Below are 72,089 nucleotides of genomic sequence, written 5' to 3' on the forward strand. Positions count from 1 at the left end.
TACATTGTATAATATAATAGAATAATGTCTCTATCACTATTCGAATGATGGTATTTCAAAATGAAAGATGACGTTGCAGGAATGCGACGTGCCCTTTGCCATTTGTTAAAACGGAAGAGACTGTTTTTACCGAAGATCGGATAAATTCTAATATACGACTAATGTAAAATTACGTGCCGATCACGTCCGAGCTTTTTAAAGCATCCTGTACTGGACGACGACTCGTTGGAAAAAGGGTGTTAACTAAACACGTGTTAGGACGGGATTGTGTACATGTATCATCGTATTGTGTTATATGCATGTCATTATGAATTTTATGTCGTGTATATTTAATTTTTCAAATTCCCATGAATTGCTAAATATAAAACACATTTACGTAAAGTACTCATCGATTACATTAATCGATTCATCCTAGTGATTTTCACATCGTGATTTATATTTTTATTTTATTTGAGTCAGCTATTTATAATTGAAAATTAAACATTGTACTAGCAATCTGGTGATTTTTATAGATTTGTTCATCGTACTTTTAATTATGATCTTCATTAAACAAAGCCAAAGGTTGATTTTTCAATTGTTTATAGAACATCTGGATGGTGATTGAAAATAGCTTCAAATCTCGCTTGGATATATGCCTTTACTCTGCTGATTTCTTCGATATATCTTTTAAGAAAATAATTATTTCTTTTTTATTTAATGATGAGGCAATGAAGTTCTAATTATTCCTTAATTTTTTTAACAAGCCATATAATTCTTATATGCCGTATTTTGTTGGATTTTGATTAGAGAGAAGAATATAATTTCGTATTTACTGCAACTGTACAAATATGTACTCATACTCACAAAACATTCGAACGACTTTTGAAACTTAGTAACTTCTTTCTAATCTTGCCAAATTTTTTTGAGATGTTGGAGGGATCAGTTTACCAGACAATAGCCGAAAAATTGTTTTCAAAGATTGCACCTGATTGGGATGGTAAAGAATTGAAAAACATGTTTTTCTCAGCTTCAAAATCTCGAAGTTTCTTGCAGTTATCGATCGAAAATTGTAAAAAGTTGCGATTATCGATATCTTTATTTGTTTGTAGCTTGTAACGACGATTTTGGTGAAATTTTTGACATGCGTACAAAATACTAAGATCTACGAAAAGCAGTTTTTAAATTCTTGTTATAAGCTCAGATAAAAAATTTAAAAACGAGAGTTCTTTCCTTTTTGTGTCATAAAAAAAAAGTTATACCATGTTTAAAGGCGTTTGAATACTTTTGTGTTCCCGTGTATGTCCGATTATTATCGCTGCCGATCAGGGACGAAGCAGAACAGTATACATAACAAAGCGTTCTTATACACACACTTACATTAATTTTTGGATACATTTCGGTACCTTGACGCGAATAGTTTTAATATACAGTACATATATTCCATCATATTCTCTTAAAATCAAAGAGATTGGTTTTTTCTCGATTTCTTGCACTGTAACGCGTGAATTTAATATTTCATAATTTAATTATTAAATATTTTAATAATTTTTTAATTTAATTAATTTTAATTTAATTATTATAATTTAATTATTTAATATTTAATATTTAACGCTATTTTCGTGATTTTCTCGCGATTTCACGCTAAGAAATGTATTTTTCCGAATTTTCAAAAGATTTTTAGACGAGTGGCTGATGTAATGACGAGGCTAGCCATGTTTATTATTATTGCCTTCTTCAAACTGTAGAACTTAGTATCTAGTACCTAGAATCCTACAAACACACGCCATAATTGCAGTCTTCTATCGTCCGGCAAGTAGTACGCAGTAACAGGCAAGTGAAAACTTAAATAAATAATAATAGTTGAAGTGATCATTGAAGCATTGTTTTTCGATGTTTATTAATCATGGCGCGAACTAGATTTTATTTTTTGAGGTATTTCAATTTTTAAAAGTCATCGCGATGGTGATTGCAAATTCCAACGAACCCGGTCTCTTTTCTCGTGTGATCCAATAAATTCTTCAGTCTTCTTTTAAGAAAATAAAATTATTGCTTCATTACTAAACGATAGGGCAACAATCTTTTAATTTTATTTTAATTTTTTGAATAAATTATATTTTCTTTGTTCTTTTCATGCTTTCTCGCGATGTTTCTAATCATTTTCGTAAATATTTTGCGTTTTCATACTTAAAAATATATTTTTGCTACTGTTTTCAATGTTTCCTAATTTTTTTATATTTTCAGATAATGCTAGAACGATTGGCTGACGTCACAGAGGCTGGCGATTTTAGTGCCATCTGGTCTACTTCAAACAAAAGAAGCTTCGACTATACGGCATGGTGTCGTGCTGTGGTATCCGCCGTGAACTTGTCAGCATCAACAAGTGAGTGTTGTCTTGAATTTAAAAATTTTTATAGTCATTTTCATATCATCTCGCAAATGCTGCAGAAATCAACGATCGAAACATTGTCTTCCATATTTTAATATTTGCGATGCGGTATATATTATATTTTATTATTTTATTTCTCTTCAATATAATATTCGGTCGATAGTCTTTAAAATTAGTTACAACAATTATATAACTTTTCAGCAACGGTTTTCGTAAATTCAGTATTTCGTAAATTTCAGTTTTTGCTTTCATTCACTGTGTTTCGTTGGACTTTATTGGCATATGGGTTTTCTTTTTCGGAATTATATTTTCTTAACTTTTTTTGCCAGCTTGAGCCATCTTGCCTTCGTGTAGTATAGCGAATTACCGTTTGGAAAGCTCCTAGTTTAGATCTTATTGAAACTTCTTGCACGGGTCAATTATGGAGCACTGCTGTAGTTTCTTGAATTCTTTAAACGATTAGATTCATTGTTCAAACACGGGTGATCCAAGGAATGGTATGCGGAACATCATTTTTTATTTTGTATTATTTTCGATACGGATTCCATCGCAATTTAAAATTTTTTAAATGTTTATAACAATTCTGACATACTTTCAAAGTACATGTTTTACAATATCTTCAATTTTATAGGAACCTAAATTTATAACATTTCTTCCATAATATTTTTCAATTAAATTAATTTTAATAACTTAACCGTTTTCGTTTTTATTTATGAATTAAATAAATGATAAATATTAAAACTAAAATAAATTTTGTGGACGTCTCAGTAACGTACCAACGGAAGAAGTCACCTTTCAAGCTGTTAATCTTCTCGAGAGCAAACTTCACTGGTACCATAAAACGGCCATTTTGCAACGCCCAACGAATCCTGTTAACATATGAATATTATACAATTCACAACTAATTTATTTAAGTTTCAGATATTCTAGTCGTCTGTATCGTCATGTTTTAATTTATGTTTATTGAATTTACTAATTTTTCCTTTCTTTTGTTTCTTATTTGTAATGATTTATTATATTTTTTGGCTGTAAACTGTATTTTGTTATATTTTTGTTGTTATTTCCTGTTAATTATGTTGTTCGCAATTTTGGTAGGGTCCTAGAAGATAATTTGACATAAATTCGCAGAAAAATTAAAGCCATCCGTATTAAACAATCATAATGCTTTAGAGGTAATTTAGTTTCATTTTGACAATTTTTTGTATGCAGTTGTAAAATTAATTTTTGTAAAACATTCATTCTTTTAATTTATTTTAGATATTGGACGGAATTTCATAAATCACAGGCTTATACTTATCATATTTATCTCTTCGACGGAAAAAGGTAATTTTTCCATTTATATTATTTTATAATTATTTTAATTATTACATAATTTCCTGTCGATAAAATATTCTCATGTGATTTCAGGAATATTGGACTTGATGAAGGAAAATTGCATGAATTGTAAAGAATTAACATCATTACGACTGCAAGGATTCAAAGAGGTTAATTATTTCGTTAATTATTTTTCCAGTACTTGTTATATCTTAATCTAAATAACCATTCATTATTTCCAGTACAGTTGTTATTTAATTGTATGTAGATTTTCAAAATATAATGTTCAGACTGCATAAATATTTGCAGACAAGAAAGGATTCTACAATTTTGGTCAGGATAATATAAATCATAGTTTTTTAATAACTTAAAACTATTTCCAAATCATATATAATGTATATTTTGTAAGTTTAATAAGATTCAATACTAGTTATTACATTTTATATCCAAATCCAATACGTAAACTTACTACAGTGCACTTTAACCTATTCTTTTGCTCTGAATCTTTTGATCGTTTTATACAAATTTTGTACTAATTTCTATTACGATTCGTAGATTGTGATGTGATTGACAATGGACAATTGACAAATGCACTTGCGACGTCAGGTTGCTGAATAGCTGAGTTTCTGAATTGCTGAGTTGCTGGTAGCTGGTGATAGGTGGCTGATATTTCAGTTAGTTCATCACGGGTGAGTTCGTTCCATTATTATAAATATTATATTTATTTATTTATTTATTAATATTAAAGTGAGATAACAAGATACTAACTTTGTACATGTAATTTTGCTTTTCAAGTATGCCTCTGGTCATACGTGCATAACGGCACAAACAGTCTATGATATCAGATTATATGTTCAGGCACCAGGTGTCGCAATCGCTGTTTGGTTACTTTATCGATCAGGATTTACAGTTACCTCTGTTCGATCGATAATTCTAACTACTCCCCTTAAATGTAAATCTACTTTTTAATGTTTAGCTTGTGTTACATGTACTCGAAGCATCTCGTTTCCTTAAATTTTGTTGACAATGAGTTTAATAACATAGTTAAAATGACTGCGATTTGACAGCTTGCAGAACAGTAATCAATATGTGTTCATTTTACACGATATTTTTTGCTAATGAAATGGAACCAACAAATATGTTTACTTTTACTGTTAAATGTTCCGTTTTTGATTAAGCTAATTCCAATTTAACTTTTATCTCATTATCTAGCAAGGTCTCCAGTACACCTTTTAAATATATAATATCAACTCTTCATAGCATTTCGCAGCTGCTACAAATTCTGCTTCGGTGGTTGAAAGCGTGACAATTGCTTTTTGCTGGAGCACCAGATTACTGGGGCTGTTATAACACAGGCTGAGTCTCATAACATGATGACCGAAAATAGCACATAAAATATTTGTTGTATGAAAAAATGATTCAAATAGAAGTTGCATGGTTTCCAGGGCGGCATATAGCATTCTAATCAGTTTTATGTTATTTTGCTTTTTTATTAAGCCATGAAGGCTATTTTCAATTTTTTTTAAATGGAGTAGTTGATATTTTTTCCAGAATTGGGATAAAGCATTCTACATAAAAAAATATTATATCAAATGAGATCTAAAGTACATTGTTACTGAGATATTAGCAAAATAAGTTTTATTTTAAACGTTGTTCGAACTTTTGCCCGTTACAATCAATATAATTACGTAATCTTATTGTTAGAAAGCGAGAAACATTTTCAAGAGTTTCTGTTGTTAACGCAGAACATACACGACTAATACGTTGTTGCATACATTGTTACCCATGTAACATGTAGCATTGTGCTTTCCAGTACTGATTGGTCGGTCGTAAACAAAATCGTCTGACTTCGTTATGTTAACTAATAAACGTACTTTGCTTTCGCTAATATCTCAGTAACCATATATCTTAGACCTAGTTTGGTGTAATACTTTTTTTACGTAGAATTCAACGCTTTATACGAATATTCGCGGGAAGAAATATTAAATATTCCATTTTTAAAAATTGAGGATAACGTTCATATGTTGATAAAAAATCAAAATAGCATAAAATTGATTAGAATGCGATATTTCTCCCAGGAAGCCATGCAACTTCGATCTGAAACTAATTTTCGTACAACAAATATTTTATGACTTATTTTCAATCGTCATGTTACGAGAATCACCTTGTGTAGAGTAGTGAAACCGGTTACTGTGGGCGACCAATTGCTGTGCCTTTGGTTTGTTTTCGAGCGTAGCTAACTTTATATTTATCTAACGAGATATATTCAATTCTTTTTATAAAAAAATGAAAAAAATGAAGAAATATGAAAATACTGTCTTATTCTTTATATATAATGTTAATTATGCCCGAAAACAAACCAAACATACAGCAATTGGATATCTCACAGTAACCGATTCTATTGCCCTATCCTGCAATAAACATTCCCCGAGGTGCACCTTTTTTAGGCCTCGCGTCTTCCGCAAAATCAGAGCCAGAGTATTCTATCAGTCCATGATTACACGAACCTAGATTTTTGGAGTATTTAAGTCTTGATACCCTTTAACTATCTAAAAATTTTCTTTACATTTAATATATCTTGCGAATGCAATGTCGGGGCTTTTAGTTGCTAACAATAAGTAGTGTAAGCTACCCATTAGTTCTTTGTAAGGAATTTTATCCATAGAATTAGTATAACTATCTTTTCGAATTGATTGGTTGGTGCAATATTTGCATTTTCCACACATTTCAAATTTCTTTAATACTCGGTTCTATTAATTTGATTGAAGTACCTCAGTTTTATTATATTCCTTCATAGTTAAGTATATTATGTACCGTAAATTGGTGACCAAAGGGCATACCAATCAGCGATTAGTATTTTTTCATAAAGAAGTAAAAATGTACTGCGATTTCTCTGAGACCTGATGGTCACTTCGGCTACATGTTTTCCTAAGGCAGGGCTGAGCGAGTCGCGGCTCGTGAGCCAAATGTGGCTCTTCAGATATCCTTTACACACTCACGCGACGTGAGGTGCGATATGACATTGTTTTTTTCTGTGCTCCATATGGGGCTATCCATTTCATGTGTAGCAATGTGCGTAGAGTAGTAGTAGTGAAGGAGCTATTCTACGTGTTGAAGCTATTCTGTTGAAGTTATTGAAGTAAATTACGTTCTTCTTCTTTGGTCGGTTCGCTATGTTTATGAATTTTTCTGTTGGTACGCCGAAATATACCGCTCGATTTGAACGATTCGCGTTCAAAATGATACATGTGTTGTTGCTCGCGGTCGATTTTTGAGAATCGGTCGAGCTTTGTGGAATTTACACGCGTTGTGTCGACTAATAAAGGGTTCGAAGAACCACCTCCCCTAGCAGGAGGAACAACCTTTGCACCGTGAGTGAAATAGACAAGTTATTTACGCTCTCCGGTGGAGATACAAGAATGTTATAAGTTGCGAGGGTGACACGAGTTTCGAAATGTATCTGAGCTGTGGACCGAAGTTCGCTGATAACGACACCTCGGTCCTCCCTACTCTTGCAAATTAGGGGTGGGTGCTGAGGAAAGCCGCCCAATCGCGACGAGCCCGAAAGACAACGCCTGGGACCTAAGAAGGGGCAGTACCGCAACGTTTGGAGGGGAGTTCGAGGCCGCGCATGGGCCTGGGAAATTCCCGACATCTGCATCCCACTCCCTTGATTGCCCGTTGTCCCAAAACGTACCGTCTTCAGCGACCCGCGGCGCGCTATGGGCCTAGGATCCAGCGTTTATGGCGGGCAATACTGCCGATGACCAAGAGTGTCGACCATGTGCCTTGGGGCGATCCGAAAGCTTTCTTCAACACGGAGCGGGTGACAGGCCCATACCCAAGCCGATTTCAAGGATCCCAAGCACATGGCCCCCCGCCATAAACCCTCGCTCAGTAATCCTCAACAACATGACTTGCTTTTTCTTGTGTGTACAAGTTTTTTCATACTTACATTGATTAGTGATGGACAAAAGTATACATACACTTAGTCCATTGAAATAAAAACAGTATATTTTTACTAACATTACATGAATTCATGTATATGTATGGCATTGTATGTTTTACATAAACATAAATAATAATGTATACGCTTGACTCTTTGCGATGTGGATCTGAGGACGAATCGCGATTAAGTGACTGACCGTCAAGTTTTCATCTCCGCGTTTGCACTGGCAAAATTCCTAAACAAACCTGATTCGCTAACCCTCGCTATGGGTCTTCCCAATCAGAGCTGTTCGTCTTTCCGTATCACTGTCTTATTCCTTACGCACTTAGCGTACTTGTTTTCGAGCGAAAAAATAAAGAAGGAAGAAGACCAAAAGTAGTCAGCATGCAACCTCGAAATATTATGTACATCGAACTTCGCACTAGGATATATTTCTGTTGCGCACGACACAAAAATAACCGCCGGAAGTCGTGAGGAGACGACACGATTTATTGATTTGGACTCCACAGTCCTCGGTTTACAATTCTTGGAGCACGGCTCCGTTCGACGTTTAGTTATGAGTTGTGTTCTTGTAAATAACTGGTGCGTGCGGTGTAATTACTAACTTTATTTGATAAGTTGCGTAGAATCACTTTCGGGTAGCGTGACGTCGTAGCAAGAGAGGTATGAGGAGTATCAGAGGTATGAGAGGTATGAGAGGTATGAGAGATATGAGAGCGATCGTCTCACTGCTGCTCTTTTTATATTATCTTGTTTGCCCCCGGCAAGGGCTCTGGACACCCCCTGATTGGTTGACCCGCGAATGGGTTTTCCCAATCAGCGTTGTCCATCTCCTTCTCACCGCGTTGTCCATTACGCCCTGAGCGCGTCCTGTTTTGGGACCGCGTGGTGATCGGAATGGGTGCGTTTTTTTATGATGTAACGGCCTGGGTTTTCCTCAGGGCTGTTGCGCTCGGACTTCCGGCGTTCGGGTCCGTTTTGCGTGCCCTTCGGAATTCCCGCTTATTTATGACGGTCTCGTTGACTATCGAGAATCAGGTAAAAAAGAAACTCTACTGGCTTATTGCCATCCGGACAGGAAACAGCTTACTCAAAGATAGCCTTTTCGAAGGAGAGTCATAAATATGCTAGTCGTTTGCACGAGAAACAAATCTTTTCTTATGCGCGCCGACTGGCCGCTACATCACCCCCTTACCAGTGCAAACGTTACTATCTCTAATACATTTGCTTATGTCTACCTTAAGGTTACTGTCGCTGGCTGTTCGCTACTTAACGCCTACCTGGAACCTTTCCGGGAGTCGTACTCTTCTACCGGAACGAGTACGGGGCTCAGGCGCGTTGCTGTGACGTATTGTCTGACGTATTGCTGTGTTTTTCGAGGTCGTTACCGACGTACTTGTCGTCGATGATATAGGCGGGTTTGAGCCTATCGACTGAGACGGTGGTCTCTTTGTCTCTAACCCGCACCACAAAGTTCTTGTTGTCGTTGCTCCTGGATACGACAGGGAACGGTCCGTCGTACGGATTTTGGAGGGGTCCTCGTACCGCGTCTGTCCGTATGAAGACGTGCGATGTTGTCGCGAGGTCCTTGAAGATGAACATCCTTCTTTGTCCGTGGCGGGAACCCTGTGTCGGTCGTATCTTACGGAAATGGTCGCGCAGCTGATCTATCACCTGGGCCTGGTCGGTCGCGTTGGTATCGTTGTCGCGGAACATCTCTGCGGGGAGCTTGATGTTCTCGCCGTACACCAACTCCGCGGCTGATGACTTTAGGTCATCTCGGTACGCCGCTCGTATGCCCAGCAGAACGGCAGGTAACGCGTCGGTCCACCGGTCGTCGGCACGACATTTTATCGCCGCTTTCAGCTGCCGGTGAAAACGCTTGACCATGCCGTTTGCTGCGGGGTGGTACGCCGTAGTTCTTAAATGCTTACATCCGAGTAAGTGATTCAATTGTCTGAACAGATGGGACTCGAACTGCCGGCCCTGATCCGCCGTTATTCTGGCCGGTGTCCCAAAACGTGCAATCCACCTCGAAACAAAGGCACGCGTGACTGTTTCGGTTTCGATGTTCTCGAGCGGTAAAGCTTCTGGCCAACGCGTATACCTATCGATGCAGGTGAGGCAGTATCTATTGCCCCTCGACGTAGGTAGTGGTCCTACTAAGTCGTGGTGCACGTGCTCAAACCTGCTCGACGGCGGCGCGAAGGTGCCTACCGGACTCGAGACATGTCTGGTGATTTTTGCTTTCTGGCACGCGAGGCAGCTCCGACTCCACTCTCGGCAATCCTTTTCCATCGACGGCCAAACGAAGCGCTGTTTTACCAGACGGATTGTCGCCTTTACACCGGGATGCGACAACCCGTGTACGGCGTCGAAAATTTGGCGTCGGAATGGAGCCGTTATGAATGGACGCACGTTACCGGTTGAAATGTCGCAATAGACAGGCGCGTCGCTGTCTATCGTGCGTATCCGTTTCAGGTCCAACGAGGTATCAGACGCATTTATGTACTTCTCGACTTCGTTGTCGTGCTCTTGCGAGCGTGCTAATTGCGCGTAATCAATGGACGTAACCGTCTCAACTCGCGAGAGTGCGTCTGCGACCTCGTTGTCCTTGCCGCTAACGTGTTGTATGTTCGTGGTGAACTGTCCGATAAGGTCGAGATATCGGAACTGTCTCGGCGTGCACTTGTCCGATCTTTGTTTGAACGCGAACACTATCGGTTTGTGGTCCGTGTAAATTGTAAATTCGCGTCCCTCAATCGCATGGCGGAAATGCTTTACTGCTGTGTAAATCGCCAGCAGCTCGCGGTCATATGCGCTATATTTTTTCTGTGCAGGTGACAAGGCTTTCGTGCAAAAAGCTAATGGTTGCCACGAACCACCTTGCCACTGCTGCAGTGTCGCTCCTAGCGCAAAATCTGATGCATCGACCATGATTGAGAGGCGCGAATCGTTCGACGGATGCGCCAATAGTGTCGCGTTCGCTAACGCGGTCTTTAGGTTCTCTAGTGCAGATTCCGCCTCACTCGTCCACTGCACGGGCGTGTTGCCTTTCAGCTTGCGCCCCCGCAACAGCAGATTGAGCGGAGCCTGCAATGTGGCCGCACCGGGTATGAACCTACGATAAAAATTGACCATACCTAGGAAACCGCGCAGTTGTTTGACTGTTGCGGGTTTCGTGTATTCGCGTATGGCCTTAACTTTCTCGGCTAGTGGCCTGGTACCCTCGGCGCTGACCTCGTAACCTAAAAACCTCACTACCGATTCCGCGAATACGCATTTGCTCGGGTTCACGACGATGCCGTACTCCTGCAGACGTGAAAAAAGTGTGCGCAGGTGATCTCTATGCTCCGTCTCATTACCTGACGCCACTAGGATGTCGTCGAGGTATGCGTAGCAGAAATCAAGTCCCCTTATCACGGTGTCCATGAACCGCTGGAACGTCTGCGCTGCATTTTTCAGTCCGAAGGGCATAACCACATATTCGTACAAACCGAACGGCGTCGTTATCGCGGTTTTCGGAATGTCCTCCGGATGGACGGGGATTTGGTGGTACGCGCGCACCAAATCAATCGTGATAAAAATCGTTTTTCCGGACAACATTCTCGAAAAATCCTCGATGTGCGGAATCGGATAGCGGTTTGGGATCGTACGGGCATTGAGTAACCTGTAGTCTCCACAGGGTCTCCATCCGTTATCCTTCTTCGCAACCATGTGAAGGGCTGAGGCCCACTGGCTCTTAGAAGGACGGATGTGACCAAGACTTAACAGGTCCTCAAATTCCGTTCTAGCGTTTCTGAAAAGTTCGGGCGATAAACGTCACGGCTTACTATACACCGGTGGACCTGCGGTAGTTGTAATGTGGTGTGTTACCTCGTGAGCGATCGGTCTGTTCGGCCGCGCTGCTGGACGCACGAGAGACGGGAACTCCGCTAGAAGTTGCTGGTACGGCGAGTCCCCGACGATCGCCTTGATGGTCGGTGTTGTTGAGGCGGCGATCCTCCCGCTGGATGTCAACGTGGTCGTCCGGTCGAGGAGTCGTCATCCCGCGAGGTCCACTAGTAACCCATAGTGCGCCAGGAAGTCGGCTCTGATGATAGGTTTGGAGACGTCCGCTATCACGAATCTCCACGTGAACGACCGTCGTAATCCCAGGTCCAGGTCTGCTGGTTTCAGCCCGTACGTGCCGATAATGGACCCGTTTGCCGCGAACAGTTCGTGTTTCGCTTTCTTCAACGGGCCTTTAATGTACGCACGCGGGTACACGCACAGGTCTGAACCGGTGTCTACAAGGTACTCTTCGTTCTTGCTGCGTTCAAGAATGAAGAGGCGGCGGGTCCGCGGTCCATCACAATTTGCCGCATTTACCGTGATGCCCGATCGTTTCCCGCGTCGAATGTGCACGGCTGTTGGCACTTCGTGGATCTCGCTCCGAAAGTCTGGTGGTACCAGCAATGGTCCACGTTTCGCGGGGATGCGCTCCGGCGTCGGCCTCTGGATCCTGAACGGCCGCGGTGTCTCCTCGAACGGTGCCTCGATATTGAACGGTTATCTCAGGTCCGCGGACGTGTGAGCTCGTTGACGACGAGCTTGAACTCCTCCAGCAGGCCTCTCATTGTTTCTGTCGTCTCGGTCTGCGGGGCGGCTATGCTGGCCACGTGGGCTTGGTTTGTGCCCTCGTGTATTTGATCCGCGATTTGCGCTAGCTTGTTTAGCGGGATGTCTGGCTGCGCGCTTACGATCGCCCGGATCATGCTGGGTAGCCTGCCAGTCCATAACGTACCCAGGAATTTGTCCGGTACTGCCTGACCCGCCAAGTTCTGCATGTGCCGCAGAAATTGAGATGGCGTTCTGTCTCCCATCTCTTCTTTCTCCAGCAGCTGCTGGATTCGCCTCCCTTCGGACGCGGACAGGCGCCGGATTAATTCGCCTTTCAGTGTTTCGTACTTCTCGGGCATATTTCAGTTCCAGTTGCGACATCACGTAGTTGTACTTCGTCGTGTCCGCGGTGACGCCATTCAAAGCGAACTGGCCTTCTATCTGGTGGAACCAGATCGCCGGTTGTTCGGGCCAGAACGGTGGCACTCGTATGCCGACCCGGCACACCTCAGGTAACGCGGCGTTTCCCTGGCTCATACCTGCGTCCATTTCTGCCCTTATTTTACCGCGTGTCACTTGTGATTAACTTACCCGTCGTTTTTTAGTCGCGCACTGCACAATTATCGCACGTCGAGTCACCAATTTAGTTATGAGTTGTGTTCTTGTGAATAACTGGTGCGTGCGGTGTAATTACTAACTTTATTTGATAAGTTGCGTAGAATCATTTTCGGGTAGTGTGACGTCGTAGCAAGAGAGGTATGAGGAGTATCAGAGGTATGAGAGGTACGAGAGGTACGAGAGGTATGAGAGGTATGAGAGATATGAGAGGTATGAGAGCGAGCGTCTCACTGCTGCTCTTTTTATATTATCCTGTTTGCCCCCGGCAAGGGCTCTGGACACCCCCTGATTGGTTGACCCGCGAATGGGTTTTCCCAATCAGCGTTGTCCATCTCCTTCTCACCGCGTTGTCCCTTACGCCCTGAGCGCGTCCTGTTTTGGGACCGCGTGGTGATCGGAATGGGTGCGTTTTTTTATGATGTAACGGCCTGGGTTTTCCTCAGGGCTGTTGCGCTCGGACTTCCGGCGTTCGGGTCCGTTTTGCGTGCCCTTCGAAATTCCCGCTTATTTATGACGGTCTCGTTGACTATCGAGAATCAGGTAAAAAAGAAACTCTACTGGCTTATTGCCATCCGGACAGGAAACAGCTTACTCAAAGATAGCCTTTTCGAAGGAGAGTCATAAATATGCTAGTCGTTTGCACGAGAAACAAATCTTTTCTTATGCGCGCCGACTGGCCGCTACAGACGTATCAAGTGTAGCACGGCTACGAATTTGTTACAAAGTGAAGCACGGCTTCGAACTTAGTATGAGATGAAGCACGACTTCGCACAGACTATAAAATGAAGCACGGCTTCGTATGGGCGCAAGGGCGCAGAATAATACTGGTCTATATGCAATAACGTTGTCTACCAAAATCCCCCGTTATCAAATTTGCGGCAGTATATATAGACACCTGGCCGATGTTCAAGGAGAAGCATCGTCAGGTGTCGAAGGCCGGATAATTGCCTCCTAAGGCAATAACACCGCGTATACATTTCGGCCGAGGCGAGCGTTTGACGGTCGGGCCAACGCACGTCGATCGTGTTATTGTCTTGCCGCCTCGCCGTATATTCGACAAAAACGGCAAGACGGCGTACATCGAAAGTCGAACGTGCGTTGACCCGCGGTCCGCGATTCGGCCGGAACAATTTCTTTTTTAAAGATATTAAATTAAATGATTCTTTAATCGCGCGCGCGCGCGAGGTATCTGTTCGGAAGACTCGCGATAGGGAATTCCACATTTGGGGGCACGTCTGAAATAATTATAAGAGAAAATAGAGTCTAGCCAGTGCAATATAAAGTTGATTAAGAGTGTTGCGTGAGAAAAGACGACCACGCGTGAATACTAAGTCGGTGTGCAGTAAAAGTCAGTAAAGCAGTGAAAGTGGCTGAAGAGCTGAGACGATGGTTCAAACCAAGGCAGTGGATAAGGGAAGTCAAAGAAGTGAACGCGAAGATTTAGACAAAACGATCGTCGAGAACGAGGCGCTAAGAAAACGATGTTCGGAGGAGAAGCAGGAAAGAAAAAGTGAAACTATCGAAGCTGTAAGATACACGCATAAACAGATCGATACAATGAAGCTCGCGGAATTAAGAGCAGCAGCAAAGAAACTAGGATTACAGTAATGTCTCTCTTCTCGGCGTAACTTCAGTATGCCAATTCTGACGCCGAGATTTTGCTACGGCCCTGTAATTTATTGATTTTCTTGCGGTCCTTTAATTTATCGATTTTCTCGCTATGCTAAGGTTCGATGGTGTCGGTGAACACGCATGCTACGGCACGTGCCGCGGCTTCTTTGACTCGAATTCTCGGAAGACAACTCATAATGCAATGACATAACTTTTTTAATTTTAACATTTTAACACTGATTTTTTTAAGCATATTACTGATAGTTTTCTGATTAAAATGAGACCAAACACGATATAGTTTGGACAGATATTTCTGTTGATAAAATCAAAGACGATAGATGTTGCACGTAATTTACTGCCAAGATGCACGTGGTGTGCGGTGGAAAAGAATTTAGGCAAAGTTGTTGCCCTTACTGATGTTTATTTCACGTTCCCAAAAAATGTTATTTTCGCGTTAAATGCTGTAACAAATAATGTAAAAAAAATTAATTTGTAAATAATTCATATTGAAATTGGCTGCAAATTTTGATCATTGTATGAGTACAACGTATGTACTCACTTATTTAATTTTTCTTGCTCAAATAATATGATTTTAGTGTCTCCGTTATGTGTTGTACGAAAGCTGGCTCTCTTTCACCGTATGATGTCAACAATTCAAGGGCCGCATATAGTTTATTGTGGTTGTCTGGTTCATTTTCCAGTTCTTCTGCTTTTTCGTTCCCATTCCTTCTCTCTTCTTCTTCACAGTTTATTAAAAATTGAGTGATGTGAGCCATGGTGCTATTGTCCTCCTGTGATTGTGCTCATCATATCTGACCAATCAGTTTCAAGCCCTCCCATATTTGGTTCAATTGGAGGCTCAACAGGATTATTACTGTACAGTAATTTATTCCAAACATTTTTTATGTTTTCTATTGCAACTCCAAACCACGAATCAGAAAAAATGTCTATACAAGTTTTTAAAGTTTTTTTAATCACCATAAAATTCACATTTACTCCTTCATCATATGTTAAAATATGCCATCAAATTCATGTTGTGTTCTTTTTCGATGTTCGACCTCTTAACATTCCAGAGTTGATGGAAAATGTACAGAAAACAGTTCCTTTACTCCCTCCACGCGTAGGCTCGTCCTCAAAATGATGTCGCTTCTCCCGAGCCGACAAATTTTAAACTAGGAACTCTTCATTCTGGGCCCTCTTCGTTCTCTTCATTCTCTCATGCTTGTAAAGCCTTCTTATTCCCGGCGTCGAACGTAGATTCGAATAGCGTAACTTCGGTGATATTTTCTTTCGAAACACATATGTACATACCTTCTTTGACCTTGCCTTTAATATTTCATATGTTAAAAATCGGTGATTGTAATGCTTTTTTCGCAAATAAAATAAGTTACTTATTACGTGTAATAAATAATAATGGTATAAAGCATGTCGTGTTTGGTATCATTTTAATTGGAAGAATATGACTAATATATTAAAAACATTTTCATGTATAAAAAATTAGAAATAAAAAAGTTAAGTCATCGTTTCTATTCTATCATTACAATGTTGTACACCGGCTGTCTCCGATGCTGACCGCTGCCTATCTAAGTAGTTTCGCTCGACCCTAGTTTCGTTCTATCTCTCTCACGAGGTGTTGGCAATAATAAAGACGAGCCGCGAGGCTCGAAGAAATCAATTCTTGCGTACTACTCTTGACACCTCGGAGTTCGGTCCCGGCGATAAATAGAGAGATTTTACTGTACCTAGCGCAGGCAATAAGCAAAAATTAAGAAATTGCTTAAAGCATGCAATGGAAGGTAAAGAGGACGAGGATGGCGAGAAAGAAGACGAAAACAGCGAAGGAGAGTCCGAGCAGGAGACAAATGATGAACTACGAAACGACAGGCTGAGAAGCAACAAAAGAGGAGCGATCGATGCCATCACGAGGAGGACAGTCTATCTCATTTTAACGGAGATGGCAAATTACCGATTGATAGTTGGATTAGCGACTTCGTAGATACGAGTGCATTGTTGGACTGGAACGAGTTGCCGAAATTTATCTACGGGAAATGTATGCTGAGAGAATCGGCAAAACAGTGTTCATCACCTTCGAAAAAAAAGTTAAATCGTGGAACAGTTTAAAGTATAGTTTAATTAAAGAATTTAAAACCGAGATAAATCCAGCAACGATTCGTTCGCAGTTATTCAAGCGCAGACAACAACCGATCGAAAGTAACACATTTATAGTATGCAAGAAATTGCGACTCAGGGCAATATCGAGGAAATAGCACTCGTTCAATACATATGTACATCGCGGATGGACTTCAAGGCGAGGAACGCGATAAGGCCATATTGTATGGTTCACGAACGCTTCAGAATTAAAATAGGATATCGAAACATTTAATAAAATGAAAGAAGGTACCGGACAAAGTATGCGTAGTAGGAGAAATGAACAAAGAAGGGTAACGTCATCGCGAATGTTTGAGCATGTAGCGGTAAAAAAAAACCATTGTTACGGGTGTGGCTCAGTTGAGCACGACTGTCTCGATAAAGACTGTCCAGATAAAGACAAAGGTTTAAAATGTTTTAGATGGAGCAGTGGTTTAAGGAAGAAATAATTAGACGGAGCATAAGCGAATATACAGTTAGTAACGACAATGTTCGGACACTAGAGTATTCATAGATTTATTGCTTTATATCTCATTTGTTTATGCATAAATCAACAAATTTTTTTATGTGATAAGTCATTTATTAATGTTATAAAATATATACACTTTATTAACGAATTTTATAAACATTATATTCTAATTAACAATAGCTAAAAACATCCGTCATTATCGCGTTACAAAAATATTTGGACACATTTGAAAAACCAGTGATTTTGAACGTGCTAGGTAATAATATAAATTGCTTTAATATTTTGTGACAAATCCTTTCGCTTTTAAGACGTGTCGGCATACTAGAAACAATTTTTTTCAAAAAATTTTAGTTATGGGGTGTGTTCTGGTAAATAATTGTGTTGCGTGCGGTGTAACTACTAACTTTATTGGACAAATCGTGTAGAGTCACTTCGGGCAGCGTACCGTCGTAGTAAGGGTAACGGCGTTGCGTGTACCACAAGCTTACAAGTCTTTTTTTCGTCCGAGATATGAGAGCGAGCGTCTAACTACTGCTCTTTTTATACTAGCCTATTTGTCCCCGGCAAGGGCGCTGGACACCTCCTGATTGGTTGACCCGCGAATGGGTTTTCCCAATCAGCGTAGTCCATTTCCTTCTCACCGCCTTGTCCCTTACGCCCTGAGCGCGTCCTGTTTTGGGACCGCGTGGTGATCGGAGTGGGTGCGTTTTTTATGATGTAACGGCCGGGATTTTCCTCAGGGCTGTTGCGCTCGGACGTCCGGCGTTCGGGTCCGTTTTGCGTGCCCTTCGGAATTTCCGGTTATTTATGACGGTCTCGTTGACTATCGAGAATCAGGTAAAAAACTCTACTGGCTTATTGCCATCTGGACAGAAAACAGCTCACTCAAAAATAGCCTTTTCGAAGGAGAGTCATAAATACGCTAGTCGTTTGCACGAGAAATAAATCTTTTTTATGTGCGCCGACTGGTCGCTACAAAATCATTTGTGGAATTTATGGGTGTTCTTCTTATTCTGCGATCTATTTCATTTCACAAATTCTCTATCGGATTAAGATCCGGGGACTGTGGAGGTGGGTGCATCACTTTTTGACAATTATACAACAAAAATTGTTGCACTACTTGGGCCATGTGGTTCGGATCATTATCCTGATAAAATTTCAAACTGTTTTTAGTACCATTTTGGTAGCACTTGATTTGAAATTATCCTTTAATACATTTAAATATTTGTTTTTGTCCATGATGCAGTCAATAAAAATTAATTTGCCCACGCCAACTACTTGAAAAAACAACTCCAAACGAAAACACTACTTTCACCATGTTTAAAAGTCGCTCGCTAATTTTTCACTTTTAGCTCACTATTCGCTTTTCTCCAGACCGTTACTCGTCTATCTGATTGAGATACATTAAATTTACTTTCGTCTGCAGACAAATCCTTTAGCAAATCGGACTCGTTTCTTCCTATTCATTTCATTGATGAAATGCCCACTACCTGCGGGCAACACACTCATTATAACATTTCTTTTAACAGACTCGGATAGCTTTGGGATGCACATCTTTTTGCATTTCCTGAGACATCTCGGCAGCCAATTTTGGAGCACTCGCGGAAGGATCTGCTTTAACTTTTCGTAGAATTCGTATTGTCTCTCTATTGTTGAGAATCCTTGGCGGTCCGGGTTGTGGAATTGACTCAATACGATCTTCATTATTGAATCTTGGTATGATATCAGCGACTGTGCTTTTACTTACATTCATTATCTTTCCGATCTCACGATACGACTTGCCTTTCTCGCGGTGAAAAATTAAAAGCTGCCCAATATTTAAAGGAGGTATTGGCTTGGCGATTCATTTTCGCTAGAGTACTAGTTCAAACTGAGAAATGATGTACAACTTTGCCTTCTAATACTAATATATATTGTTACGGGCCGAGGGCCAGGCAGGTAAGGTGGCCGGAGGTTGCATGAAATTGGGATTTTTTTATAGGGGTGCGTAGATCAGCCGATGCTTATTTCGGCACGGGTGGCTACCTTTAAGGTAAGGATAGAGTGCGTAGACCAGACGATGCTTATTTCGGCACGGGTGGCTAACTTTAAGGTTAGGATAAGGTGCGTAGACGAGACGATGCTTATTTCGGCACGGGTGGCTACCTTCAAGGAGGTAAGGATGAGGTGCGTAGATCAGCCGATGCTTATTTCGGCACGGGTGGCTACCTTTAAGGTAAGGATAGTATTTGGGGAAATTGGTATTAGGCTGCCTCGTAACTTTGTAAGGAAGAGAAATAAAGATATACTTCGAGCGATAAAGATATATCTTTGTGGGTTATACCAACTACTGCTTCGAAATAGGAAATGGAAATAATTGAACTTGTAACCAAAGAAAACTGGTAAAAGCTAATTTATTACGCGTTTTAGGTTTTTACAAATGTATGTAGGTGTTCGCAGATTCTATCGCGCTCTCAGCTTCTAAGGAGAATTAAGACTCAATCTCACTAGAGTTTCCACGTCGACGAATGCCTCGAAACTAGCCTGATTCCAGGTCGCGTTTAGGCCTTTATATAGCCAGATTTTCTCTGGAAATATGGTAGTGGGGTGTTCCTATGTGAACCGATTCCAGAAACGTTCGTCGTCGTACCCCCTTGGAGGTACTTGACTCGCGATATACAAATGAACCCCCGGCTGGCTAGCGCCAGCCTGGCGTATGCCTTCAGGAAGGAATATAAAAAATTCGTGTGAAGATTCTCCGTACGTTACACCTCCCCCCTTAGATGAAACATCGTGTAAATGATGCTTTCACTCCTTCCTGAAGGCGTACGCCTTACATAGATTTCTGGAAACGGACTGAGTGTGTTGTGTGCGTGTGTAATGTATGTACTTATTCTATACTTATCTAAAACTTATTATACTTAAAATAGTGTTTCCAGCTTCTTTCGGATCCGCCTGTATTTCTTTTCTAGCCGGTCTTCTGGTATCCAGTTTGGGATGTCGTTGCCTATTATTTTTTCCAGTTCGTAGTTCCAGAGATTCACGGATGATTCAAGCCTTTTCCTCGACTGCATCTTCTTTGGTGAAATTTGGGTTCCCCGGTGTTTTGTGTTTTTCTGCCTGGTTTAGGTAGCTTTCCCGCTGCGGAATCCTCCTTCTCCGGCCTCGAAGCGGTTTGAAGGATAAATTCTTCTTTCAGCTTCCCGCTCCCAGATCCAATTCCCATATTCTTCGGTCTGGATAGATATCGTCCGGGAACCTTCGTGGGTTTCCGTTTGCGTTGATGCTTCAGCGAACATTTTTGTTACAGAAATTCAGAAGGATCGCGGAAGCGCCGGTCTTTTATTTGGGGACAAATCTACTCCATTAGGGCTATTTTGCATTAGTTTTTAGACGATTCCCAGAGCATGTTTAGCGGAGATGCTTTCCTCTGGCGACGGAGTAAGTGATGGTCTAACTTCGAGGGCCTCGTTGAGATTTTCCGTAGGATTCGGGGTTGTATCTTCTTTAATTTGGCCGTTAAAAAGGGAGGATGGCCTCATCTTGTAAATTCCAAGCACTGTTCCACCGATTAAGAGAAGTGTGTCCGACATGGACATGATGTACGAATTGTTCTTCCTTTTGGATTTTTTGAGCTTCCTTCTCCAGGTGTGTTAAGGAGACAGCGCGGTTGGATTGTAGCCACGTATCCTTACTCTGTGCTACCTTGGTTGGGCGTGCCATTTCTTGAAGAATATTTATGTGAGGTGTGCCAAAATCCGGTGATCGTTGGGTTAGGTTAAGGGCTATTTCACGCGCGTATAGTTGTTTCTGTCTTGAGGTTACAGTGTCGATTGAATCAGAATCCTTCACATGAATCAGTCCTGCATTGTGGATGTAATCTGTACCCACAGAATGCCCATTGCAGAAGAACTGGATCCTCCTCTCAGTCTTCCTGTAATACAACCAGGACTGCTTCGATTCCAGTGGTTCCCATACTTCGTCAGGGAGTAATGAGACTTGGACGTCGCAGGTCTTCCAAATTTTTGGGCTGGGGTTTTTAAGCAAATTCAGTTCACAAATTGGTTTTGCGGAGCTTTTGTATGAGGGTAGAAACGCCTGGCAGATATGCTGTTTGTGATGTTGGAAACAGTACTGGATGTATCGGGTGCTGAGTAGGAGATAGTTTCTTCCGTCGGTTGATGTTGCGAGGTACGGGGATATGGGCTTTATGTATACTGTTACTTAATTTGGTCCGATATTTTGAACAGATGGATTGGGATGAATTTTATATAGATTAAAGGTTTCCTGATCCAACAGTGGTATAGTTAACTGGAACAGCATCCGTTCTTTTGAATATGAAATTTGGAGTTCGGTAATGCTGTTTAGTCGTAAATAGTTCGGCAGGCGTTAAAGGAAACTCGTATTCAGTGGTATTCCTGATTTTATTGGCAGCACTTGCGAGCTTTTTGGGGGATAGAATGGCTGGATGCAGTATTCCCTGTCTGGCGAAGAGAATTGCGTCTACTATAATAATTAGGTGCGACTGGTATTTGTCTACGGCAGAGTCGAGAGCTTGCATCCAATTTCTTATCAGAAATTCTATCCGGGATTTTGGAACAACTTTCTGGGTTTCTTGAAGTGATTCGGCTATTGTTTTTGATTTCTCAGATAGCAGGTGAATTTGTGTTGTTAAATTCTGCATTTGAATATGGATGTCATTGAATTCGGAGCGCACGATTTGGGTTTAATTGATGGTGATTTCTGCCAATTTCGTAGTGCGGGAGTATAATTTATCTAGAGCTTCATAGTATTGGGTGTCGTCCTCTTCGGTGAGCGTCCCGAATAATACCTTACTGATGGTTCCTATGAAAGATAATGGTGCGCTTCTTGGTATCCGGATTTTCCTTGGTCGTCCGAGTTTGTGTTCTTCGATCATTCCTTGCAGCATGCGCCTGTATTTTTTGCTGTCTTCCAGCTTCCTTAAGATGATTGGTACGAATTCCTGTGTTGGGCAAGGGGTCAGTCTTCGCTGAGAGCAAAGGTCTTCTGCTTGTTTGGAATGTTTAAGGGCCTCTGGTTCCTCCTGCAGATAAGTGGCCAACTCGAGCGAGATAACTAGTTTCCATTGAGATTTTTAGAGCTTCAGAGGTTGGAGTTTTTCATAGTATAAACCGGCGTTATATTTTATTGGGGTTATAGTGTAACCGAACAATAGCATTCGGAATTAACAGTATATTATCAGAATTTAGTTGTTGCGACCATACTATACCCTCATTAACGTTATAAGGATTTAATAATTTAATAGGAACGACAGTTTCTGATCTTGGATTGATCCTAATTGTCGAAATAGATTTTTGTGGCGTATTGCGGAGCAGGAGGATTTGGAATGGTTTAGATTTTAGCAAAATAGTGGAGGTAGAATAATCAATTTTGGCTTTCTGTGAGCGAAAGAAATCATCCCCTAGCAACCCATCAAATGGTATATTAGTGAGATTATCTAAAAGTTGAAATTTAACGGTGATAGGTTGAGAATGAGTTTCGAGTTCGATTTCAGTTTCGCCCTTTGTTGCGATTGGTGCGTTCGGTGATACTCCATTCAATACTACGGGAGTTTCATTACTCATTACGGGAGTGATTATACTGGTCGCCTTGATCAGAGAAACTGAGGCACCGGTGTCGATTAGGATTTTTAAAATTTTATCGTGGGAATTGGAAGCTTTGATGATAGGATGATAGCAAAGATTCAGAAATTGTTACATTCTCATACTGTTGAAGTCTACAGTCGCTTGCTCGATATCTATCGGGGGGTTGGGGAACTGAGAAGCTAGTCGAGAATCCTGTTGATGAAAATTCACGACACCCGTATCATTAATATTATGTCGCCTGTCATTCGAGGTAAAACGGTTTTGGTATTGCTGGTTAGTGGATCCCCGATATTGAGTTTGTCTAGTTTGGTGAGTGTTAGAGAGTCCTTGATACGGATTCTGTTTATTGGCTTTATTATATTGACGTTTCCTACATTCCCCTATAGTGTGACCAAAGCGTTTGCAATGACGACATTGTGTAATGGGCTGCATTTGGGCTTGTGGGTTTGTAGATGAAGTAGGAGCTTGGCTGTAGTTAACGGATCTAAAGTTGTTATGATTACGAGTGGGAGGGTCAGATGTATTTCTATAACAATTATTTGTGGTGTGATTTGTGCGACCACAAATTCTACATTTATGGGAGTTTTCCTTATAGGCTGAGGCTTTTTCCTCAGAAATGACAGCAGTAAAGGCACTATTAATGTTTTTAAAGCCTCCGTACCTCAACATTTGCGAAATGGCGGGGCGGGTATGGTAGACAAATCGATTTAAAGTGATGTCATTGATCATGAGTAACCGTCCATTTAATGCTTCCTGATTACCTTCTGTATTGTGGATCACGCCCGATACCTTGGAAGTTAGATCTTCCAGCCTCTGATAAAATTGCGATACATTTTCATTTGTTTCTTGCTTCATGCAACTCAATTCTTCCAATAACTGATCAAGTGATTTCCGGTCTTGGTGAATTGTTAACGCTTTGAGGTAAGTTGTTACTAAGAAATAAATGTTACTTTCTAATGAGATATTTCATTCTCCGATGAAATAAAATACAATTTTATCAATAAAGTTTGTTTATTAGCTTTGAATTAACAGAAATATGTATATATACCGATACTAAAAATTTAAAATTAAAATATATACAATATATAAAATGTATACAAAATATACAATATATAAAATATATACAAAAGATATAATATATAAAATATATACAAAAGATACAAATATATACAATAATATACATATAACGATTAAATATATACAAATATACATAATAATTTTACATGTGATCCTACGAGATGGACGTGTGATATGTGAACGTTAATGTTAATGTGATGTGTTTGGTATGTGATGGGGATGGTGGGTCACTGTAGTAATTTTTTGTATCGTATTTATGTATATAGTGCGAGTGTTGGAATGAAAATGTGTTGCATGTCTGCTGTAGGGAACTGGGTGGTTGTGACTGTAAATACATACCTAGATTCAATCTCGCTGACAGCATTAGATATATCGGAGGTTTCTTAGTCTGATGTGCTCGTGAAATGAGTCTGATGTCTTGAGGTGTACACGTGTGCTTTATCTTCGTTATACAGAGTCTTTACCCGTTTAAGGCACCAGCAAAAGTGAGAGTCAGAATACGAGTAAGACTGGCTACATGTTATTTTTTCTCTCGCTTATATACTGGGGTGTTCGATAGGAATTTTCCCTAATTGGCCGGAGCTGAGTGGTGTGCTAACCAATCGGGTAGCTTCCTTTTTTTATGCCTTTTGCGTAACTGCAATACATTGCCGCCTTTAGCAACTTTTTTGTCTCACCCTCTGTAACGTAAAAGTATCTATTATTATTAAATGTATTATTATACGCCGAAAGTATTTTTCATTTATTATTTTACATTTACGTATATTGGCAGCTATTAAATCTACCCTTGATGGGTTATTGTTTCCTTTTGCTATTCTTTCTAGCACGCTTTTCAATTGTGATTGTAACATAGAAGTAGAATCAGAAGTAGTATCATATAACATAGAATATATATGTATTCTATGTTATATGATACTACTTCTGATATATATAGAAGTGCTCTAACAACTGCTTCTCACAATTTTTGATCGAATTTTTTAATTATTTAATTATTTAATATTATAATATAAATTAATCTTTAATTATTTATAACTCATAACAACATAATAACATTTCGATAAAATTTTTGTTGGGATTATGGAATGAAAATGAATATGATTCTAATACTTTGCTTAAAAGGACTTTATTTTATTCCTTTATTGAGAGAAGGTATATGAGCGAAACCGATCGAGCGACCAAATTCTACTGAGAGTCCGGTAAGAAGAAACGCTTCTTTTATACCCTTTTTGGGTTCGTCGTGTCCACCAATCAGAGACGTTTTATTTGTCGCGTTTTACATTGTATACGTGACGCTGGGACCCTCAAACAGTCAGGGCACGATGTACATCAAAAGGTACCGGCGATGATGTATCGCGGCATCTAATATATACAGATTACATCACCGTCGCTACCCGCTGACGGAGCCGGCGAAATGTAAACCGATATCTTAACGTATTAATCTTATTATCTTAACTATGTAAAGATATCTTACTAAGTAAACTATAGATTAATTTTTGTTCGAGGCTAAAATTTCAACAATTTTCAATATGGATATAAGTTTCCGATATCTACAAAACTTATTTCTTAAATGTTCGTTGCAGGCTGAGATGAATTAACCGAGGGAAAGGTAAATTATCGAAGAATGGCATTTTCTTCAATACTATGCAAAATCAATATTTCGCCGATTGTCTTTCTTTCTCATTACTTGTAATCACAGTTTGCGATACAGAAGTAACAGACAAAATTGTGTAACATATTAAAAAAGCCTCACTAATTTAAAAATGGTTTTAGGAAATAAATAAGATATCAACAATTAGACCATATGATAATTGTTGTTTTAGAAACGTTCATTTACGACGCGAAGGGTAGAAAAGAAACTGTGTTCGGGACAGTGCTCTAGTCCGTGCTACAATTCGGGGGTGGGCTAATTTAGGGCACTGTGAAATGCATGTACGTAGTTTACGAATTTGAGGTCTTCTGACGAGAAAAATCAAGCTGTCACAGAAATGGCCAATAGATAAGACGAGACAATAGATAGAAACATGCGTAGACAAGCAGAAAAGGGTCCGTTTACAACATCGAGATCCCTACGATTTGCTTCACCATAGTAAATTCGCCATTTCCCACCATTTTACTGCGCATCCAGGTCCGCGCAGTTGTTTAAAATAAATACTTCGACCTTTGCTATCAGTAGAGATGGCGATGGGTCCTGAAGAAAGTTTTAGGGATGCCTCTAGACAGTTTAATGCCTCCTGTGCCTTTCCTGGGTCCACTTCCATCAGGTACCTCATTATATTTTTCGTACGCGGACACCTGGTGCGGTCCATTCGGTGGAGGCCTGGGCTCCGTGAAAACCCAGTAGTTTTCTATTTGCTTTTTCAATTTGATGGCGAGGAGGCCGAGAAGGCCCCCACCATCACCCTCCACGTGACCCGTGCCCCGGCTACCTTACACATTTGGACAAAAATATTACTGTCGGGCACGATTTTTCATTTCCTACAGCTACTATGAAATTCTTGTAGAGTTTCACTCCCTGATCAAGTACCCGAAGATCGAATTGCTCCGTCTACTCCAGTTTACGAAAAAAAATTAGGTATCGCATGAAAAGTAAAAACATTAGAAAGTTCTAGTAATCCATCTTAAAAGATAGAGGGGAGATTTTCGAATGTAGTGGTATACAATTTGTTCATTGTTTTTAGTCCCAAATAGCTATAAATTAACGTCAAAGTTTTAAAAAGTGTCGACGGGCGTAGTTTCTCCGCAATATTTTTGTATTTTTACGAGAAGTTCTTTGTCCAGCACGAAAACTCTACACATGATCGGATTATGTATGCATTTCTGTAGAACAAACGACCTAATAGAAGTGTCGGTGCGATTTACATTTCGAGCAGGTAAACCTGCTCGCTTCTCTAAAGTGGACAGGGCCGAAGCTATGCGTAATCAACATTAATGGAAGGATCCAACGGGGCACCCACTTTGTGCAAATATGTTGAGTATTTACAGGCAACGTAAATAATCGTAACAGAATTAATTTTAATGAGATAGCTATTTATTGAAAAAAAGGAAACAAACATAAAGTCAACTAATATTACGGGTGATGGTTCGGAAGCAATGGTAGGCACAACCACACGCCTCGCTCGTCCGCAGGCAACTATGTACCTCAAAAAACGAAATTTTTGGCCGTAGAGAAAATGGCAACGCAGTGCCAATAGACCATATGCGCAGAGGAATGCGGGTCTACGCTCATTTATTGTTTAAGAACATCTTGTCCAGATAGACAGTCGTTGCACTTTCTCGCCAGATGAGACGCAGCCCATCATAAAACAATATAATAACAAAATTTAAAATATTATGTCCCTCGCAGGGACAACCTTCAACAATAATGTATTTTCAAATACAGAATCTACGATCCGTTGAATACAGGATTAACGCCATGAAACAACTGGAAGAACAATTAGGTATCTCCATTTTACCATGTAGACTCTGTATCGATGCTGTTATACCATACCTAAGCGCGACGCGAAAAAAAAGAAAAGGAAACACACATAAAGCTAATCGATATTAAGGGTGATAGTTCGGTAGGCACAACTACACACCTCGCTCGTCCGCAGGCAACTGACTAAAAAACAAAATTTTTGGCCGTTGGAGCCTCAAGAAAAAGGCAACGCAGACAGTAGACAGTCGTCGCACTCTCTCGCTAGATGCAACGCAGCTCATCATACAACAATGTAATACCCTAATTTAAAATATTACATCCGTTGCAGGGGGACAACCTTCAACAGATTTAACTCCCATTGAAGTAATAGAACAGCTTCCTGCGATACAACGCATTTTCCAAGGTGATGGATTCAACAAAAGTCATTACTATTATTATCAAATGCAAGAACAGCTGCATATATCAAATAGGAAAAATACTTTATTCTATTTGTTGCACCGACGAGTGCAACACAGCACAAATGAAAAGCTGTTTCATGGCCTAATGCGATTGCACCGGCGAGTGCAATACAGCGCACATGAAGAGCTGTTCCAGAAAGTATTCCCATCAAAGGTCAGATTTGCTCCAGCGAGTGCAATACAGTGCACATGAAGAGCTGTTTGATGAGAAAACATCATCGTCATTGATGTAAGCTGGAGGTGGGTTTTTTCACGCTCTTCTATTAATTTTTACTTTCCGATCCTTCTTCTACTTTGCAGCAAGGATAACTGGACAAGGCGATTGGAACATATGTAGGACGCGAAAATTCTTAAATGACATGGAATCGAAGAGAAAACGGGAATAAAATATTTACAAGTATCATTTTTTATATTTACATTGAAGTAGATTGAATATGTATATTTAAATTTATTTATTTTTACAGTTCTGATCAGGATTTACATCTTTATTCGATAACTATGTTGGTGCAGGCCTGCAGAACTGCTGAATGTAAATATTGTAAAAGAAAGTACTTTAAAATATGTAAATATGTTCGTATATAAAATATGTAATAAAAGAACAGTAATAGGTAATGTGTGGTTTATTTCCAAATTTTATGCGCCAAGAATACTCACGATTGCTGTTCGTTGTGCGAATCGAATTTGAATGTGAGTGTAGTGTGTGATGCGGCGGCGATGGAGAACTGTAATATTCTTAAACGTCGAAATTATGCGTTGTATGTGTGTTCGAAAAAATATGTATTGTATGTCTCTAGAGAAGCTGGTGCTTGTGTTTATAAGTACTTTGTTTTCATTTCATTTACAGCAGTATATAATTTATTTTTGATGTGATACTGATCTATTGGATTAAATGTTTTGACTGTTTCCGTCATACACTTGAAGAAATTGTAAACCATGTGCTGATATCTTGATCCATATCCATCAGATACTTCATTAAAATAGGCGATGGTCTATTGGTGGTGATTTCTTGTTGTATTTCCTCTTTCGCCCATTGTGAATTGGTTGCGCACTGGTATTCGGCTCATTTTCCAGTATCAAGTCCTCCCTATGCCTATTTTCCTCTTCCATCATGGAGTACAATCTTTCACCTCTACCACGAAATTTTGGCTGCTGCCTGGCCGCTTTTTGTTCTTAATCATGCCAGATATTTCCTATAATGTCTTCTTTAAGCTTCCCAACAACATTTATTACTTGTAAATATGAAGACGAAACATTTAATACATAAAATGAAATTAATTATATATTGTTTTTATGAAGACACAACGTAAAATTTAGTTTAGTACAACTGATACGTTTTTTATTTTTAGATATTTAGCTATAGGGGATTCTTTTCGTACGACTGCGTTTAATTATCGGTTAGGACATTCAACTGGACGAAGTATAGTCCTAGAAGTGCAATCAATGCACTACTGCTAACCGAATATATATGTACACTAACCACATAGCACTGGTTAATTATAGTAGAGGATATGTATAGATTGTGGAATTTTCCAAATAGGGGCCCTGGGTGGGACTCTTACAAATAGCAATTTTCTATATTCTAATTACGAAAAATCGTTTTCTGCGGTGCTGTTAGCATTCGTAGATGCTAATAGCAAGTTTGTTATCGTAGGTATGAGATCTTACGGCAAAAATAGTGATGAGGGAATTTTTGAAAACTTCGCGATTGGTAAACATTTGGAGAATCGGAAATCAAATGATCCTGGTGATTGCATATTGCTAGAAACAAACATATAAAGGTGCCATTCGTCATCTTGGGTGATGAAGCATTTAAGAAAAAGTATTTAATGCGGCCATACCCAGACTCACAAATCGTGGGAGTTATAGAGAAACGAATATTCAATTATCGATTGAGCCGAGGAAGACGGCATATAACCAGACATTTAGAATCTATCACAGGAATCTAAAAATAGAACATAATGCTGCGAGTAAAGTTTTTATGGCGACATGCATTGTGCACAATATCATAAGAAATTGTGTGATATTCAGTAACCCAGAAGACTTTGGGAAACAGCTATAGATAATTTACCAGCAATTGGTGGAAGTTCCAACATTGATTCGTTCGATGCTACAGATAAATTCAATAATTTTTTTAATTCGCCGGCAGGCTCAGTACCATGCAAATGGATAGAATTTTGTAAAAACTGATATTAATGTCTGCATTCTTTTATACTTAATTGTATAAATGTTCTTGTATAGTTAATGTTAAACCATTAATGAAGAATGTTATTTATTATTAACGCATTAAATTATATATTAGAATGTGAACCTGTAACTTTACTAATCAGAATCGCCGACGGTTCTATCTATTTCACTCTACGCGTTTCTCTTATAATTTGCGTCGTTGCATGATGACGACTGCAAGTCGTACAAGTCTCGCTTGTTCTTCACCAGTTCGATGAGAAGTTCATCTGAAAATTCAACAGACATATCTTTTATGAACTGCTCTAATTGCTTCCACTTATTGTGTATACATTTTTTCATTCGGCAATGTTTTGAAATTAGCTCGGTAAAGGTTTTCTCACAATTTTTGGTCGAAAGTCATGGGAAACTGCGATTTTCGCTAAATTTAAGGATAGCTCTCTCTCTCTCTCTCTCTCTCTCTCTCTCTCTATCGTTGCCGCTGTCCCTCCTTTTCTCGTTCTCCGTTCGTTCCGCTGCTCTCTATCTCTATCTTTCGGCCTACCTTCTAGTCGTTTTGTTATAGTAGGCACGCTGCACGCTCGATCCTCGCTCACAATACGCTCTCTCACGCGACACCTGATTCACACGTATTCGTGTAAGCGCGCGCACACGATAGAGGACGCAGAAGAACGCGCAAACACCTTGCGTAACGCACGGTCGCGACTGTCGCGCCTACACGGTGTCGAGCACAAGCGTAGGTAGACGAGTTGTCCAACGGACTATCCGATTCGAGAATCCGCCCTTCGCACGCTCTGCTTTCGGAGCTAGACTTACACCTTACCACGCAAACCGAAGACAATTGGACGATCCGTCTACCTAATGGGCTTTCTGTATTAACCTCTTGTCAGTCCCGCAAATTTGGTGAAATCAGTTCAAAAAATGACTAACTGGCTTTTTTAATAAATTTGGTTGTGTTATTCTGATGTAAAAGAAGTGGATTCAAGTAGTAAATGATTTTCTTTTATTTATAAAAATGACAAAATTATTTATAAATATGTTCAATTCAATACATATCATTTTTTTTAAACCTGTATGTTTATGTATGAGTCCATGACTTTCACGGGCTGGACTGGTAAGGAGTTAAAAAATGTCTTGCCGAAGTGGTATTCGATGTACAAACCGCTAATATTATTTGTTGGCTGTAATAAATACGGACAAATTGTCGTTCGTTTAACTTATTCTGAGTGTAATGTCTACCGTGACTTAAACCTCTTCGAAATCAATGGCGTTATTAGATGTTAATTTAGAAACTATCGAGTTCACCGTCCATAACCTACGACGTGTCCAATAGGTCGTTATAAAGTAAGGGACTGATTAGTACTCGGAACATGATACTCCATTGTTACGATAGCGAACGAAAACGTGGAAAAATCCACGTAAACGACGAATCGAAAGTATCAAAACAAAAGTGTTTCTATGATAATCGTGACATCTCTTAATTTACTTGTGTACTGGATTCATATGTATTATGAATCGAATGGCCTTGCGTTCGGACATTCGTGCGATGTATGTATGTGTGCGCGCCTAGCAGCTATATCATATGCTCCCGTGTGCTCAACCTTCTTGTTGTACAGACTATCGAAGTATAAACACGTGTCAGTAAAGAAAATATTATGTAAGCAAGTATATTTTTCACAACGCAGATAATTTAACCAACCATCTAACAGGAAGAAACGTAATTCTACCGACGGCGTAGGATATTATGCGGATTCGAAGAAGATTAAATTTTACATGCTGCAAACATCGGCCAAGGAGTTCATAAAATTTCAAGACCGCCAAGCTCGGATACGGTTAATTGTCGATTAAAACAATAATATAGTATATCGCTAATTACGAGTTGACCGAACGAGCGACAGTGTTGGTCAATGACGGCTTTAATCCGCCTTTGACCAACTCCGGTCCCAATTTATACTGAAGAGTCGTAGGGATCAGCGGCGGCGGACGTCAATGACAATCGATGGGACCAATAAAAGTCACTGCGTCATTAATTTCCGTGCTCGTATCTAACTAATATGTCTCCTATGGAAACAAAAAATTTGCTCAACCACTTGACGAGGAAGCGACACAGGTGTATTGCACCGGTGTTTGCCCGTCATAAAATCACTCGTAAACGATCCTGCGACGATTATTTTCCTTGTTGGGAGTTTGGGAAAGGATCTGTGAGAAATACCTTGGGTCATCTACCGTCTTCACGAAAATTACTGGAAAGATAATAAATCACGACCGGCATGTGAGCACTCGATATTTCGCAGCTGCAGGTGGAAACAATTTCACCGATGCGTCTGTTCAGTTTAGTTTACAATCTAATCTCGCAATATCAGCAATTGTAAACTCTATGGCGCCGATTTTATGGCGAGTCGTTGCAAGCAGATAAGTAGCATTCGATGTGTAAATTTTCGAGAGTCCGTTGATTCGCCGAACGCTGCGTTTTTAAAACAGAGTTGTTCACTTTTCCTGCTCACGCAAGTCGATTGTACAAGGCGTCACGAAACTTATGGAGAACACGATACGAGCGAGAAGGCGACCGTGGAGCAAGTGAATTTCTAAAACGAATAACGACTCCCCCGAAGAGGTAGAGCTTCCTCGAAGCCGTAGGACTGAGTAAGATGCGCCGCGGAGAGACCAAGAAAAAGGATCGTATGAATCCATATACATAGGTATATTAGTTTGGAGAGGTCTACAGCGACTAGAATAGACGCTTCAATATCGAAGTGTATAGTTCAGGAGTGAAAAATTTAGATTCCCAAAAGACTGAGCTCTCGTCACTCTGGCTGTGGAAATGTCCGCTTTTTGATTATTGTAGAGATATTTGCAATATTATGGCCAGCACAGCGTCAATCTCGCGATCATGACGTCATAAGATGGCCGACGTTGATAGTTTTCGTAAATATCGAGAAATTTACAGTTCTGTTAGGATCAAGCCATTCGATTTGGATCCACAGAATGAACGGAACGGGTGGGTTCTAAACCTAACCAAGAAAAAGGGTCGATCAAAAATTACGAATCCAGTATTCGTTTGATTAATGCAACAAGATCGGGCAAATGTACTTTTTTTTACTTGGAAATGTAGCTGGAACCGCTGATTCATACAATATCCACAATTCGTGGTGTACAAATTAACGCGAATGTCGTTTCGCTCGACGAAATCATGCGTGCGCGAGCGAGATCGAGCACGCGGACGGCTTGAAACGCTTGAACGGCTTGAACTTGAACACGGCCGTTCCAGAACAAAGATTAGCCGACCTAAAAAGAATAATAGTTAAAAGCAACAGAATTACTAAAAGCAGATTAAACGAAATTAAATCAGAAATTGTAACAGAATTAGGGAACGAACATCAACCAACAATAAGTACAGAAGAAGAGAAACAGGGAAACACAGCACAAATACATCAAACTACAACACAAGACATACAACAGATATAGCAAGAGATAAACATAGTGAAATACAACACAATATAAAACAATTGCAAGTCGTCATTAGTAGCATATTACAAAGAAATTTAATAGAATAGCTACACACAAATTGAAGTCACAGGCCATACATACCTATGCTTCGTCTACACAACAGGGAAAACAGATTATAATAATAACAAATATAGTAATACATATCAATAGTAACACATATCAATGAAAATGAAAATGAAAATAATGATGTAACATACATACACACACTAATATAATGTGCAGCGAAAAGTATAACATAGATAAACAATGATATACAGTAATGCAAGGAACAGTGAAACAAAGAACAGTAATGGACATGAAAATAGAAAAACGCAAGACACAAAACATAAAAAGAACCAGAGAAAACATATAGAACCGCGAAACGAGAATAATAAAACAATCTGGCAAAACAGAATAGAAAACAAAATTAATCAGCTGGGAACAAACATAGGAAAACTAATCCAATATGAGAAAGAAAACAGATCGAATAAAATTGTCAGATACGCACAACAAGTATATTGAACAACTAAAGATCAGTTGAATATACATTCGACACACTTAATCACAAACTAACAGTATACGCAGCACGACTACGCAGATATAAAACATCATATGAAAGAAAATCTCAAATCAAATTGTTCAAAGCCAATGAAAAGACCTTCTACCAAAAAATAAATGAGACGACTAACCCTATTACAATATCAACACTACCAACACAGCAAGAAATAGGAGACAATTGGACAGAAATATGGACACAAGCAAAATACTATAAAGAAGACACGAAATGGGTAAGACAAGAAGAACAAAGATAACAAAACATAGAATAGCAAACAGACTACAAAGTACTAACAGCGAACATAAAGAAAGCACACAATTGGAAAGCACCCGGAATTGAACACATACATAATTTCTGGCACAAAAAAAAACGAAGAAACACAAAACCCTGTAAACCACCGACCAATAACATGCCTATCAACACTATACATAATCACAACATCTATCGTAGCAAATAAAATACAGAACCTTATGACTCAATTTAAACTTTTAACCGAAGAACAAAAAGGCTGTAGAAAATACAGTCAAGACGGTAAAGAACAATTAATAATAGACAGCATAATTCTCAAACAAACTAAAGAAAGACAAAGAAACTTGTCAATATACTACATAGGTTACAAAAAAGCATTCGACTCTATACCCCACACATGGTTATTAAAAGTACTACAAATATATAAAATAGACCCAACCATATGTAAACTACATGAACATCTAACAACAAAATGACGAACAAAGATATACCTGAGAACCAATAATACAGACATAAAAACAAAAACTATAAAAATCAAAAAAAAAAAGAAAAAAAAACAGAGATATATTCCAGGACTCACTCAGCTTTATATATTAAATCCACTCGAACAAACACTGAAGAATACAATATACGGTTTCAACATAAGATCGCAGACAGAAGCATTAAACACAATAAACCCCCATATTCATAGATGGCTTCAATATAAGCACGCCGCATTGCCACAACATAAATACAAACGACGTATGTATGGAATTTACAATACAGAAATGCAAAATGATACACGTAGGAAAACGAAAATGAATTGGAACAGAGAACACAGGAACACTCAACAATGAAATAGTTGAAAACATGGTGTAAACAAACAGAAACCTGCAAATACCTAGGCCTCAACGAAAACACGAAGATAGATTATAAAAGAGTTAAGATTCAACTAAGAAAACAATACGAAACACGACTAACATAAATACTCGCTTCAAAATTAAATATCAAAAACACATATAAAGCAATAAATATACAGGGTGTCCCAAAAATGTCACGTATTACGGAAATGTGGGATAACTGAAGCCATTCTAAGTAACTTTTTCCTTTGCGAAAGTGCAATCTGCGGCTTTGTTTACGAGTTATTAACGAAAAACACTGACCAATGAGAGACGATGGCGCGAACCACAACGTGGACGATCGCTCAAGCGCCACGTGCTCTTATCGCTGAGTTTGACAGCTGACCTGGCTGACCTGCAACTCTGTGACGCGTTCGAATCAATGAACGGAGCATGAACTTTCGATATTTTTTTTACCACGTAACAGTGATAATTTTAAGAAAAACGCTAATACTAATTTTTCGGACCCGAAATAATAAGTAGTTTAACCATGACAACCGTTTTAATTTTCTGAAGTGCATGACACCTCACGTGTACCATATGAAATTTTTATGCGATATGTACAGTGAAGATTAACAATAAGTAACCCCGTCGAAGTACGTAAATGATATTTGAATTTAAATAATTCCGTGTCCGAACAGAATTCAACGAACGATTCGCAAAACTAATTTAATAATAAATTATTGTGTCAAAGAACATGCAGGAAATGTTTGTTTAAGAATTGTCAAGAATATTATTAATAGTAAACTTACCCATTTAGTTGAGGATGCATTTGCCGTTCGAAATCTTGAGTCACGTTGTCGGTGCACTGACCTCGTACAATACACAGCTGATCCCAGGTTGATGACCGCAGCGTTGAAGGGAAGGAATTCAGAGGACCGTCGGAGGAAGTTCAGGTTTTACTGCACTGTCACTAAACACGGATCACTTAATCACTCACTGATAATTCGAAACACTGATAATCCAAAATCGTAAAAGTATCCTGTGGAGGGAGGAGAGGTTTGAATTGCTTGAATTTACGTTAAAATTGAGTGGCCCTGAAAAGGGCCGATAAAATCAAGATTGTTGTTGTGTCCTCAGGAACTGCTCTAAATTACTTTCGTTGGCGCGAATGCACCAGTCGGCACGGACTCGAATTTGCTCCTGAACATGGCGCAGCGTGTCCACTAAAATACTTTCAATTGCGCCGTGAATCCTCGCCAGCAATGTTTCAACTGAGTCCACCGGTTCGCGGTACACCTCATTTTGGAACAATGTTTACAAAACATACATAATTTGAGTTAAAAAATTCAGCATTATTGATAAAAAATATCAGCATTATTATAATTTACCTTCAAGGAGACCCAGAAATAAAAATCCATGGGGTTCATATCCGGAGACCGTGGGAGTCAGGCAACAGGTCCGAGACGGCCGATCCACCTGTCTTGGAAGGTTTCGCTCAAATTGAGCGCGTACATTTGCGGCGTAGTATGCCGGAGCACTATCCATTTGAAACCACATGTTCTGCCGGATCTCCAAAGGAACATCATTCAAAAGTTCTGGCAGAACATTTCGCAAAAACGATGTAAATGCCGGACCATTCAGTCTGTCGAGCAGAATGTATGTCACAACCATAACAAAATAGTGTTTTGTCACAACCATGATAAAATACAAAAACCACCATATTCAGAGAGGATCTACCTACCTAGACAAGGGAGACAAATAACAACAGTTAAATAGCACTTCCACTCGAGAACAGACAGTAAATTACATAGCGCAATCAGCAGAGTAGATAAAAAATACACACCTCTCAACCTGACCATAAACATTTCCGTTGAAGACTATAACTAACACAAACAGCTTTCCGATAACTGGACTGTAAAAGCTACATAAATCTAGACAAGAATTAGACAAAAATAGACAAGAAGAATAGACAAGACAGAAATAGACAAACAGGCCACATACGAATGGCTCAAACAAAGACCTTTTTTCTCAGAAACAAAATAGCGATCCAAGATCGGGTCAATAATGAAAGACACTACAGGAAATATATAATAAAAGAAAATATAACAACCAACAAATGCAGAAAATGCAACATACACACGGAAACAATAGACCATATCATAGCAAGCAGTAAACTACTAGCTGCGACCGACTACAGAGACAGACGCAACAATGCAGGCAAAATCCTGTACATTGCACTAGAAATAAATACGAACTTTCAAATATTACCCAACCATACTACAAATATACACCTCCTAAGATAATAGAAAACAATACGTAAAATATATTGGGACAACGGCATCCTCACTCACAAAACAATCACAGCCAATATATCACACATCACACTTATATACAAAATAAATAGAACCACATACATCATTGACATAGCAATATCCAGTGACCACAAAGTAAAAGTAAAATACGTAGAAAAAAAATACATTCCACTAACTCAAGAAATAGAAAGAATATTTTCAATAGTATCATTCACACACACACACACACACAATATCAGCAACAGACATTACTTCGAAATCGTTCAAACAGAATCTACATATACCACATTTACCAACACACGTACATTCGCATATACAAAAACACGACAATAGCAAAAAAATTTCTACAATAGGGACACCTACATGAATTTGGTGTAGCCCGTTCAAGATAGGCACAAACTAGAGAGGAATTCACCTCTGAGAACTTACGAAGAAAATAATAATAACAATGATAAAAACAATGTTAATAATAATGATAAAAACAATAATAATAATCGATTGTCTGATCCTTTCGGAGGTTAGGTTGACGTTAGGCTTCTCGTCAGGTCCCTCAGCCTCTCCTGTTGAAATCTACCCCACCTTCTCCAGGCAACCGCTGTGTGCTTAACCATTCATTACATACATACACGTGCTCGCGCCTGGTCGGGGGATCTGGCGGTATATGTGTGAGGGAGATCCTATAAAGGCTCTCCAGAGCGAGTGTTGGGGGCCCTATAAACGGGTACCACCCATGAATGTTGTGGGGGCGTCCCTATAAACGGGCAACTCAGACCGGGTTGAGGCCCTCAAAAGGAGACTACTTCTGGTCTGTGTGCTTCCCTAAAGTGTACCACTGTTGATAGGTACCTAAGTCCCGTCTCCCGTAGTTGTGGAGGGATGAGGGAGGAACGGTTGAGATCACCGGACAGTAGAAGCGCTCTGACACAGAGGGAGCACAGAACGGATAGCTGGATTGAACAACTAGCTAGTCTTCTGACCACCACATACAAAACACATTATACACACTGTCAAAGAATGTGGAGTTATAAAAGTGGAAAACACACTCAAGAATAAAGCAGGTTTCACAGTGCCACCTGTGCCAAACAGCAAAGAGTCGCGCCCAGCACCTCCACCACATTGGCAGGTAACCAGGCCAACGTGGGTGGTAAATCTACAGGGTAGAAACGACAAGCCGCAGCGGAGGCCGTGATGCCGAGTGAGGAGGTAACGCTTGTTCCTTTGCTCTTGGTGGGCTAAACTGCGAGAAGAAGAAAATGCAAGAAGTCCTCGCAGAGATGAAAAGGGCTACGGAAAAGAAAAAGGATATTCCAGGTCTCATGGAGCTGATGAACGTCATCTGCTCCTATCAGTCTACGCGTTTTAAAGTCCTTAAAGATCTGCAGGACCGGCCGGCGTGGAAGTGAGGGCCTCCATGCACACCGGCGAGCACAACTGCGTCCCAAAAACAGGGTGGGCGCACTTCTCTCGAGTCTTGGACCACCGTCGTAGGAAGGAAGAAGGAAAAGAATAAGAAGAGGAAACTCCCCTAAAACAATAACCATGGAGTAGGTTGTTGGGCTGACAGAAGCTGCCAGGTCGCAACAGGTGAATACAACTGGAGCGCCGCAACCTGTAACGATGAAGAAACAGAAAACCGTAAGACAGCGCCCCAAAAAGCGCCGTCTTTATCCAATGCAGAGAGGGCAAGATATATGCCAAGATTCTTCAGGAGACTCGCACCAAGATGCGGCCGTATTTTCTCGCGATGGAACTTTGCATTGCAATCGCGAGCGTGGCGCATCTCGAAGATATTGTCCGTTATCCGGGCGGATATGAATAACCTTCTACATGGACAAGCCGGTCGACGCGCTTGATTATAGCGAGGAAGTTGACCGCACTCGTAATCTGGAGAGATTCTATGACGAGGCCGCACGTCAACCAGGTTCTCGCTCATCAAGACCATTGCCGACGCCCTCTGGCAGACAGGAGGTCATTGTCACACTAGCACCGCAAAATATCCTCGATCAAATGTCCAAATGGACTTGCCATTTCAATGGGTGGTTCCTCGAGAGAGTGGAGCAGTCCCAGAAAGAGTGCCGATTGGCAGGGGTTCCTGGAATTACTTAAAGGCGACGCCCAGCTGTGGTTCTGAAACAATGTGGCCAAATTCAGAACCTGGAGAGAACTTGAAGCCGCATTGAAGAAATATTTTCTATCGTCGGACGAACGCCGATACGAGAGTGTGTTACGTCATCTCGCCAGATTTGGTGCCACACGCTTTCGTATATCTCGATCACATTGTGATCGTGTTAACCTCGATCTCGAATCATTGTTGAATCCTGCACAAAGTTTTTCGTCGGTTGAGAGAAGCGAAACTCCGACCAAACTGGGAGAAATGCCATTTCGCACGTCTCCAGCTGAAATACCTCGGGCATCTGGTCGACCCTACTGGACTCAATACCGATCCTGAGAAGGCCGCGGCTATCGCCAACTTGCAGCCTCCAACTAATGTAAAGCAGATGCGATGTTTTCTCGTCCTGTAATCGTAACATTGGCGATTCTTGCGAGATCTCCTGCAGAGTGCGGCGCCGCTGACACAGCCCTTGAAGAAGAAGACCCCGAGGACCTGGAGAGAAGAGTTAATATCAAGGAGTTAATAATCTTTTTGGAAACATTTTCTATAAAATGTCTCCAAAATACGAGATGCCCTCTTCTGAGCACGGGGGGTATTACTATAGCGGAAAACGTCGAAACAAGATTTTCTTCCATCAACTGTAAACTTTATTTACGTTTTCCATTCAATATTGATGGTGGTTGCCAATGTTCACCTCACCAATCCATAACGAATTTCGCCACTACCTTTATCCCATTGCTAAACCTAAAATAAAAAGTTATGCATGTTAGATGCTATCAATTTCAATATCACATACTATCGTAAGGTATATTTCAGTTATTTAAAATGTATTTATTAGATCAGTGTAGTTTACTTACATCATGTTCAAACTCCCGTATTTTCTATAAAATGTTCCCAAATTACGAGATACCCTCTTCTGAGCAGGGGAGGTATTGCTATAGCGGACAACGTTGAAACAAGATTTTCTTCCACCAACTGTAAACTTTATTTACGTTTTCCAATTTCAATATCACATACTATCGTAAGGTATATTTCAGTTATTTAAAATGTATTTATTAGATCAGTGTAGTTTACTTACATCATGTTCAAACTCCCGTAGTTTCTATAAAATGTTCCCAAATTACGAGATACCCTCTTCTGAGCAGGCGAGGTATTGCTATAGCGGAAAACGTTGAAACAATATTTTCTTCCACCAACTGTAAACTTTATTTACGATTTCCATTCAATGTTGATGGTGGTTGCCAATGTTCACCTCACCAATCCATAACGAATTTCTCCACTACCTTTATCCCATTGCTAAACCTAAAATAAAAAGTTATGCATGTTAGATGCTATCAATTTCAATATCACATACTATCGTAAGGTATATTTCAGTTATTCAAAATGTATTTATTAGATCAGTGTAGTTTACTTACATCATGTTCAAACTCCCGTATTTTCTACAAAATGTCTCCAAATTACGAGATACCCTCTTCTGAGCAGGGGAGGTATTGCTATAGCGGACAACTTTGAAACAAGATTTTCTTCCACCAACTGTAAACTTTATTTACGTTTTCCATTCAATGTTGATGGTGGTTGCCAATGTTCACCTCACCAATCCATAACGAATTTCTCCACTACCTTTATCCCATTGCAAAACCTAAAATAAAAAGTTATGCATGTTAGATGCTATCAATTTCAATATCACATACTATCGTAAGGTATATTTCAGCCATTTAAAATGTATTTATTAGATCAGTGTAGTTCACTTACATCGTGTTCAAACTCTCGTATTTTCTACAAAATGTCTCCAAATTACGAGATACACTCCTCTGAGCGCGGAAGGTATTGCTATAGCGGAAAACGTTGAAACAATATTTTCTTCCACCAACTGTAAACTTTATTTAGGTTTTGCATTCAATGTTGATGCTGGTTGTTAATGTTCAACTCCTCAATTCATACCGAATTTCTCCTCTGGCTTTATCCCATTGCCAACCCTAAAGTAGAAAATTATGCATGTTAGATGCTATCAATTTCAATATCACATACTATCGTAAGGTATATTTCAGCCATTTAAAATGTATTTATTAGATCAGTGTAGTTTACTTACATCATGTTCAAACTCCCGTATTTTCTACAAAATGTCTCCAAATTACGAGATACCCTCTTCTGAGCAGGGGAGGTATTGCTATAGCGGACAACGTTGAAACAAGATTTTCTTCCACCAACTGTAAACTTTATTTACGTTTTCCATTCAATGTTGATGGTGGTTGCCAATGTTCACCTCACCAATCCATAACGAATTTCTCCACTACCTTTATCCCATTGCAAAACCTAAAATAAAAAGTTATGCATGTTAGATGCTATCAATTTCAATATCACATACTATCGTAAGGTATATTTCAGTTATTCAAAATGTATTTATTAGATCAGTGTAGTTTACTTACATCATGTTCAAACTCCCGTATTTTCTACAAAATGTCTCCAAATTACGAGATACCCTCTTCTGAGCAGGGGAGGTATTGCTATAGCGGACAACGTTGAAACAAGATTTTCTTCCACCAACTGTAACCTTTATCTAGGTTTTCCATTCAATGTTGATGCTGGTTGTTAATGTTCAGCTTATCATTTCATACCGAATTTCTCCTCAGGCTTTATCCCATTGCCAAGCCTAAAGTAGAAAATTATGCATGTTAGATGCTATCAATTTCAATATCACATACTATCGTAAGGTATATTTCAGTTATTCAAAATGTATTTATTAGATCAGTGTAGTTTACTTACATCATGTTCAAACTCCCGTATTTTCTACAAAATGTCTCCAAATTACGAGATACCCTCTTCTGAGCAGGGGAGGTATTGCTATAGCGGACAACGTTGAAACAAGATTTTCTTCCACCAACTGTAAACTTTATTTACGTTTTCCATTCAAAGTTGATGGTGGTTGCCAATGTTCACCTCACCAATCCATAACGAATTTCTCCACTACCTTTATCCCATTGCAAAACCTAAAATAAAAAGTTATGCATGTTAGATGCTATCAATTTCAATATCACATACTATCGTAAGGTATATTTCAGCCATTTAAAATGTATTTATTAGATCAGTGTAGTTTACTTACATCATGTTCAAACTCCCGTATTTTCTACAAAATGTCTCCAAATTACGAGATACCCTCTTCTGAGCAGGGGAGGTATTGCTATAGCGGACAACGTTGAAACAAGATTTTCTTCCACCAACTGTAAACTTTATTTACGTTTTCCATTCAATGTTGATGGTGGTTGCCAATGTTCACCTCACCAATCCATAACGAATTTCTCCACTACCTTTATCCCATTGCAAAACCTAAAATAAAAAGTTATGCATGTTAGATGCTATCAATTTCAATATCACATACTATCGTAAGGTATATTTCAGCCATTTAAAATGTATTTATTAGATCAGTGTAGTTCACTTACATCGTGTTCAAACTCCCGTATTTTCTACAAAATGTCTCCAAATTACGAGATGCACTCCTCTGAGCGCGGAAGGTATTGCTATAGCGGAAAACGTTGAAACAATATTTTCTTCCACCAACTGTAAACTTTATTTAGGTTTTGCATTCAATGTTGATGCTGGTTGTTAATGTTCAACTCCTCAATTCATACCGAATTTCTCCTCTGGCTTTATCCCATTGCCAACCCTAAAGTAGAAAATTATGCATGTTAGATGCTATCAATTTCAATATCACATACTATCGTAAGGTATATTTCAGTTATTCAAAATGTATTTATTAGATCAGTGTAGTTTACTTACATCATGTTCAAACTCCCGTATTTTCTACAAAATGTCTCCAAATTACGAGATACCCTCTTCCGAGCAGGGGAGGTATTGCTATAGCGGACAACGTTGAAACAAGATTTTCTTCCACCAACTGTAAACTTTATTTACGATTTCCATTCAATGTTGATGGTGGTTGCCAATGTTCACCTCACCAATCCATAACGAATTTCTCCACTACCTTTATCCCATTTCTAAACCTAAAATAAAAAGTTATGCATGTTAGATGCTATCAATTTCAATATCACATACTATCGTAAGGTATATTTCAGTTATTCAAAATGTATTTATTAGATCAGTGTAGTTTACTTACATCATGTTCAAACTCCCGTATTTTCTACAAAATGTCTCCAAATTACGAGATACCCTCTTCTGAGCAGGGGAGGTATTGCTATAGCGGACAACTTTGAAACAAGATTTTCTTCCACCAACTGTAAACTTTATTTACGTTTTCCATTCAATGTTGATGGTGGTTGCCAATGTTCACCTCACCAATCCATAACGAATTTCTCCACTACCTTTATCCCATTGCAAAACCTAAAATAAAAAGTTATGCATGTTAGATGCTATCAATTTCAATATCACATACTATCGTAAGGTATATTTCAGCCATTTAAAATGTATTTATTAGATCAGTGTAGTTCACTTACATCGTGTTCAAACTCTCGTATTTTCTACAAAATGTCTCCAAATTACGAGATACACTCCTCTGAGCGCGGAAGGTATTGCTATAGCGGAAAACGTTGAAACAATATTTTCTTCCACCAACTGTAAACTTTATTTAGGTTTTGCATTCAATGTTGATGCTGGTTGTTAATGTTCAACTCCTCAATTCATACCGAATTTCTCCTCTGGCTTTATCCCATTGCCAACCCTAAAGTAGAAAATTATGCATGTTAGATGCTATCAATTTCAATATCACATACTATCGTAAGGTATATTTCAGCCATTTAAAATGTATTTATTAGATCAGTGTAGTTTACTTACATCATGTTCAAACTCCCGTATTTTCTACAAAATGTCTCCAAATTACGAGATACCCTCTTCTGAGCAGGGGAGGTATTGCTATAGCGGACAACGTTGAAACAAGATTTTCTTCCACCAACTGTAAACTTTATTTACGTTTTCCATTCAATGTTGATGGTGGTTGCCAATGTTCACCTCACCAATCCATAACGAATTTCTCCACTACCTTTATCCCATTGCAAAACCTAAAATAAAAAGTTATGCATGTTAGATGCTATCAATTTCAATATCACATACTATCGTAAGGTATATTTCAGTTATTCAAAATGTATTTATTAGATCAGTGTAGTTTACTTACATCATGTTCAAACTCCCGTATTTTCTACAAAATGTCTCCAAATTACGAGATACCCTCTTCTGAGCAGGGGAGGTATTGCTATAGCGGACAACGTTGAAACAAGATTTTCTTCCACCAACTGTAACCTTTATCTAGGTTTTCCATTCAATGTTGATGCTGGTTGTTAATGTTCAGCTTATCATTTCATACCGAATTTCTCCTCAGGCTTTATCCCATTGCCAAGCCTAAAGTAGAAAATTATGCATGTTAGATGCTATCAATTTCAATATCACATACTATCGTAAGGTATATTTCAGTTATTCAAAATGTATTTATTAGATCAGTGTAGTTTACTTACATCATGTTCAAACTCCCGTATTTTCTACAAAATGTCTCCAAATTACGAGATACCCTCTTCTGAGCAGGGGAGGTATTGCTATAGCGGACAACGTTGAAACAAGATTTTCTTCCACCAACTGTAAACTTTATTTACGTTTTCCATTCAAAGTTGATGGTGGTTGCCAATGTTCACCTCACCAATCCATAACGAATTTCTCCACTACCTTTATCCCATTGCAAAACCTAAAATAAAAAGTTATGCATGTTAGATGCTATCAATTTCAATATCACATACTATCGTAAGGTATATTTCAGCCATTTAAAATGTATTTATTAGATCAGTGTAGTTTACTTACATCATGTTCAAACTCCCGTATTTTCTACAAAATGTCTCCAAATTACGAGATACCCTCTTCTGAGCAGGGGAGGTATTGCTATAGCGGACAACGTTGAAACAAGATTTTCTTCCACCAACTGTAAACTTTATTTACGTTTTCCATTCAATGTTGATGGTGGTTGCCAATGTTCACCTCACCAATCCATAACGAATTTCTCCACTACCTTTATCCCATTGCAAAACCTAAAATAAAAAGTTATGCATGTTAGATGCTATCAATTTCAATATCACATACTATCGTAAGGTATATTTCAGCCATTTAAAATGTATTTATTAGATCAGTGTAGTTCACTTACATCGTGTTCAAACTCCCGTATTTTCTACAAAATGTCTCCAAATTACGAGATGCACTCCTCTGAGCGCGGAAGGTATTGCTATAGCGGAAAACGTTGAAACAATATTTTCTTCCACCAACTGTAAACTTTATTTAGGTTTTGCATTCAATGTTGATGCTGGTTGTTAATGTTCAACTCCTCAATTCATACCGAATTTCTCCTCTGGCTTTATCCCATTGCCAACCCTAAAGTAGAAAATTATGCATGTTAGATGCTATCAATTTCAATATCACATACTATCGTAAGGTATATTTCAGTTATTCAAAATGTATTTATTAGATCAGTGTAGTTTACTTACATCATGTTCAAACTCCCGTATTTTCTACAAAATGTCTCCAAATTACGAGATACCCTCTTCCGAGCAGGGGAGGTATTGCTATAGCGGACAACGTTGAAACAAGATTTTCTTCCACCAACTGTAAACTTTATTTACGATTTCCATTCAATGTTGATGGTGGTTGCCAATGTTCACCTCACCAATCCATAACGAATTTCTCCACTACCTTTATCCCATTTCTAAACCTAAAATAAAAAGTTATGCATGTTAGATGCTATCAATTTCAATATCACATACTATCGTAAGGTATATTTCAGTTATTCAAAATGTATTTATTAGATCAGTGTAGTTTACTTACATCATGTTCAAACTCCCGTATTTTCTACAAAATGTCTCCAAATTACGAGATACCCTCTTCTGAGCAGGGGAGGTATTGCTATAGCGGACAACTTTGAAACAAGATTTTCTTCCACCAACTGTAAACTTTATTTACGTTTTCCATTCAATGTTGATGGTGGTTGCCAATGTTCACCTCACCAATCCATAACGAATTTCTCCACTACCTTTATCCCATTGCAAAACCTAAAATAAAAAGTTATGCATGTTAGATGCTATCAATTTCAATATCACATACTATCGTAAGGTATATTTCAGCCATTTAAAATGTATTTATTAGATCAGTGTAGTTCACTTACATCGTGTTCAAACTCTCGTATTTTCTACAAAATGTCTCCAAATTACGAGATACACTCCTCTGAGCGCGGAAGGTATTGCTATAGCGGAAAACGTTGAAACAATATTTTCTTCCACCAACTGTAAACTTTATTTAGGTTTTGCATTCAATGTTGATGCTGGTTGTTAATGTTCAACTCCTCAATTCATACCGAATTTCTCCTCTGGCTTTATCCCATTGCCAACCCTAAAGTAGAAAATTATGCATGTTAGATGCTATCAATTTCAATATCACATACTATCGTAAGGTATATTTCAGCCATTTAAAATGTATTTATTAGATCAGTGTAGTTTACTTACATCATGTTCAAACTCCCGTATTTTCTACAAAATGTCTCCAAATTACGAGATACCCTCTTCTGAGCAGGGGAGGTATTGCTATAGCGGACAACGTTGAAACAAGATTTTCTTCCACCAACTGTAAACTTTATTTACGTTTTCCATTCAATGTTGATGGTGGTTGCCAATGTTCACCTCACCAATCCATAACGAATTTCTCCACTACCTTTATCCCATTGCAAAACCTAAAATAAAAAGTTATGCATGTTAGATGCTATCAATTTCAATATCACATACTATCGTAAGGTATATTTCAGTTATTCAAAATGTATTTATTAGATCAGTGTAGTTTACTTACATCATGTTCAAACTCCCGTATTTTCTACAAAATGTCTCCAAATTACGAGATACCCTCTTCTGAGCAGGGGAGGTATTGCTATAGCGGACAACGTTGAAACAAGATTTTCTTCCACCAACTGTAACCTTTATCTAGGTTTTCCATTCAATGTTGATGCTGGTTGTTAATGTTCAGCTTATCATTTCATACCGAATTTCTCCTCAGGCTTTATCCCATTGCCAAGCCTAAAGTAGAAAATTATGCATGTTAGATGCTATCAATTTCAATATCACATACTATCGTAAGGTATATTTCAGTTATTCAAAATGTATTTATTAGATCAGTGTAGTTTACTTACATCATGTTCAAACTCCCGTATTTTCTACAAAATGTCTCCAAATTACGAGATACCCTCTTCTGAGCAGGGGAGGTATTGCTATAGCGGACAACGTTGAAACAAGATTTTCTTCCACCAACTGTAAACTTTATTTACGTTTTCCATTCAAAGTTGATGGTGGTTGCCAATGTTCACCTCACCAATCCATAACGAATTTCTCCACTACCTTTATCCCATTGCAAAACCTAAAATAAAAAGTTATGCATGTTAGATGCTATCAATTTCAATATCACATACTATCGTAAGGTATATTTCAGCCATTTAAAATGTATTTATTAGATCAGTGTAGTTTACTTACATCATGTTCAAACTCCCGTATTTTCTACAAAATGTCTCCAAATTACGAGATACCCTCTTCTGAGCAGGGGAGGTATTGCTATAGCGGACAACGTTGAAACAAGATTTTCTTCCACCAACTGTAAACTTTATTTACGTTTTCCATTCAATGTTGATGGTGGTTGCCAATGTTCACCTCACCAATCCATAACGAATTTCTCCACTACCTTTATCCCATTGCAAAACCTAAAATAAAAAGTTATGCATGTTAGATGCTATCAATTTCAATATCACATACTATCGTAAGGTATATTTCAGCCATTTAAAATGTATTTATTAGATCAGTGTAGTTCACTTACATCGTGTTCAAACTCCCGTATTTTCTACAAAATGTCTCCAAATTACGAGATGCACTCCTCTGAGCGCGGAAGGTATTGCTATAGCGGAAAACGTTGAAACAATATTTTCTTCCACCAACTGTAAACTTTATTTAGGTTTTGCATTCAATGTTGATGCTGGTTGTTAATGTTCAACTCCTCAATTCATACCGAATTTCTCCTCTGGCTTTATCCCATTGCCAACCCTAAAGTAGAAAATTATGCATGTTAGATGCTATCAATTTCAATATCACATACTATCGTAAGGTATATTTCAGTTATTCAAAATGTATTTATTAGATCAGTGTAGTTTACTTACATCATGTTCAAACTCCCGTATTTTCTACAAAATGTCTCCAAATTACGAGATACCCTCTTCCGAGCAGGGGAGGTATTGCTATAGCGGACAACGTTGAAACAAGATTTTCTTCCACCAACTGTAAACTTTATTTACGATTTCCATTCAATGTTGATGGTGGTTGCCAATGTTCACCTCACCAATCCATAACGAATTTCTCCACTACCTTTATCCCATTTCTAAACCTAAAATAAAAAGTTATGCATGTTAGATGCTATCAATTTCAATATCACATACTATCGTAAGGTATATTTCAGTTATTCAAAATGTATTTATTAGATCAGTGTAGTTTACTTACATCATGTTCAAACTCCCGTATTTTCTACAAAATGTCTCCAAATTACGAGATACCCTCTTCTGAGCAGGGGAGGTATTGCTATAGCGGACAACGTTGAAACAAGATTTTCTTCCACCAACTGTAAACTTTATTTACGATTTCCATTCAATGTTGATGGTGGTTGCCAATGTTCACCTCACCAATCCATAACGAATTTCTTCACTACCTTTATCCCATTGCAAAACCTAAAATAAAAAGTTATGCATGTTAGATGCTATCAATTTCAATATCACATACTATCGTAAGGTATATTTCAGTTATTCAAAATGTATTTATTAGATCAGTGTAGTTTACTTACATCATGTTCAAACTCCCGTATTTTCTACAAAATGTCTGCAAATTACGAGATACCCTCTTCTGAGCAGGGGAGGTATTGCTATAGCGGACAACGTTGAAACAAGATTTTCTTCCACCAACTGTAAACTTTATTTACTGTTTAGGCCGCAATAGTTATTTCTACCCGCTAACTCGCGACCTTGTGTATGACACCACCATTGGTGTGTTCCGATGTACCGCTTGTCAGGTTTTTGTGAGAAGTGAAGTCCCTTCCACGCGCCGTGTCCGAAATCGCCGCTGACCTCGCGGAAGGGACCGAACCGCCCCCGACAGTTTCTCGCTTTTTCCCCAAAAAGGACGCAGTTACGCAGAAGAGGGTGGGGCCCCAGCGTCTAGGACGCACTCCTTCGGGGAGGGGGAATGGGCATCTAGCAATGACCCAAAGTGGACGGAAGTCTGGCAAGCACACGGGAAAAACCCAAAGCCTGCGCTTGCACCCCCGAAAACCGATAGATGGTCCGCTCTTTTCGCCGCTTGGAAATTTCGGGTTTATGACACGGCTTGGTTCTAAAACCCGTTGGGAAAAATACGCAGGCCTTGCCGCCTGCTTGCCAGATGCGAATCCGTTGACCGCTGCGCCTACAATGGTGCTATATATCTCGTTGGCCCGCGTCGCCAACATTCCGCCCACCTTGAACAAGCTGTGCATGTTCAAAATAATAGCTAATGGTTACGAACTTATCCTAAAAATAGAACTCACGCTAACACACACTACTAAATACAAATATATACAATATAATCTAGATTTTATCAATATTCGAATCATTGACATCTGATTTGGAGTCGGTGTCATCTATAGGTAGCATGCATAATTTAGCAACTGGCCTCTTGAATATGCCATCTGCAGTTTTGGCTGTCGCTACTCGTGCTCCACCATCAGTACCAAGATGAAGCTTCTTGATCCTGCCCAAACGCCAACGCAATGGTGGCAGATTATCTTCCTTGATAAGAACCAAGGTACCAACTTCCAATGTCTGTGGTGAAGATGTACGCCATTTAGAGCGCTGCTGCTACTGATGCAAATATTCCTTTTTCCGACGCTGCCAGAAATGCTGGAACATCTGTTGTATTAGTTGAAATCTGCTCAATCGATTCGTCTTAATGTCCGTGAGATCAGGGCTTGGTAATGCGGTGGGAGCATCACTTATTAAAAAATGCCAAGGAGTGAGAGGATTTAAATCATTTGGATCGGATGATATTGGACTTATAGGTCGTGAATTTAGACATGATTCGACTTGCGTTAACAATGTGTATAATTCTTCGAACGTTAGCCGCTGTTCGCCGATAATTCGCTTTAAATGGTATTTGGCTGATTTTACTCCACTCTCCCATAATCCTCCAAAATGAGGCGCATGTGGAGGACTCAGTCGCCACTCTATACGCTCTTCGCTTAACAAATTCGAAATCTTTGAATTATATTTCTTACTATTTAACAATGTTCCTAGTTCCTTTAGCATGTTTCGAGCTCCAATAAAATTTGTTCCGTTATCCGTAACAATACAGTGGGATCGACCCCTACGTGCTATGAATCTTCTAAAACAATTCAGAAATGCCTCCGTGCTGAGATCTGTGGCTAATTCCAGGTGAAGAGCTTTAGTAACAAAACATACGAATACGCACAAATAATATTTCGTAGTCACCTTACTTCTCGTTCTTTCCTTAGTGAGAAAAGGACCCGCATAATCAATACCGCAGGTATGAAAGGCCCGTGCCGGTGTCACTTGAGCAGCAGGTAGCTCTCCCATGATACATTCTATGCCCCGCGGATTTACTTTGAAACATTTTACGCAGCTCCTAACTATGCGCCTCATATTTCGCCTACAAATATGTTCATACCTGAATATGTTCATACCTGATAATTAAATCCGTTAGTGGATGCTTTCGCGGTAGTATAACAGGATGTTTTTTTGAATATAATATAGGAGCCTTACCTAACCTACCGCCCACCCTGATTAATCCTACACTGTCCAGAAAAGGGTTAAGCGAAAGCAATGTACTTGATCTGGGAAGCGACCGCGTTTTCTGTAGTGCGGATAGCTCTTCCGAAAAACGTTCTTCCTGCGCAAGGCGCAACAAAGTTTCTTCTGCTAAACGCAACTCCGCAATAGCTAATGCCTTTGTTTTGTAAATTTGATTCCACTTGGATTTGTGCAATCCCCGTAAATTATTGAAGAATCTCAAACAATAAGCAGTTACTCGCACCAAACGTGAATAACTGGAAAACCTTTTAAATATACTATCATCTGCAATTTTAAAAATAACCATGGTAGTATTTACCTGCCTCTCCTCGGATGCGTCGACCATTTGGATCTTTGATTCAGGCCAATGCTTGCAATCCATTGATAGCCATGCCGGACCTGCCCACCAAATGTCAGCGGACGCCAAGAAAGAAGGTGCCGTACCGCAGGATATCATGTCCGCTGGATTATCTTGTGAAGCTACATGATACCAATGCTCACTATCACTCAATGCCTGTATCTCCGACACCCTGTTGGCTACGAAAGTTTTCCATCTACTTGGAGATTGCTTCAGCCAAGTGAGCGTAACAGTAGAGTCCGACCAATATCGAATGCTATTTATTGGCATGCTTAAAGCACGCTTTGCCTTGTCTACTAATTGAGCTAGTAGTAATGCCCCGCAAAGCTCTAACCGAGGCACAGAAATTGTTTTTAAGGGCGCAACCCTTGATTTTGTACAACGCAAACGCACTTCCCAAATACCTGACGTCGTCAAGGACCGAAGATAGACACACGCCCCGTAAGCCTTTTCCGATGCGTCTGAAAAGCCGTGTATTTCTGTGCTTTCAAGCTTACCCATTGCTACGTAACGCGGAATTTTTAATGAAACTAATTCCTGTAAATCATTGCGATACTGCTGCCATTGAGTATGCAACTCCTGAGAAATCGATTCGTCCCAGCCTATTTTTAATATATTGTATATATATTGCCATAATTCCTGCATTATTATCTTCGCCCGCGCGATAATTGGCCCTATGATTCCCAACGGGTCAAAAATCTGGGCTATTTCCGAAAGAATAACGCGTTTTGTAACTTGTCTATGTTTCTCGAATGACAAAGATCTGAGTAGATCCTCGTCTGGTGATCATAATAAACCAAGTGTCTTTGGATCCTTATCGATACTAATTTCCTTATCCTCAACAGACTCTAAATTGTTTTTTAAAATGTTTGGACTATTTGTTGCCCATTTTCGCAACTGAAACCCGGCCTGTTCTAAAATATTCGTTATTTCATCCCTCAATTTTTGTGCATCCAAAATGGTTTCCGTACTGGTCAGCAGATCGTCAACATAGAAATCATTAATTATAATTCTACTAGTTTCCGGTAAACGTTCCGCACATTCAAGACCGACTTGGTGTAATACTCGTGTTGCAAGAAATGTTGCGGAAGCTGTACTGTATGTCACCGTGCCTATACATCTTAGCTATATCAGCACTCAAAACATATTTATGCAAACGGAATCTAATTAATATTGAGAATAGATCGCTTTGCACCGTGGGACCTACCAATTGTGTGTTGTTTAATGCAAGACCTGAAGATGATTTAGCCGAACCATCAAATACTACACGAAGTTTTGTTGTTGTACTGCTATGCTTATAGACGGCGTGATGAGGGAGATAATAATTTAACTCACAAGCATTATATGTGTATAAGAAACTTGGGACATGTGTCCCAGAGTCTCATACTCATTCATGAATTGAACATATTGTTCCCGCAGTTCAGGCTGCCTGACCATTCTTCGCTCTAACGCAAGCAAACGCCTTTCGGCTTGGCCGCGTGAATTGCCTAACTTAGTAAGGTTATCCTTGAATGGAATGCTAACTACGTACCGGCCGCGCGAATCCCGATGAGCTGTTTCTAAGAAGTGCGCTTCACAGTTATCTATTTGATTATTAGTACGCGGTAACTCTTCTATCTTCCAAAATCTTTCTAGCTGTCCTTGCAATTCGGAATTTGTAACTACCTGCAAATTACATCTATTTATGAGATTCGGCGCGTGGATAGCTGGCCAGGTCAATTTTTCCCCTAGAACCCAACCGAACTGAGTCTTCTGCCATAATAGCTCAGGCCCGGCTTTGTGTTGACCGACACACAAAACCTTCCAAAATAGACCAGCGCCGACGAGCATATCTACTCTTCTGCAACTGTCGAAATGTGAATCCGCCAGAAATATATTTGTTGGTACTGATATTGCTGATCTGTTTAGAAGCATATTAGGCATGTCCTCCGTTATATTATTGATAGTTAAACAAGAGATATTAGTCCGAAAACTATTGCATTTGAAAAACAGCTTTAACTCTACCCGACCTTTGATTGAGTTCGGAATTCTTCCTAATCCTGAAACCCTCGTTTTTACTGGAATAGATGGTATTCCCAATTTTTTGCTAAATTCAAGCGTTATGAAATTAGTTTGAGAGATCCGGAATCTAATAATAATCTACACTCCTGCCTTTGACCCTTACAATCTTCTATATAAACAATGGCAGTCGATAAAATGGTATAGTCAACCGAGTCACTAGCAATATTTGCGATGCATGACTGTTGCGATGTATTAGGTGATAATTCCTGCTTATCATCATTCTGTTTCTCAGAATGTTTAAACTTACTACCACGATGTAATAGAGAATGATGCCTCCTATCACATACAGAGCAATTCCGTCGTGTACAGTTCTGTACCCGATGCCCGGTTTCCAAACATTTGTAGCATCGTTGAGAGTTTTGAACTATTTCCTTTTTGTCGTTAAGATTAAGCTTCTTAAATTTGTCACATTTGTATAATGGATGATTACCGCGGCAACATGAGCATTGTGAGCTGGCACTAGAAACGTGAGTGGTCAACCTTTCAAATTTACGAATGCCCGAACCTTGTGACCGCCATTCAAACCTTCCTGCTCCTACCTGCGTAGTTGCAATATTTTCGAGGTATCGCGACCTATCCTCCGCGAATTCTACAAAATGTTTAAATGTAATCTTCCCGGAAGAAGTTACTATCTGCTTCTCCCATTTTCTCAAAGAAATCACATCTAATTTTCTGGACAGTATTTGGACAACCAGGGCATCCCAAACTTCTGCCAATGATTGTAAAGCCGCTAAATGATTATTCGCATCATCTATAAATTCCCGCAATGTCGCTCGCGATTGTTTTGAAACTGGAGCTAAGTCCAGCAACGCATTGACATGATGTTTTAACAATATCGTCGAATCCTCATAACGAGTTTTTAAAGCATCCCATGCCAACTTATAATTAGCGTGCGAGATTCCAAGAGACTGAATAACACGAGCAGCAGCTCCCTTTAATGAGGTATGCAGATAGTGAAATTTTTGAAGATCAGATAATAGATCATTGCTATCAATTAGCGAAAGAAACGTGTCCCGGAATCTCACTATAATGTCGCTATAGTTATATAGTTAAATACAGTCGCTATAGTTACCGTCAAATGACGGCAGCTGAATAGTCGGTAATTTTACGGCTAGCTGTGCGGGGGTTACAGGAGAAGACACGGCAGATGAGAATTGCGAACGTGAGGATCCTTGAGTTTTACCCAATGACCGTGCAGATGCAATATACGCCTGTACTTCCGCAATTAAATCGAAATATGTAGCCTCAAATACCTCCCGTTCGATCTCATGAGCAGCTGCCGCTTCTGTGCCCATTACAAGCAATTCAATTTTGCTTTGCACTCTATTGAAGTTATCGTACAATTCCGAATTCGCTTCAAGCCTTTTTTGCAATGAATCTATGGAAGTTTCAACCGTGAGGTCTTTAAAGAACTTTTTTAACCGCGTAAAAGCGCTGCCTTAATCATACCACGCTCACTAACTAAAGATTTTAATTCAGCCTCCATGATTACAATATATAAAATACGCAAGTCGAATCTGTTGGAAAGGACTTACTCTCAGGACTAGGACACCGGTGATGCTCACTCCTATGGACCGGTAGCCGTTATACCCGATGACAATTGCTGCGATGATGAATCAGCAGGACGTGCTGGATCCCGATATGATGAATCGCTCCGATGAATTGATTCGATGAATCCTTTCCAAATTGTGGATTTTGTGAACTATTGTTACACGCGTTCCCGCAGGACCTTGCTGCTCCTCTTCACCTTTGATAGATGTAAAGATCCACTGAACCGCTTGGCACCCCTGTCCGCAATCACCTTTCAATCTCCGACCGATGTACAATGTCACCCAGTTGGCACAAAGTTGCGACTTGATATCTCGCCTGACTTCTCCTGAATCGATCATCGGCAGGGTCGTGACGTGAATTGTAGAAAACAGTCCTGTTCCGATAGATTGCTCAGATTCACTTAACGGGTCGCTGCTTGCACTTCCGTAACAGATTGTTGTATACCGAAATCCACAATCTGGTATGCGGCACGAAGGACCAATGTTTAGGCCGCAATAGTTATTTCTACCCGCTAACTCGCGACCTTGTGTATGACACCACCATTGGTGTGTTCCGATGTACCGCTTGTCAGGTTTTTGTGAGAAGTGAAGTCCCTTCCACGCGCCGTGTCCGAAATCGCCGCTGACCTCGCGGAAGGGACCGAACCGCCCCCGACAGTTTCTCGCTTTTTCCCCAAAAAGGACACAGTTACGCAGAAGGGGGTGGGGCCCCAGCGTCTAGGACGCACTCCTTCGGGGAGGGGGAATGGGCATCTAGCAATGACCCAAAGTGGACGGAAGTCTGGCAAGCACGCGGGAAAAACCCAAAGCCTGCGCTTGCACCACCGAAAACCGATAGATGGTCCGCTCTTTTCGCCGCTTGGAAATTTCGGGTTTATGACACGGCTTGGTTCTAAAACCCGTTGGAAAAAATACGCAGGCCTTGCCGCCTGCATGCCAGATGCGAATCCGTTGACCGCTGCGCCTACAATGGTGCTATAAATCTCGTTGGCCCGCGTCGCCAACATTTACGTTTTCCATTCAACGTTGATGGTGGTTGTCAAAGTTCACCTCACCAATCCATAACGAATTTCTCCACTACCTTTATCCCATTGCTAAATTTCAGTTATTTAAAATGTATTTATTAGATCAGTGTAGTTTACTTCCATCATGTTCAAACTCCCGTATTTTCTACAAAATGTCTCCAAATTACGAGATACCCTCCTCTGAGCGCGGAAGGTATTGCTATAGCGGAAAACGTTGAAACAACATTTTCTTCCACCAACTGTAAACTTTATTTAGGTTTTGCATTCAATGTTGATGCTGGTTGTTAATGTTCAGCTCCTCAATTCATACCGAATTTCTCCTCTGGCTTTATCCCATTGCCAACCCTAAAGTAGAAAATTATGCATGTTAGATGCTAACAATTTCAATATCACATACTATCATATGGTATATTTCAGTTATTTAAAATGTATTTATTAGATCAGTGTAGTTCACTTACATCGTGTTCAAACTCCCGTATTTTCTATAAAATGTTCCCAAATTACGAGATACCCTCTTCTGTGCAGTGGAGGTATTGCTATAGCGGAAAACGTTGAAACAATATTTTCTTCCACCAACTGTAAACTTTATCTAGGTTTTCCATTCAATGTTGATGCTGGTTGTTAATGTTCAGCTTATCATTTCATACCGAATTTCTCCTCAGGCTTTATCCCACTGCCAACCCTCAAGTAGAAAATTATGTATGTTAGATGCTATCAATTTCAATATCATATACTATCATATGGTATATTTCAGTTATTCAAAATGTATTTATTAGATCAGTGTAGTTCACTTACATCGTGTTCAAACTCCCGTATTTTCTACAAAATGTCTCCAAATTACGAGATACCCTCTTCTGTGCAGTGGAGGTATTGCTATAGCGGAAAACGTTGAAACAAAATTTTCTTCCACCAACTGTAAACTTTATCTAGGTTTTCCATTCAATGTTGATGCTGGTTGTTAATGTTCAGCTTATCATTTCATACCGAATTTCTCCTCAGGCTTTATCCCACTGCCAACCCTAAAGTAGAAAATTATGTATGTTAGATGCTATCAATTTCAATATCATATACTATCATATGGTATATTTCAGTTATTCAAAATGTATTTATTAGATCAGTGTAGTTTACTTCCATCATGTTCAAACTCCCGTATTTTCTACAAAATGTCTCCAAATTACGAGATACCCTCCTCTGAGCGCGGAAGGTATTGCTTTACCGGAAAACGTTGAAACAATACTTTCTTCCACCAACTGTAAACTTTATTTAGGTTTTGCATTCAATGTTGATGCTGGTTGTTAATGTTCAGCTCCTCAATTCATACCGAATTTCTCCTCTGGCTTTATCCCATTGCCAACCCTAAAGTAGAAAATTATGCATGTTAGATACTAACAATTTCAATATCACATACTATCATATGGTATATTTCAGTTATTTAAAATGTATTTATTAGATCAGTGTAGTTTACTTCCATCATGTTCAAACTCCCGTATTTTCTACAAAATGTCTCCAAATTACGAGATACCCTCCTCTGAGCGCGGAAGGTATTGCTTTACCGGAAAACGTTGAAACAATACTTTCTTCCACCAACTGTAAACTTTATTTAGGTTTTGCATTCAATGTTGATGCTGGTTGTTAATGTTCAGCTCCTCAATTCATATCGAATTTCTCCTCTGGCTTTATCCCATTGCCAACCCTAAAGTAGAAAATTATGCATGTTAGATACTAACAATTTCAATATCACATACTATCATATGGTATATTTCAGTTATTTAAAATGTATTTATTAGATCAGTGTAGTTCACTTACATCATGTTCAAACTCCCGTATTTTCTATAAAATGCTCCCAAATTACGAGATACCCTCTTCTGTGCAGTGGAAGTATTGCTATAGCGGAAAACGTTGAAACAATATTTTCTTCCACCAACTGTAAACTTTATCTAGGTTTCCCATTCAATGTTGATGCTGGTTGTTAATGTTCAGCTTATCATTTCATACCGAATTTCTCCTCAGGCTTTATCCCATTGCCAACCCTAAAGTAGAAAATTATGCATGTTAGATACTAACAATTTCAATATCACATACTATCATATGGTATATTTCAGTTATTTAAAATGTATTTATTAGATCAGTGTAGTTCACTTACATCATGTTCAAACTCCCGTATTTTCTATAAAATGTTCCCAAATTACGAGATACCCTCTTCTGTGCAGTGGAAGTATTGCTATAGCGGAAAACGTTGAAACAATATTTTCCTCCACCAACTGTAAACTTTATCTAGGTTTCCCATTCAATGTTGATGCTGGTTGTTAATGTTCAGCTTATCATTTCATACCGAATTTCTCCTCAGGCTTTATCCCATTGCCAACCCTAAAGTAGAAAATTATGTATGTTAGATGCTATCAATTTCAATATCGTGTACTATCATATGGTATATTTCAGTTATTTAAAATGTATTTATTAGATCAGTGTAGTTCACTTACATCATGTTCAAACTCCTGTATTTTCTACAAAATGTCTCCAAATTACGAGATACACTCCTCTGAGCGCGGAAGGTATTGCTATAGCGGAAAACGTTGAAACAACATTTTCTTCCACCAACTGTAAACTTTATTTAGGTTTTGCATTCAATGTTGATGCTGGTTGTTAATGTTCAGCTCCTCAATTCATACCGAATTTCTCCTCTGGCTTTATCCCATTGCCAACCCTAAAGTAGAAAATTATGCATGTTAGATACTAACAATTTCAATATCACATACTATCATATGGTATATTTCAGTTATTTAAAATGTATTTATTAGATCAGTGTAGTTCACTTACATCATGTTCAAACTCCCGTATTTTCTATAAAATGTTCCCAAATTACGAGATACCCTCTTCTGTGCAGTGGAAGTATTGCTATAGCGGAAAACGTTGAAACAATATTTTCTTCCACCAACTGTAAACTTTATCTAGGTTTTCCATTCAATGTTGATGCTGGTTGTTAATGTTCAGCTTATCATTTCATACCGAATTTCTCCTCAGGCTTTATCCCATTGCCAACCCTAAAGTAGAAAATTATGTATGTTAGATACTAACAATTTCAATATCACATACTATCATATGGTATATTTCAGTTATTTAAAATGTATTTATTAGATCAGTGTAGTTCACTTACATCATGTTCAAACTCCCGTATTTTCTATAAAATGTTCCCAAATTACGAGATACCCTCTTCTGTGCAGTGGAAGTATTGCTATAGCGGAAAACGTTGAAACAATATTTTCTTCCACCAACTGTAAACTTTATCTAGGTTTCCCATTCAATGTTGATGCTGGTTGTTAATGTTCAGCTTATCATTTCATACCGAATTTCTCCTCAGGCTTTATCCCATTGCCAACCCTAAAGTAGAAAATTATGTATGTTAGATGCTATCAATTTCAATATCATGTACTATCATATGGTATATTTCAGTTATTTAAAATGTATTTATTAGATCAGTGTAGTTCACTTACATCATGTTCAAACTCCCGTATTTTCTACAAAATGTCTCCAAATTACGAGATACACTCCTCTGAGCGCGGAAGGTATTGCTATAGCGGAAAACGTTGAAACAATATTTTCTTCCACCAACTGTAAACTTTATCTAGGTTTTCCATTCAATGTTGATGCTGGTTGTTAATGTTCAGCTTATCATTTCATACCGAATTTCTCCTCAGGCTTTATGCCATTGCCAACCCTAAAGTAGAAAATTATGTATGTTAGATGCTATCAATTTCAATATCATATACTATCATATGGTATATTTCAGTTATTCAAAATGTATTTATTAGATCAGTGTAGTTCACTTACATCATGTTCAAACTCCCGTATTTTCTACAAAATGTCTCCAAATTACGAGATACACTCCTCTGAGCGCGGAAGGTATTGCTATAGCGGAAAACGTTGAAACAACATTTTCTTCCACCAACTGTAAACTTTATTTAGGTTTTGCATTCAATGTTGATGCTGGTTGTTAATGTTCAGCTCCTCAATTCATACCGAATTTCTCCTCTGGCTTTATCCCATTGCCAACCCTAAAGTAGAAAATTATGCATGTTAGATGCTAACAATTTCAATATCACATACTATCATATGGTATATTTCAGTTATTTAAAATGTATTTATTAGATCAGTGTAGTTCACTTACATCATGTTCAAACTCACGTATTTTCTATAAAATGTTCCCAAATTACGAGATACCCTCTTCTGTGTAGTGGAAGTATTGCTATAGCGGAAAACGTTGAAACAATATTTTCTTCCACCAACTGTAAACTTTATCTAGGTTTCCCATTCAATGTTGATGCTGGTTGTTAATGTTCAGCTTATCATTTCATACCGAATTTCTCCTCAGGCTTTATCCCACTGCCAACCCTCAAGTAGAAAATTATGTATGTTAGATGCTATCAATTTCAATATCATATACTATCATATGGTATATTTCAGTTATTCAAAATGTATTTATTAGATCAGTGTAGTTCACTTACATCGTCTTCAAACTCCCGTATTTTCTACAAAATGTCTCCAAATTACGAGATACCCTCTTCTGTGCAGTGGAGGTATTGCTATAGCGGAAAACGTTGAAACAATATTTTCTTCCACCAACTGTAAACTTTATCTAGGTTTTCCATTCAATGTTGATGCTGGTTGTTAATGTTCAGCTTATCATTTCATACCGAATTTCTCCTCAGGCTTTATCCCACTGCCAACCCTAAAGTAGAAAATTATGTATGTTAGATGCTATCAATTTCAATATCATATACTATCATATGGTATATTTCAGTTATTCAAAATGTATTTATTAGATCAGTGTAGTTTACTTCCATCATGTTCAAACTCCCGTATTTTCTACAAAATGTCTCCAAATTACGAGATACCCTCCTCTGAGCGCGGAAGGTATTGCTTTACCGGAAAACGTTGAAACAATACTTTCTTCCACCAACTGTAAACTTTATTTAGGTTTTGCATTCAATGTTGATGCTGGTTGTTAATGTTCAGCTCCTCAATTCATACCGAATTTCTCCTCTGGCTTTATCCCATTGCCAACCCTAAAGTAGAAAATTATGCATGTTAGATACTAACAATTTCAATATCACATACTATCATATGGTATATTTCAGTTATTTAAAATGTATTTATTAGATCAGTGTAGTTTACTTCCATCATGTTCAAACTCCCGTATTTTCTACAAAATGTCTCCAAATTACGAGATACCCTCCTCTGAGCGCGGAAGGTATTGCTTTACCGGAAAACGTTGAAACAATACTTTCTTCCACCAACTGTAAACTTTATTTAGGTTTTGCATTCAATGTTGATGCTGGTTGTTAATGTTCAGCTCCTCAATTCATATCGAATTTCTCCTCTGGCTTTATCCCATTGCCAACCCTAAAGTAGAAAATTATGCATGTTAGATACTAACAATTTCAATATCACATACTATCATATGGTATATTTCAGTTATTTAAAATGTATTTATTAGATCAGTGTAGTTCACTTACATCATGTTCAAACTCCCGTATTTTCTATAAAATGCTCCCAAATTACGAGATACCCTCTTCTGTGCAGTGGAAGTATTGCTATAGCGGAAAACGTTGAAACAATATTTTCTTCCACCAACTGTAAACTTTATCTAGGTTTCCCATTCAATGTTGATGCTGGTTGTTAATGTTCAGCTTATCATTTCATACCGAATTTCTCCTCAGGCTTTATCCCATTGCCAACCCTAAAGTAGAAAATTATGCATGTTAGATACTAACAATTTCAATATCACATACTATCATATGGTATATTTCAGTTATTTAAAATGTATTTATTAGATCAGTGTAGTTCACTTACATCATGTTCAAACTCCCGTATTTTCTATAAAATGTTCCCAAATTACGAGATACCCTCTTCTGTGCAGTGGAAGTATTGCTATAGCGGAAAACGTTGAAACAATATTTTCCTCCACCAACTGTAAACTTTATCTAGGTTTCCCATTCAATGTTGATGCTGGTTGTTAATGTTCAGCTTATCATTTCATACCGAATTTCTCCTCAGGCTTTATCCCATTGCCAACCCTAAAGTAGAAAATTATGTATGTTAGATGCTATCAATTTCAATATCGTGTACTATCATATGGTATATTTCAGTTATTTAAAATGTATTTATTAGATCAGTGTAGTTCACTTACATCATGTTCAAACTCCTGTATTTTCTACAAAATGTCTCCAAATTACGAGATACACTCCTCTGAGCGCGGAAGGTATTGCTATAGCGGAAAACGTTGAAACAACATTTTCTTCCACCAACTGTAAACTTTATTTAGGTTTTGCATTCAATGTTGATGCTGGTTGTTAATGTTCAGCTCCCCAATTCATACCGAATTTCTCCTCTGGCTTTATCCCATTGCCAACCCTAAAGTAGAAAATTATGCATGTTAGATACTAACAATTTCAATATCACATACTATCATATGGTATATTTCAGTTATTTAAAATGTATTTATTAGATCAGTGTAGTTCACTTACATCATGTTCAAACTCCCGTATTTTCTATAAAATGTTCCCAAATTACGAGATACCCTCTTCTGTGCAGTGGAAGTATTGCTATAGCGGAAAACGTTGAAACAATATTTTCTTCCACCAACTGTAAACTTTATCTAGGTTTTCCATTCAATGTTGATGCTGGTTGTTAATGTTCAGCTTATCATTTCATACCGAATTTCTCCTCAGGCTTTATCCCATTGCCAACCCTAAAGTAGAAAATTATGTATGTTAGATACTAACAATTTCAATATCACATACTATCATATGGTATATTTCAGTTATTTAAAATGTATTTATTAGATCAGTGTAGTTCACTTACATCATGTTCAAACTCCCGTATTTTCTATAAAATGTTCCCAAATTACGAGATACCCTCTTCTGTGCAGTGGAAGTATTGCTATAGCGGAAAACGTTGAAACAATATTTTCTTCCACCAACTGTAAACTTTATCTAGGTTTCCCATTCAATGTTGATGCTGGTTGTTAATGTTCAGCTTATCATTTCATACCGAATTTCTCCTCAGGCTTTATCCCATTGCCAACCCTAAAGTAGAAAATTATGTATGTTAGATGCTATCAATTTCAATATCATGTACTATCATATGGTATATTTCAGTTATTTAAAATGTATTTATTAGATCAGTGTAGTTCACTTACATCATGTTCAAACTCCCGTATTTTCTACAAAATGTCTCCAAATTACGAGATACACTCCTCTGAGCGCGGAAGGTATTGCTATAGCGGAAAACGTTGAAACAATATTTTCTTCCACCAACTGTAAACTTTATCTAGGTTTTCCATTCAATGTTGATGCTGGTTGTTAATGTTCAGCTTATCATTTCATACCGAATTTCTCCTCAGGCTTTATGCCATTGCCAACCCTAAAGTAGAAAATTATGTATGTTAGATGCTATCAATTTCAATATCACATACTATCATATGGTATATTTCAGTTATTCAAAATGTATTTATTAGATCAGTGTAGTTCACTTACATCATGTTCAAACTCCCGTATTTTCTACAAAATGTCTCCAAATTACGAGATACACTCCTCTGAGCGCGGAAGGTATTGCTATAGCGGAAAACGTTGAAACAACATTTTCTTCCACCAACTGTAAACTTTATTTAGGTTTTGCATTCAATGTTGATGCTGGTTGTTAATGTTCAGCTCCTCAATTCATACCGAATTTCTCCTCTGGCTTTATCCCATTGCCAACCCTAAAGTAGAAAATTATGCATGTTAGATACTAACAATTTCAATATCACATACTATCATATGGTATATTTCAGTTATTTAAAATGTATTTATTAGATCAGTGTAGTTCACTTACATCATGTTCAAACTCCCGTATTTTCTATAAAATGTTCCCAAATTACGAGATACCCTCTTCTGTGTAGTGGAAGTATTGCTATAGCGGAAAACGTTGAAACAATATTTTCTTCCACCAACTGTAAACTTTATCTAGGTTTCCCATTCAATGTTGATGCTGGTTGTTAATGTTCAGCTTATCATTTCATACCGAATTTCTCCTCAGGCTTTATCCCATTGCCAACCCTAAAGTAGAAAATTATGTATGTTAGATGCTATCAATTTCAATATCGTGTACTATCATATGGTATATTTCAGTTATTTAAAATGTATTTATTAGATCAGTGTAGTTCACTTACATCATGTTCAAACTCCTGTATTTTCTACAAAATGTCTCCAAATTACGAGATACACTCCTCTGAGCGCGGAAGGTATTGCTATAGCGGAAAACGTTGAAACAACATTTTCTTCCACCAACTGTAAACTTTATTTAGGTTTTGCATTCAATGTTGATGCTGGTTGTTAATGTTCAGCTCCTCAATTCATACCGAATTTCTCCTCTGGCTTTATCCCATTGCCAACCCTAAAGTAGAAAATTATGCATGTTAGATACTAACAATTTCAATATCACATACTATCATATGGTATATTTCAGTTATTTAAAATGTATTTATTAGATCAGTGTAGTTCACTTACATCATGTTCAAACTCCCGTATTTTCTATAAAATGTTCCCAAATTACGAGATACCCTCTTCTGTGCAGTGGAAGTATTGCTATAGCGGAAAACGTTGAAACAATATTTTCTTCCACCAACTGTAAACTTTATCTAGGTTTTCCATTCAATGTTGATGCTGGTTGTTAATGTTCAGCTTATCATTTCATACCGAATTTCTCCTCAGGCTTTATCCCATTGCCAACCCTAAAGTAGAAAATTATGTATGTTAGATACTAACAATTTCAATATCACATACTATCATATGGTATATTTCAGTTATTTAAAATGTATTTATTAGATCAGTGTAGTTCACTTACATCATGTTCAAACTCCCGTATTTTCTATAAAATGTTCCCAAATTACGAGATACCCTCTTCTGTGCAGTGGAAGTATTGCTATAGCGGAAAACGTTGAAACAATATTTTCTTCCACCAACTGTAAACTTTATCTAGGTTTCCCATTCAATGTTGATGCTGGTTGTTAATGTTCAGCTTATCATTTCATACCGAATTTCTCCTCAGGCTTTATCCCATTGCCAACCCTAAAGTAGAAAATTATGTATGTTAGATGCTATCAATTTCAATATCATGTACTATCATATGGTATATTTCAGTTATTTAAAATGTATTTATTAGATCAGTGTAGTTCACTTACATCATGTTCAAACTCCCGTATTTTCTACAAAATGTCTCCAAATTACGAGATACACTCCTCTGAGCGCGGAAGGTATTGCTATAGCGGAAAACGTTGAAACAATATTTTCTTCCACCAACTGTAAACTTTATCTAGGTTTTCCATTCAATGTTGATGCTGGTTGTTAATGTTCAGCTTATCATTTCATACCGAATTTCTCCTCAGGCTTTATGCCATTGCCAACCCTAAAGTAGAAAATTATGTATGTTAGATGCTATCAATTTCAATATCATATACTATCATATGGTATATTTCAGTTATTCAAAATGTATTTATTAGATCAGTGTAGTTTACTTCCATCATGTTCAAACTCCCGTATTTTCTACAAAATGTCTCCAAATTACGGGATACCCTCCTCTGAGCGCGGAAGGTATTGCTTTACCGGAAAACGTTGAAACAATATTTTCTTCCACCAACTGTAAACTTTATTTAGGTTTTGCATTCAATGTTGATGCTGGTTGTTAATGTTCAGCTCCTCAATTCATACCGAATTTCTCCTCTGGCTTTATCCCATTGCCAACCCTAAAGTAGAAAATTATGTATGTTAGATACTAACAATTTCAATATCACATACTATCATATTGTTGCGCACGGCACAAAATTAAAGCGCCGGAATTCGAGAGGAGACGACACGCGATTTATTTGATTTAGACTCCACAGTCCTTTGATTTACAAGCTTTTGGAGCACGGCTCCGTTCGGCGTATGCAGTGTAGCACGGCTACGACAGAAGTATAACAATTGAAGCACGGCTTCGTATAGGCGCAAGGGGCGCTAAATTAAACTTGTCTGTAAGCGATAACGATACTTGGAGAATCTCGCCGTTATCACATTTGCGGCAGTATATATAGACACCTGGCCGATGCTCAAGGTGACGCATCGTCAGGTGTCGAAAGCCGGTCATTGCCTCCTAAGGCAAAAACGCTGCATGTATACATTAGGCCGAGGCGAGCGTTTGACGGTCGGGCCAACGCACGTCGATCGTGTTATTGTCTTGCCGCCTCGCCGTTTATTCGACAAAAACGGCGAGACGGCGTACATCGAAAGTCGAGCGTGCGTTGTCCCGCGGTCCGCGATTCGGCCGAAACATACCGCCCGCCTCAGCTCCGCTGATCTTAATAACTAAATGGCGAGCTCGCTCCGCCCGCCATGTACGCTCGCCTTCCCTCGCTACTGCTCCGGTCCTGAGGAGGGTCCAGCGGGCATGTCCACCGGCAAGCGTACGAGCTGCGTGATCGGCCGAGTGTAACATCCGCCGGCGGTGCGGATGGTTACGACTCGAACTCGGCCGTCCTCACCGGGGTGCAGCGTCTGCACGCGTGCGAGACGCCAACACGCCGGTGGGCAATTCGCGTCGCGAAGAACCACGAGATCTCCCACCTGCAGGTTCCTCTCGGCACGCCACCATTTGCTGCGCTCCTGCAGCGTGTGGAGATACTCGCGGTTCCATTGTTTCCAAAAATTGGCACGCATGGTTTCGACCCCTTGCCATCGGGACAAGGGGGAGGCGGCGGTGTCCGGCGAACGTTCTCCCGGAAGCGTAAGCAAGGGTGCCCCCGTCAAGAAATGCCCCGGTGTAAGGGCCGCGTAGTCCGTCGGATCGCTCGACATCGGTGTTAGGGGGCGGGAATTAAGGCATGCCTCGACGGTGCACAACAGGGTGCACATCTCCTCAAAGGTGAGGGTGTGCTGGCCAACCACCCGTGCTAAGTGGCGTTTTACTGCCTTAACCCCCGCTTCCCATAAACCGCCGAAATGCGGAGCTCCGGGTGGGGAGAAATGCCACACGATGTCGGCCTCTCCGAGAAAGGCCGATACCTCGGCGGAGTCGCGGACCGCCCGAACCATCGCTGCGAGCTCCCGTGCGGCACCGCGGAAGTTCGTTCCGTTGTCGGAATAAATGGCAGCGGGCCTACCCCGACGGGAGACGAACCTCCGCAGCGCAGCCAAGAAGCCCGCCGTGGTGCAGTCGCTCACCAGCTCGAGGTGGATCGCGCGGGTCGCGAAGCACACGAACACCCCGATGTATGACTTCTGGGCCCGATAACCCCGGCCCTTCCCCATGCGGGTCCAGAGGGGGCCCGCATAGTCGACGCCCACGTGCGAGAAGGGCCGCGAAGGGTTTACCCGCGATAAGGGCAACGTGCCCATGAGTTGGGACGCTGGAGATGCGCGATGCCTTGCGCAAGCTACGCACCTCCAGGTCACTCTTCTAACCGTGTCTCGGGCACCCAGAAGCCAATACGTCCTCCTCAGCACGCTCAAGGTGAGCTGGGGTCCACTGTGGAGGGCCGTGAGGTGCACAGCCTCCACCAGCAAATCCACCACTGGGTGCTTCGGGAGGAGGATGGGGTGTTTCTCGTCGTACGCGCGGGACGAGTTGTCTAGACGTCCCCCCACGCGGAGCAATCCTGCCTCGTCGAGAAATGGGCTCAACCGTCGCAAGGGCGACGATCGCCCGACGAATTGGGATTTTCGGACGGCGCGTATCTCCGATGCGAAGGTGCCACCCTGCAGCCAACGGAGCCACAAGATCCTCGCCCGCCGCATCGGCGTTTGTAATCCGAGGGACTATTCCTCCTTCGACGAAGGGCCGCGAGAGCTCTGTAGCATGTTGACGGGAGCGACCCTGGCCCGCGAGGCGACGAGGGTCACCTGGGTTCCCGAGGGTTCGCTCGGGAACGGTCGCGCTAGCAGATACACCACCGCACCATGCGCGCGCGAAGACGCGTCCGCGGAACCGTGCAACTCGTATTGCTCCCCCCTGCGCGGGGATTGAAAGATGCCAAACCAGCGTGGCACTCGTGCGGCGCTTAAGAGCGGTAACTCGGCGACGAGTTCGCACCACGTCTGGTTGAGCTCGTCCGGGAGCGGAGCGTCCCAATCCGCACCCCCCAACCATAACTCCTGCAGCAATATTTTTGCTCTGATTTCTGTCGCCCTTGAGTCGCCGCTCGACTCCGTGGAGCATGGCTAGGGCACGGCCCTTTGACGAGCCGAGAGCGAGGGGTGGTTCGGTACGCAGGGGGTAACCGAACCACGCACTGCCCGTCCGCCCGCCGTGAGACGGTGTTGACGGAATGTTCGCCGCACCTCGACTCGTCAGGGGGGGGGAACAGATTTGGGACTCGCCTCCTCGGGCTCCCAGCACAACGCAATTGCTGCTGCAACCTTTCCTCCGCGCGACAGTGCAGGGACGCCGCGGAGGGATCGGGATCGTTCGCGGGTGTCGACGCGGCGCCCGAGACGACCCAACCGAATATGGTATGCGCGATTGGCTGGCCGGGTGTTCCGCGGCGCAGGCCGGGACCGATCACATCCCCGTAACGATCGGCCCCGATTAAGAGATCTACAGGAAGATCTCTAGTCGGATCAGGGTCCGCTAAAACGAGGTCCTGCAGATGCGGGTATACGCGAATGTCGACGGTCGTCTTGGGCGCGTACCCGGTAAGTCTCCGGAGGACGAACGCGGAAAGCGGCATAGGAGCGTTCCCGCGCCCGGTCAACCGTAACACCAGATCGACCCGCGAAGTCACGCGACCCACCGGCGCGTCCCCCGCACCAGTCACGGTGATAGCCGCGGGCAGCTTAGGAAGGCGGAGGGCCTGGACGAGGGATTCGGAGACGAAGGTCGCCTCCGATCCCTGGTCCAACAGGGCTCTCACCGGCCTTACCCCCCCGTCGCGTGTCTCTACCCATACTAGAGCGGTCGCGAGCAGTACGGCCCTGCTCCCGCTCCAGCGTGCGACGCAGTTGTGGACCACGGACGATGCGGAGATATTCGTCGCTGTTTCCCGCCCGGGTTCTACCGCGGTTGACTCTGGCCCGCCACCAACCCCGGAATCCGGGTGAATCAGGGTGTGGTGCGAGCCGTTGCAAACGGAGCAGCGCGACGCGGAGGGACACGATGTCGCGGGGTGTCCCGAACGGAGGCAGTTGAAGCAGCAACCGCGCGCCCTAACAAAATCCCGGCGCAGGTTGATCGCCATGCCCCTGAACGCAGGGCACCGGAACAGCGGGTGGTTGTCGCCGCACTTCCGGCAACGGCTCGCCGTCGTCGTCGTCGCCATCGCGTGGGAGCGTACCGGTGGTGGAGGTCGGGCCGGCCTACGCTCCGCGGAGGTAGCCGAGGGCTCCGGAGCCATCCTAAGCTCCGCGAAGGACCCGGCCCGATACTCCAGGAATTCGTCGAGACAGGCATACGTGGGTGGATCCACGCCTCCCTCGACTTCGGGTCGAGTTTTTCCACCGTTAGGTGGACCAGCAGGTCGTCCCAATGGTCCACCGGCCGCCCCAAGTTTCGCAGCTGGGCCAACGCCTCGTTAGTGCGACGACGCAGCAAGGCGAGACCGCTGCCGTCGCGATCGCGGGTGAGCGGCGCAAGGGTCAGGAAGCTCGACAGGAGCGCACTGACGACCAGTCGCTTCCGGTCATACCTCCTGACCAAGGCCGCCCACGCGATGCCGAAGTTCGCCGCTGTCACGGAGTAGTGAGCAATCTCGGACGCTGCTTCTCCCTCTAAAGCACCCTTGAGGTACTGCAGTCGCTGGACGTCGTGAAGAGTCCGGTTCTTCACGACCAGCGACTCAAACTGGTCCGAGAAGCTCGGCCACTCCGTGTAGCAGCCGGCGAACCTCGGCAACGGGAGTCGCGGTAGCTGCGCCACGGGCGCGCTACAGGAGTCGGGCTCCCTGGTCTGGCTCGCGTCGGCCAGCGCAGACGCTCCGCTCCTAAATGAAGCGATCAGTTCAACGAAGAAATCACTCGCCTGTTCGAATTCTGCTTCGGCCCGCTCGAAGTACCCCTGTTTGAAGTAGTCGCGGGTTTCCCGTTCTTCCGCAGTGGCCTTCAGCTCCAACTGGAGGTGGAGGCGTCGGCACGCGTCCCACTCGGTCCGCAGGCGGCGAAGGCGTTCTTCGGCGGCGGCTTCGGTGAATTTCGCCTTTCCCAGGCGCTTGAAATTGGGCAGGATCCGGCAAAGGCCCCCGATGGTGAGCTCTTGCTCCTTGATGAGTGGCTCCATGTTGACCAGCAGTGTTATAGGGACTCGTATGCGTCGATCGACTGCGTGATCGACGCTGTTGATGGAGATGGTTTATCTCTCCTGTGTCGTCTCCGGTATCCGGCTCGAAGGACCAGAAGTGTTGCGCACGGCACAAAATTAAAGCGCCGGAATTCGAGAGGAGACGACACGCGATTTATTTGATTTAGACTCCACAGTCCTTTGATTTACAAGCTTTTGGAGCACGGCTCCGTTCGGCGTATGCAGTGTAGCACGGCTACGACAGAAGTATAACAATTGAAGCACGGCTTCGTATAGGCGCAAGGGGCGCTAAATTAAACTTGTCTGTAAGCGATAACGATACTTGGAGAATCTCGCCGTTATCACATTTGCGGCAGTATATATAGACACCTGGCCGATGCTCAAGGTGACGCATCGTCAGGTGTCGAAAGCCGGTCATTGCCTCCTAAGGCAAAAACGCTGCATGTATACATTAGGCCGAGGCGAGCGTTTGACGGTCGGGCCAACGCACGTCGATCGTGTTATTGTCTTGCCGCCTCGCCGTTTATTCGACAAAAACGGCGAGACGGCGTACATCGAAAGTCGAGCGTGCGTTGACCCGCGGTCCGCGATTCGGCCGAAACACATATGGTATATTTCAGTTATTAAAAATGTATTTATTAGATCAGTGTAGTTCACTTACATCATGTTCAAACTCCCGTATTTTCTATAAAATGTTCCCAAATTACGAGATACCCTCTTCTGTGCAGTGGAAGTATTGCTATAGCGGAAAACGTTGAAACAATATTTTCTTCCACCAACTGTAAACTTTATCTAGGTTTCCCATTCAATGTTGATGCTGGTTGTTAATGTTCAGCTTATCATTTCATACCGAATTTCTCCTCAGGCTTTATCCCATTGCCAACCCTAAAGTAGAAAATTATGTATGTTAGATGCTATCAATTTCAATATCATGTACTATCATATGGTATATTTCAGTTATTTAAAATGTATTTATTAGATCAGTGTAGTTCACTTACATCATGTTCAAACTCCCGTATTTTCTACAAAATGTCTCCAAATTACGAGATACACTCCTCTGAGCGCGGAAGGTATTGCTATAGCGGAAAACGTTGAAACAACATTTTCTTCCACCAACTGTAAACTTTATTTAGGTTTTGCATTCAATGTTGATGCTGGTTGTTAATGTTCAGCTCCTCAATTCATACCGAATTTCTCCTCTGGCTTTATCCCATTGCCAACCCTAAAGTAGAAAATTATGCATGTTAGATACTAACAATTTCAATATCACATACTATCATATGGTATATTTCAGTTATTTAAAATGTATTTATTAGATCAGTGTAGTTCACTTACATCATGTTCAAACTCCCGTATTTTCTATAAAATGTTCCCAAATTACGAGATACCCTCTTCTGTGCAGTGGAAGTATTGCTATAGCGGAAAACGTTGAAACAATATTTTCTTCCACCAACTGTAAACTTTATCTAGGTTTCCCATTCAATGTTGATGCTGGTTGTTAATGTTCAGCTTATCATTTCATACCGAATTTCTCCTCAGGCTTTATCCCATTGCCAACCCTAAAGTAGAAAATTATGTATGTTAGATGCTATCAATTTCAATATCATG

General features: G+C 40.2%; 1 protein-coding gene, 1 long non-coding RNA gene and 1 pseudogene across 2 annotated transcripts; all 3 read left to right on the forward strand.

Moving 5' to 3' along the window:
* The first annotated feature begins 1,655 nt into the window (after nucleotides 1-1,655).
* Nucleotides 1,656-5,063, forward strand: LOC117219917 (uncharacterized). The gene is made up of 5 exons (XR_013034913.1): nucleotides 1,656-1,809; nucleotides 2,221-2,359; nucleotides 3,623-3,688; nucleotides 3,773-3,849; nucleotides 4,235-5,063. It is a non-coding gene; the product is annotated as an uncharacterized LOC117219917 (long non-coding RNA).
* Nucleotides 5,064-5,751: 688 nt separating this feature from the next.
* On the forward strand, nucleotides 5,752-28,244 carry LOC117225085 (uncharacterized). The gene is made up of 4 exons (XM_076526769.1): nucleotides 5,752-14,375; nucleotides 16,243-27,872; nucleotides 27,933-28,029; nucleotides 28,097-28,244. Exons 1-2 carry the CDS (start codon nucleotides 14,235-14,237, stop codon nucleotides 16,453-16,455), a joined length of 354 nt encoding a protein of 117 aa, XP_076382884.1. The 5' UTR covers nucleotides 5,752-14,234; the 3' UTR covers nucleotides 16,456-27,872; nucleotides 27,933-28,029; nucleotides 28,097-28,244.
* On the forward strand, nucleotides 25,935-30,421 carry LOC117225087 (uncharacterized; annotated as a pseudogene).
* The last annotated feature ends 41,668 nt before the right edge of the window (nucleotides 30,422-72,089 follow it).

This window comes from Megalopta genalis, chromosome 16 (genome assembly GCF_051020955.1).
Source record: "Megalopta genalis isolate 19385.01 chromosome 16, iyMegGena1_principal, whole genome shotgun sequence".
Taxonomy (NCBI): Eukaryota; Metazoa; Arthropoda; class Insecta; order Hymenoptera; family Halictidae; genus Megalopta; species Megalopta genalis.

Coding starts and splice junctions, on each gene's coding strand:
- LOC117225085 (XM_076526769.1), top strand. CDS start 14,235: ATGGTTCAAACCAAGGCAGTGGATAAGGGAAGTCAAAGAAGTGAACGC. Junction 14,376..16,242: donor AAAGTGAAACTATCGAAGCT/GTAAGATACACG, acceptor AATTGCTTAAAG/CATGCAATGGAAGGTAAAGA.